At 44.7% G+C, this 71,596-nt stretch overlaps 3 protein-coding genes across 4 annotated transcripts; 1 reads left to right on the forward strand and 2 right to left on the reverse strand.

The window, feature by feature from the left end:
- Positions 1 to 5,648: 5,648 nt before the first annotated feature.
- LOC100193254 (uncharacterized) lies at positions 5,649 to 9,540 on the forward strand. Of its 2 annotated transcripts, XM_008682906.3 has the most exons (8): positions 5,649 to 5,943; positions 6,966 to 7,127; positions 7,339 to 7,389; positions 8,128 to 8,216; positions 8,383 to 8,460; positions 8,573 to 8,776; positions 9,083 to 9,154; positions 9,251 to 9,540. In XM_008682906.3, the coding sequence occupies exons 1-8, from the start codon at positions 5,871 to 5,873 to the stop codon at positions 9,317 to 9,319; spliced, it is 798 nt and encodes a 265-aa protein (XP_008681128.1). In that variant the 5' UTR covers positions 5,649 to 5,870; the 3' UTR covers positions 9,320 to 9,540. The 2 variants fall into 2 exon arrangements, with proteins under 2 accessions (XP_008681128.1, NP_001131875.1); NM_001138403.2 differs by having other exon boundaries at positions 5,824 to 5,943; positions 7,339 to 8,216.
- A 6,906-nt stretch (positions 9,541 to 16,446) lies between these two features.
- On the reverse strand, positions 16,447 to 22,177 carry LOC100282640 (protein BRE). Its single transcript, NM_001155548.3, has 13 exons — positions 21,914 to 22,177; positions 21,766 to 21,853; positions 21,513 to 21,693; positions 21,048 to 21,138; positions 20,736 to 20,771; positions 20,552 to 20,656; positions 19,355 to 19,491; positions 19,118 to 19,166; positions 18,374 to 18,463; positions 18,245 to 18,298; positions 17,588 to 17,653; positions 17,047 to 17,144; positions 16,447 to 16,963 (listed from the first exon to the last, which is right to left on the reverse strand). Exons 1-13 carry the CDS (start codon positions 22,028 to 22,030, stop codon positions 16,894 to 16,896), a joined length of 1,182 nt encoding a protein of 393 aa, NP_001149020.1. The 5' UTR covers positions 22,031 to 22,177; the 3' UTR covers positions 16,447 to 16,893.
- Positions 22,178 to 23,651: 1,474 nt separating this feature from the next.
- Positions 23,652 to 29,855, reverse strand: LOC100193011 (putative DEAD-box ATP-dependent RNA helicase family protein). Its single transcript, NM_001138179.1, has 13 exons — positions 29,636 to 29,855; positions 29,393 to 29,525; positions 29,240 to 29,309; positions 28,216 to 28,278; positions 27,760 to 27,834; positions 26,982 to 27,101; positions 26,436 to 26,477; positions 26,257 to 26,331; positions 24,853 to 24,999; positions 24,567 to 24,704; positions 24,331 to 24,442; positions 24,120 to 24,208; positions 23,652 to 23,990 (listed from the first exon to the last, which is right to left on the reverse strand). Exons 1-13 carry the CDS (start codon positions 29,814 to 29,816, stop codon positions 23,868 to 23,870), a joined length of 1,368 nt encoding a protein of 455 aa, NP_001131651.1. The 5' UTR covers positions 29,817 to 29,855; the 3' UTR covers positions 23,652 to 23,867.
- Between the last annotated feature and the right edge of the window lie 41,741 nt (positions 29,856 to 71,596).

A 71,596-nucleotide genomic window follows, 5' to 3' on the forward strand; every position in this document is an offset into this window, starting at 1 on the left:
GGGCTGCTCTCGCAAACCCGGCTCCGGCCAAACCGTTGACAGCGTCAACATACCAGCCCGAGAACTTGGGACCCGACCGTGCACCCGGGCTACGGCCAGCTCGCATGAGGGAACGACCAGACCAGCCGAAGCATTGCGCGAGGCATTAAGACCTCGGAGGAGTCAAACCACTCCTCCGAGGCCTCGGGGGCTACACCCGGCGGGTGCGCTCGCGCGCACCCACCGGAACAAAACGCAACCGAGAAAGGCTGGTCCCCTTGCAAAAAAGTGCGACAAAAGCCTCCAAGCGAGTATTAACACTCCCTTTGAGGCTCGGGGGCTACTGTCGGGGACTATAATTAGGGGTACCCTCAAGGCTCCTAAATCTCAGCTGGTAACCCCCATCAGCACAAAGCTGCAAAGGTCTGATGGGTGCGACTAAGTCAAGGATCGGTCCATTCGAGGGACGCGATCACGCCTCGCCCGAGCCCAGCCTCGGGCAAGGGCAGCCGACCCCGGAGGATCTACGTCTCGCCCGAGGCCCCCCTCCAGCAACGGGCACACCTTCAGCTCGCCCGAGGCCCAGTCTTCGCCAAGAAGCAACCTAGGCCAAATCGCCACGCCAACCGACCAAATCGCAGGAGCATTTAATGCAAAGGTGGCCTGACACCTTTATCCTGACGCACGCCCTCCAATCGACAGAGCCGAAGTGACTGCAGTCACTTCGCCGCTCCACTGACCGGTCAGACAAGAGGACAACGCCGCCTGTGCCGCTCCGACTGCTGTGCCACTCGATAGAGTGAGGTTGACAGCAGCCAGGCCCGGCCTCAGGCGCCATAGGGAACTCCGCTTCGCCCGACCCCAGGGCTCGGACTCGGGCTCAGCCCCGGAAGACGACGAACTCCGCTTCGCCCGACCCCAGGGCTCGGACTCGGGCTCAGCCCCGGAAGATGACAAACTTCGCTTCGCCCGACCCCAGGGCTCGGACTTGGGCTCAGCCCCGGAAGACGACGAACTTCGCTTCGCCCGACCCCAGGGCTCGGACTCGGGCTCAGCCCCGGAAGACGACGAACTCCGCTTCGCCCGACCCCAGGGCTCAGACTCGGGCTCAGCCCCGGAAGACGACGAACTCCGCTTCGCCCGACCCCAGGGCTCGGACTCAGCCCTGGCCTCAGCCGACGGTCTCCGCCTCACCCGACCCAGGGGCTCGAACTCGACCTCGGCCTCAGAAGACAGACTCGACCTCGACCTCGGAGGAGCCTCCACATCGCCCAACTCAGGGCACGGACCGACCACGTCAACATGAGGCGCCATCATTACCCTACCCCAAGCTGACTCAGGCTACGGGGAACAAGACCGGCGTCCCACCTGGCTCGCTCCGCCAGACAAGTAATGATGGCGCCCCACACGCTCTATGACGACGGCGGCTCTCAGCCCCCTTACGGAAGCAAGAGGACGTCAGCAAGGACTCGACAGCCCCGACAGCTGTCCTTCCGCTAGGCTCCAGCGCTCCTCCGACGGCCACGACACCACACGAACCGGGTGCCAAAACCTCTCCGGCTGCCACGATGGCATGTACTTAGGGCGCTAGCTCTCCTCCGCTAAACACGTTAGCACACTGCTACACCCCCCATTGTACACCTGGATCCTCTCCTTGCGCCTATAAAAGGAAGGACCAGGGCCCTCTTACAGAAGGTGGGCCGCGCGGGGAAGGACGGGACGGTGCTCGCGCGAGGCCGCTCGCTCCCTCCCGCGTGGACGCTTGTAACCCCCTACTGCAAGCGCACCCGACCTGGGCGCGAGACAAACACGAAGGCTGCGGGATTTCCACCTCTCACACCCGTCTCCCTCCGGCTGCCTCCCCCCTTCGCGCTCCGTCTCGCGCCAACCCATCTGGGCTGGGGCACGCGGCGACAATTTACTCGTCGGTCCAGGGACCCCCCGGTCTCGAAACGCCGACAAATCCCTTCTCCAATTTAGACATCCAGAAGAGAGCTTGTTTTTGGTATGGCTTTAGAATAGAGACCAAGGTAGTGGGACAAATGGGCAAATCACAGTACCTTGCTAAATAGAAGGAAAAAAATTCTGCATCATTATCAAACATTAACTAACATAGAGCAATATCTCCTGCATCAGCCTAAGCTACATCGTTGGGAACACGAGCTTCCCTGAATCTTCACCTTGGACGAGTTGACAAGCGGGACAAGGCATTGTGTCCACTTTGGGGGCAGCTTCCCAATCTACAACCACATCATAGAGAATGAGACAGAGCAAATTCGAACAAAGAATTCATTCGCTTGAACAATATTCAAGAGTAAACGCGCATCATAAGATGATTTGAGTAAAACCTCTCCGGCTCGTTTGGTGGAGAAGGGAACAATCTGTGCTAGAGCTAGTGCCTTCTTCGCAGTCATCTTTAACTCGTCATAGATCTTCTCTTATAAAGGAAAGGCGAAATGGACAATCTCCTTGGCATCCAACCTCCTCCTCGCACGATTGGTGGATAGCCCGGGCACATAGGACTTGCCGACGAGCATCCAGTCGCACTCCACAGTGAAGTTGACAAACTCACCGTTCGGCGGCGCCACCACCATCCTTATGTGAGTCACCGGGACAGACGCAACCACCCTGAGGGGCCATGGCTGCGACCGATGCTCGCACATCTCGACGTCGACGGGCGGCGGTCATGGTGCCTGTTGGTACATCTCGATGTCCATGGGTGACCACACAGGTAGGGTGGTCCAGTAAGTCAGCTTAGCCCTATCATATGAACTCAAAACTCACTTAGTTTCCCTCACGACACCAAATTTTTGATCCACAAATATTCCTCCCCTGGAGACACGAACCAATCTAGGCTTGCCCCTGAAACTGTGACGTCTCTAGCAGCACCAATCTCCTCATACCAAATTCACAGCACAAAGCCGCTATGCGCTTGTGCAGCAACCCACTGGTCCTTGAATCCTCCTAGACTAATCTTGGCCTCACGACTCAAGTACTCAACAAACAACATACAAGTAAAAACATGGAGCAGAAGCATCTGATGGCCAAACAGTAGCTAGATGGGAAAGAGCCAAGCATCTGAGACAAGATCGGATCTCATACCAAAGTTGAAGCCAAGGGAGGTCATGAGAGCCTTATTGCAGATGACGATGGAGACGGAGGACACCACCGAGAGGTTGAGCGCCCTCGCCGTCCCTAGCTGGAACTTGTCCCTGACCACCCCATCTCCACCCCGCCACAGCAAGAAGACTACAAGCAGAGTGCGTCATAGAGCACCGATCCACACCGGCGGGCAACACCTGCGAGGCACAACAACCGCATCGAGAATAACAGGACACAACCATGAGCTAGTTTTTCCGGCCAAAACTACCTCTTTGATCCCAAAGAACGAAATTCAAGCAAACGAAGATGTATCTGGGAAGCGAGCTCATGGCTGTGAAGCGAAATCGTGGATCTGAGGCGAGTGTGGAAGTGGTAACAGCAAGGTGACCTAAGAAACGAGGTGCGACCGGTAGAAGGGGCCAGATTGGATGACTTTGGCTTTCGCGGCTGTGTCTTTGGCCTCCTCTCCCCCTCTCCTGCTCGCCCAAGATCGAAAAGAGCTTCTTGCATCAACCATGGCTGGCTGCGTGGGAGCGGAATCCACGGCGGCTGTGCAGAAGCCATGGCTGGCGGCGCGCGCGGGAGGCAGTTGCTGGCGCGTGCGGGAGCGGCGGGTTGCCGGAGCGCGGGCGTTGCGGGAGCTGGCGCGTGCGGAAGCGGCGCGTTGCTGGAGCGCGGGCGTTGCGGTTGCTGGCGCTGTTGTTCCGCGGGCGTAGGGAGGCGGCCGAGCCGCACCATGGCTGGCTGCGTGGGAGCGGAATCCGCGGCGCGCGCGTGCGGAATCCATAGCTGGTGGCGTGCGCGGGAGGCAGTTGCTGGCGCGTGCGGGAGCTGGCGCGCAGGCGTTGCGAGAGCGGGGACAGTCTACACTGCCCCCTTAATAGTTAGTAGAGATTTACAATCTCGTTCGTACTAAAACATAGAGTCTAGGTTAGACACTTAAACCACTTTATCTTAATTGTATTTTTACTATATTTTGAAAATGTATTTTTACAGTTGTATGATTGCTTTGGAACACAGGATTTTTAAAACGCAGGAATAAGAAAAACACAAGATTGTAATGTCCATGTCATTAGAATTCTACAAGCTTCGTAAAGTCACAAAACATGTGTTTGACTTATGCACACGAAAATATAGGAATGTAAGACAGAAAAAGCACGATGTTGGACCTCATGCATATTTTCATTCAAAATTGCTATAAAAGATGCCATTTCATAGGAATTTCAAAAGAACCGATAGGATTCAATCCTTTGTTTCAAAGACTCTCATAGAAAAAATTTCATAAAAAATTGAATCCTCCAAAAGCTAGTTTGAGAACCTAAATCCACTTCGAGATCTCTTTCACTTTTTCCGGGTAGTTTTCTCGAGTGGTGTCATTTGAATAATATATTTAGTTATGTATTAGAGTTTCCCTTCTTGCCTCTCATTGCTCCCAAACCAACTCAAATTCCTTTGTTTTTTCGATCATTCCAAAGGAGACCTGAACTAGGACGTCCTGGTGATAGGATTAGGAACAGGGTCCCCTAACATTGCATTGGTGTGTCTGTTTGCGAGTTGTGACTACAAAAACCAACCAGGCTCTAGCAGGATCTGGAGTAAGGACTGGACCAAATGATCGTGGCTTGTTGGCTCATTCAGTTTATGACTAGTTTATGACTAGCTCGTCTCGTTTGAATATTTTTTTACAAGCTGACATGACATCCTAGATCGGTTCGTTAATGAGCTAGCTTGCGAGCTAAACACTACCACATTAAAAAAACGAAACTATATACATATCATTTATGTAATAACTGATGAACATGTTATATGTATGTGTGGTGTATATGATAAGTTAAACTAATGATTGATGACCTATGTGTATGTGTTAAATTGGCATATGCGAATATAATTGTGGGTTAAACTGATGAACATGTGTGTGAATTGATAAGTGATGAGTTATGTTTATTTGGTGTTACATTGATATGGTGTGTGAAACTATGAATATAAGTATTATTTTCTATTGTTAAATTAATTTAAATTTAATTAGAAATTAATTATTATATATTGTTTTTCTATCTTAGCTCGTGAGCTAAATGAGCTAGTTCGAGCTCGTAAACGAGTCGAGTTGTCTCGATATTCAGCCCTAATCTAGGATTATGATTGTTGCGGAACATCCAAAACAACCAAAGGGTCTATTTGGAACACAAGATTTCATATGAAATCGTAGAGAGATTTTATATAAGAACTAGTTCAGATTTGAAAAAATAACATATGAACAGAGAAAATTTTTTCTAAGAACCAACTTAACTTAGGGGGTGTTTGGTTACACCCCGCTAAAATTTAGCCTCTGTCCCATCGAATATTTGAACCTCCGTTCCGGGTATTAAATGTAGTCGGATTATAAAACTAATTTGTCAGCCGAAGATTAAAAGACGAGACGAATCTAGTCCAGTTGGTTGGGTCTATATTTCATACTCCTATTTAAAAGTCAAACGCTTGATGTGATTTAGGCTAAACTTTAGCAGGAGCAACCAAACACCCCCTTAATAGAAAAATTCAGGAACGGAAATTTTTGCATGTTCCAAGCAGTTCCGGACAAAAACGAGGGGAAGGAAAACCCAAAGCCAGCAGCTGTCTGCGTCGCCGTCGGCTTCCTATCCTACTGCGTGCGTGGACCTCGCTGTGCTCACGCGGCGACCGGTGGCTCCTCCTATTGCTACAACTACTTGTACTCGCGCCCGTCCCTTGCGCACGCAACGCAAGCGCAGACACGAGCGATCCGATCCGATCCGGAACTGTGCCGGCCAGCCATGGCGACTAGGGTTTTGCTCACCGCCCTCCTCCTCGCCTTCCTCCTCGTCGCCACCCCTTTCACCGCCCGAGGTAACAGCAGCGCTCCCTCCCCTCTCCTCCCTCGCTTCCCGCCACTCAGATCCGCCACGGGGATGGGGCCTCTCGCCATTCGTGAATTCCGCGCTAGATCTCTGCGCGCACTTCTCCGGCGCGCGGAAATGGAGCTGATGGGGCTCCGTGGAGTTTGTTGGGCTGATTGGGACTCGGGGCGTGCTCGGTTCGGTAGATCGGCGGTTTTGAAGGGGTTTGGACGCGCTAGCTGGATTACAGACAGTGGGGTCCTAGATGTGACAGGCTGGGGTCCTGGGGAGCGCGAATTGACAAGTTTTTGGCGAAGTTCATCTGATGCGATTTCCTCAATTTGCGTGCATCTGCGTTTCAATGCTGCTAGCTAATCGTCTGAGGATTGAATTTTCCGGAATTTCTCGATAAGGTTTCATTGTCGACATGCATACTGTAATTTTCCACCAGTAGGTAAAATTTCGACGTCTGAGTATTGGCTGTTACTGGAATTTCCGGGATTTCTCGATAAGGTTCTTTGCTGGCGTGCATACTGTAGTTTTTCACTAGGTAAAATTTTGAAATACAACAACAGTGCCTTTTAGTAATACCATGCGTCTCCAGCAATTGCTCATGATAGTACAAGCTGCAGTCACCATTGACATTAGGCAATTAAAGTGAGTAGCACGGGTTTAAATTTGAAGTACTCATCACGATGAACTGCTTGCATCGCATGTCTTTTAATCAGCTAGGATAAGTTCTGTTTCCGTGTTCTACCATTGACTCATTTTTCGCAATAATGGTCTTGTACCTAAAGCTCAAGGTGGATATTGTTGCTAATGGTAAAAGCTATTCTGTCCCTGCAAGTATGCTTTATCCTGTTGCTCAACCCAACATTGGTAACAACTATTGATTGGCAAATATTATCTTTTGTATCATGTTTAGCAAATGTCTCATATTCTCCATATCCACAGTTGGTATAACTCTGCATACGCTCTTCCTTTCTTACTATGTCTTCTGCACTGAATTGAGCTTTCCTCCCCTTTGTACAGTTGCTAGAGCTGATTCGGAGGAAGATGCTGCTGCAGCTGAGGTTGTTGAAGGGGCTGATCTAGGTATTGTGGGTGATGATACACAGGTTTCCAGTGATGGACCTTTAAGCCCTGCTCCTGGTGTAGAGACAGTAGTTGTATTCCCCAAAAATGCTGGCAAAAGTGAGTATACTTTCAAGTTGCACCCATTGTTATCTTATAATTCATCCTGGTCTCTGTATTTATCACTTGTGGTAAACTATAAACAGAATATATTTGTTGCTTACCAGTAAGAATTCCATGAATATCTGCAGCATGTGCTGTTCCTTTAATTATATATAGTCATCTCATGAGCACAGCAACCAATAATGCACATTTTTATATTTTGTTGCAGTTGTACTAGCAGGTGAAGAAACTGAATTACTAGTTGGTCTGCAAAATGAGGGTAACCATAATTTTTCCTCCCATTTCTTTTCTCTCTGTTGTACTGGCATTAATTTCCTTTTATATACTATACAACTTTTTGCTGGTGGCTCATGTTGAGTCCCATCTCTAGTCTACCCCAACTTGATTGGGACCAAAAGGCTTTGTTGCTGCTTCCATTGGAGTAAATCAGTGTTTAAGGTAGAATTAGCAGTGAGCTTGGATTACATCTGTCTATTCACGCAAAATATGTTAAGTGCATGCTTGTGTGTTCTATGTATTGTTTTGTTCATATGTAGTAGCACAGTGCAAGTTCATGTTCATTTTTATTTGGGGCAGCATGCAGTTCTAAAATTTATTCGGTTATTCAATGTTGGCCAGATAGTTTGTATATTACTAGTTGTGTGTAATCATCATGTTCGTTGTAACTATTGAAAGAAACTTGGTTGTAGTTGAACTAAATGGAGAACATAGATTGCAAGGCATGGTTGGCCCTTGACAGCACCAGTTTGATTTTTGTTCGATGGATGTTTGTATACTGTTCACCAAATTTAATTGGATACTCTCACTTTGGATAGTTGGTCTTATTAGGTTTACTACATATTCATTTGCGGCTAGAAGTAACACCATGATTCATGTAATCAAAATTTAGGCATGGTTATGCAGGTGTTCATAGTTAACGCCACGGTTTTATTGTCTTCACTATTTCATTGTCATGCTAATTCCTGTGTATGCTACTATGCTTACATTGTATTTACAGGTGAATCGACTTTGAATGTTGTTGCTGTTCATTCAACTCTCCATCTTCCTTTTGACCATAATATGTATGGCCAGAACCTTACTGTTCAGGTGAGGAAAGAAATTTAATCTTCTTACTGTTTATCATCTTTTGTTCTTGCTGAAGGAACTGTGGCACCTTTTCATATATACATCATCTGACCAGTTTTTTATGTTGAACTATGGCAATTTTTTAAATGACATTAACAACTTTTTATCACCTGTCCCCCCCCCCCAGAATTTCTTCAACGCATCAGTTCCTGTTTCTGTGCAAGCAACCTTCCCTTATAAATTCGTTGTGAGCAAGTTCTTGCAGGTGTGTTATTTTTTTTACCTTTGAAACATTTCATCTCACGATATTCATATTTCTTTTACCTTCAATGCATCAGTTTATGTTACTTTGAATATCTAATGCTTTGCCCTTGCAGCCTGGAGCTTATGATCTGGTTGGTTACATAGTGTATGAGATCGACCAGCACCCTTACCAGAATGTATTCTACAATGGCACTATTGAGGTCGTTGAGGCTGGAGGCTTACTCAGTGTTGAGTCTGTGTTCCTCATCACCCTTGGAACCGCTCTTCTTGGTCTCTTTGGATTATGGGCATATGGCCAGGTTCAGCAGCTCTCGAAGGTAAGCCTGTGTTCTACATTTCTAAGGGTCATTTGTAGCTTTCTTCAGTAAATATAATCTGTTCAGCATTCAATAAACCATAGCGAGGTGGAAATTCAGGCTGTTTCTTTGTGATTTACCCGAATCCCACTACATTCAAGTAGTCGAAGAAAGTTTACTTTGAATACACAGACTAGAAATCAGACAATAAAATCGTGTGGTGCATAATTTGCTTATTTAGTTATCATCAACTTGTTATGGCACTGATCAACACACAAACTCTTTTGAGTTGTATATTTTCTTAACTGACTTGTTTTTTGGTTGTAGAAAACGAAGAAGGCCCCCAAGGTGGAGCTCGGAACTGGAACAACTGATGCCAACATCGATGAGTGGCTGGAGGTATGATCTTGGTCACTAAGCTGGGGTAAACTCACATTTCTGGAAATGAGACCCATGCCAAGAGCTAACGCGCCCCTTCTCTCATTTACCTTGCAGGGCACTTCGTTTGTGCAGAGAAGCAAATCCAAGAAAGCAGACCTGAAGCTAGCTCTCCAGAGTAGTTAATCCTTGGAGGATCTAGAATGAGGCATTTGAGGGTAGCCCTTCACAAGTGACTTCTGCAGAAAGATAGATGCCTAAGGAGGTGCTGAAAAATGTAGTTTCGTGGTCGAACATCTTTGTTGACACCATTTTCGACCTTGTGTACTTCACATGGAACTTTTCTTCAAACAAAGTTTTGTTAAAAAAAGGTATATGCTGTTGTCTCTGTGATTTCTGATCTTTTATTCGCTGTCATGGCCACTCCAGGATTTTTCTTTGTGGGTTGTGTAGCAGAAGTCGGCAGGCAAGCTGTTGATTTCTGACTTCGTTTGTGCATTATCCTTATGCTTGTTCTCCATCGCTTGGCATTGTGCGTCACGCATGCCAGCAAGTCGATTATATATATCTGAAACGTTATTGCAAAGTCAACAAATGTAGTGTACCAAACGGTTTTTCCTTTTCAGGCTCGAGTGCTTCCTTCACTGCCTAGTGACTAGGATGACCTCACTGACAAGTGACTAGGATTTACTCTCCATAGATACTCCTACCGGTTAATAGCCTGTGAATTGCTACGGGCATATATTTTGATGAAAATGATAATCAAGCACTCACTCCGATAAAACATTGACAATTAAGGTAGTCTTGCACAGTATTGTCAAGGACACACATGGAGTTTCTTTTCTATTTGTGAGACAATATAGTGCCTAAGATATCTCTTATCAAACAAAAATACGTCTAAAATATAGTTACCTGAAGCGTAGAGATATAAAGAATATTATTGGGTAAAATAAGAGGTTACAGAAGAAAATCTTTTAGAGGAGCCTGTAAATGACATATACGGATGAGAGATATAGATGATGTTATTAAAGACATCCTTGAAGGTTTAGCACGAACGAGTAGCATAGATACGAATCTATAAGTTGCTAATTTAGCTAAGTAAACTCCACTCTGGAATCTAGCTCTCTATAAGAAGGTATTTCCAATGAGACTAGTTTATCGAAGGGGCCCTCTATCTGAAGATTGTAGTCCTGATTTCTTGGAACGGAATAAATGAATGAGTAGGTGCAAATGGTCAATCTCCATCTCTTTTATGACAGATTTTTTCTCGAGGACCTGACAGCAGCTCTCTCTTGGGAGGGAGACGCATGTGAAATCACTAATCAAAGCACTCAGGTCCCTCTTGCTCCAATTCTCCCTCTTCCTGCTAATGCTCCAACTTATCTAGGCTGGTCAATAGGTCTTCCTTTGTTCTCTTATTCTCTATTCACATTTGCACTCCACCCATAAAACATTTCTCTTCTATTCTATATGATAGACTAGAGGGAGTGAATGGCCTTTTCTAAAATTAATTACATCGACTAATCAAAATAAACGCGGAACTAAAACTATTTGGTCTAGCGAAGACTACATCGTTCTATCTATCAAAAGCACCTTACAAAAGATACTAGTTGAAACAAATAAGGTGTCTAGCTAGTGAGAGATCACCTACATAAATCTAGTTAGTAATGCCAATAGGTCACTGTTGGGCACCAATTTGAGCCGGCGGACGGTCCGCGCACGCGCATAACAGATTAGGGTTCCGAGTTTTTCGCTGCGTTTGTTGGCGAAAATCGCGGGATTTGCTCGGAGTTTTGTTGGTAACGGGTCCAGCCCCCCTCCTCTATAAAAGCAGAGGATTACGGCCGATTAGAAGCAATCAATCGAATCAATACAACTTCTATTTCGCATTTATTTCCAGTACAATTAGGAGTAGTTCTAGTCTAGTTCTAGTTTAGCCACTCGATCCCCAAATTCTCCGCTTCTCTTCGACTCTACGTCGATTAGAGGAGTCTAGGTCGGCCGGCCCGAGCCTAGACAACTCCTAGGATCTCTCCTCCCCGACGGGGTCCCTCCCATGAGCGAGATCCAGGCGCCGCCGGCGATCTTCCGTCGCCCTGCGTACGTGCGGACCGTCCGGTCCCAGGGCGCGGACCGTCCGGCCGTCAGGCAGGAGCCCTAGCCTTGCACCAGGCCGCGGACCGTCCGGCCCCTGCGCGCGGACCGTCCGCCCCTGTGCAGAGAGCACCGCCGCGCCTCGCACCAGGCGGACCGTCCGGCCCCTGCGCGCGGACCGTCCGCCCCTGTGCAGAGGGCACCGCCACGGTTCTTGTTGAGTGTTTGGCGCTCCAAAAAGGCGTCAACATACTTTTTAGCGACTCCGTTGGGGAAGACATATTTAGACTTATCAAATCGACCCTCAATGGCCGGTTCAAGGGATAGTTCTGAAGTCTCTCCAAGCAACATCATAGAGCCGACTTGGGAAGCCTTGCCGGCTGACGAACAGCTTCAGTTCGAGGAGCACAAGGAGCAGATGATCCAAGAGGCAAAAGCAAAGTTCTTGGCCAACTTCAAAGTGGACAGGAACAACAAGGTCGTCCGACATCGGGCGACGGATCCGACTTCACTGCGACCCACGCCAGATATCCCCAATGTAAGTAATACAAACGAGCTGCAATCTCTTAAAAATTATGTAGATGAACAGCGTGAACAAATGCAAAATATCATAGGGGATATACAAAACGATTATAGGAGACTAGTACGTGCATTTGATAAATCTAGTATAGCAAATTTTCCTTCACACGAGGTTGAATTAGGGGATAACGCACGTAATACATCGGCTAGAGGTTGTCATGACCAGTCACAACTCCTTTATGGGATGTCGATGGACACGTACCCTGAGCAACCGCAAATCGGCAGCAAAACAGCCGATCTGCACATGTCCGGACCGTCCGCACGTGAGCGCGAACCGTCCGGGCCAGCCACGGCCGGGCCCATTTTTAATAAGGTACCCAGACACGCACCCGAGCCACCACATATGACACGGAATTTGAACTACCTAGTCGGATCATCCGCATACAACGACGGACGGTCCGCACATAATCACGGACGGTCCGGGCCAATGTCCGGACAGTCCGCACATGACCTGTTTGAGGAGGATTGTTACCTGAATCCTCACCCGTCCCAGCAACACTTCCCATCACACTATGCAATGCACCAGCCCATTGAGGTCGGACGGTCCGCGCACGCGCAGAACAGATTAGGGTTCTGAGTTTTTCGTTGCGTTTGTTGGCGAAAATCGCGGGATTTGCTCGGATTTTTGTTGGTAACGGGTCCAGCCCCCTCCTCTATAAAAGCAGAGGATTACGGCCGATTAGAAGCAATCAATCGAATCAATACAACTTCTATTTCGCATTTATTTCCAGTACAATTAGGAGTAGTTCTAGTCTAGTTCTAGTTTAGCCACTCGATCCCCAAATTCTCCGCTTCTCTTCGACTCTACGTCGATTAGAGGAGTCTAGGTCGGCCGGCCCGAGCCTAGACAACTCCTAGGATCTCTCCTCCCCGACGAGGTCCCTCCCGGGAGCGAGATCCAGGCGCCGCCAGCGATCTTCCGCTGCCCCTGCGTATGCGCGGACCGTCTGGCCCCAGGGCGCGGACCGTCCGGCCGTCAGGCAGGAGCCCTAGCCTTGCACCAGGCCGCGGACCATCCGGCCCCTGCGCGCGGACCGTCCGCCCCTGTGCAGAGAGCACCGCCGCGCCTCGCACCAGGCCGCGGACCGTCCGGCCCCTGCGCGCGGACCATCCGCCCCTGTGCAGAGGGCACCGCCACGATTCTTGTTGAGTGTTTGGCGCTCCAAAAAGGCATCAATAGTCACACAAACCTATACAACTAGTACTCTAAACACATCGAAAGGTTCTACACATACTAGCAAGCAAAACGCACAAACACATGCGCTGCTAGCACTACAGTAGCACTACTCACTATTACCATTGCACAAGCACAACTAGAGAGCTATAACTAAGCTACACAAGCTAAGCTAAGTTAATTAGGTACATAAACTAACAAGAGTTAAAAGTAATATGTCTAACTTAGTAGCTGACACAACACTGTTCCAAGTGAATTTGCGCTCGTGCAAATGTAGCACACCATCAGCTTATATCCTCAATCAGCCCAAACAATTCGTTGCTAACCCTAATCTAGAATTTCACATCTATTTTCTCAATTCTGGATCAAGACATCAATTAACAGATAATCATGTTTTTTTGGCATCTATAATTATAGAGCATCTAAAAACTGCGATAGATTGCAGTCTTGATAATGCTAGAATAGTATTGGTAATCTAACAAGCCTTTCGGATTTGATGCCAGTCAACATATGTAGCTGTTTGGTTCAGCTTCTGGGCGGCTTCTGGCCGCCAGAAGCTGAAGCTGAAACCAAACGCCCAACTTCTCGCGCGACTTCTGGGCGTAGCGCTTGGGTAAGAAGCCGCCCGCCCACGGTTCTCGTGAAGCGGCGCTCATTTGGCTTCTGTGAGAAGCCCACGCGCAGTTAGGCTAGGGTTCCCTGCAACGCTCCTCCGCCGCCGCGAAGCGAACGGAGCGCCGTCGGTCCGCACCGAACGCATCGCCGCCGGTGTACTCAGGTACGGAATCCCTCCTCCCATTGCCATCTAAAACTAGGAACTACCATGTTGGTGCAGGCAATGCCAGGTTGTATTATGTTCAAAACAGCCCCCCTAGAGAATGAGGACGAGCTAAAGGTTATGTTTGGACCCATTGTCTGCACAAATGAAAGAACCCTTGTTCCTGGCGTCGAGGATGCTAATTCATCATCTGATGATCATTTCGAAGCCACTTTAGGTGGGGGTGAAAACATCACACCTGACCCATGCTCAAATGCGACTGGGAAGCGTAAGGTGCGTCATGATTCTCCTAAACCAAAGAGGAAAAAAGATTCGAGGGAAGAGTACATGAAACGCCTTGTGGAGGCTTTTGAGTCGCGTTCAAGGACCACTAACAAGTCCATCACCTCTACTGAGACCGACCCTGTGCGTGTTGAGGTTAGTGCGCAGTTGCAACAAGTGATCGATGATGGTTCACCAGAAGGCAGCGACCTGCATTTGTTTGCCACTCATCTGTTCATTGAGAAAAAATATAGAGATATATTTGCTTCACTCAAGACCGCAGAAGGAAGGAACGCTTGGCTGCGCCATGCATTCGAGATAGATGTTAAAAAGTCCAATTAGATGTTGCTGGTCTGACAACAGAGGCTTATGTTGAGTATTATGTTAGTTGTGTCTGGTTTATGAGTCTTGTCGTTTCAGTTTTATGAGGATTGTCGTCTTAGAACATAAACTTTTCGTACGCATCGTTTTCCCTTTCAAACAATTTTCCAAATATTCGAGTTGAACATGTATTTCAATAATCAGAGTTGTAAGTTTGTGAACAATGTGAATCTGTGAACTTTATGTCACCTATGATACATGCTTATGTGGCTTGTAAAATGTGCTTCTACATTAATATGCTGCTTATACAACTGTGGTTGCATATGAAATTGTGCCTGTTGTTTCTGTGCATGCAGATGTGTGACCCTTATGCACACACATCTGATGATGATGAAATGGATGACACAGATGGTGAATTGCTTGTTGCTCTATAGCTGTAGACATTTGGGGCAGGCATTTCAGTCAGGTTCCTAGAAGAACATTGGTGGAATCTGGTATTCAATGGGTTCAGAGAACGTTGGAGATTAGTAACGACTGCTTCGACATGTTTCGCATGCACCGAACTGTTTTTAGACGATTGCATGACACGTTGGTAGAAAATTATGGTCTGCTTCCTAGTCGGGGTGTCAGTACTATGGAAGCTCTTGGCATATTCTTGTGGGCATGTGGGGGTCCACAATCTTTTAGGCAGATACGGAATATGTTTGGTCACTCCTTGGAAACAATTAGTCGCAAGTATAGTGAAGTCCTTAATGCACTGTATAAGATGTCATCTGACATAATCAAGCCAAAAGACCCAAATTTCATCGAGACTCATCCTCGTTTGCGAGAGGCGAGGTTTTGGCCACACTTCAAGGATTGCATAGGCGCAATTGATGGTAGTCACTTTCCAGCGGCAGTCCCGGCCTCGGAGCAAGCGAAATATATTGGCCGGCACGGTTACACATCGCAGAATGTAATGGCCGTTTGTGACTTCGATATGAGGTTCACATTTGTTGTCACAGGATGGCCAGGATCCGTACATGACACAAGAGTATTACAAGATACTTTGATAACTTATGCGGACAGGTTCCCCCATCCACCGGAAGGTACATAAATATGTAGTACTTTTGTATAATACAGTATTATTTTATGGCTTAAGTATTTAACATTTGTATTGCATGTTTGTGCAGGTAAATACTATCTTGTCGATTCAGGTTATCCAAATAGAAAGGGGTACCTTGCACCTTATAAGGGTCAGAAGCACCACATTTTGGAATGGCAAAATGCGAGGCAACCTATTGGGAGCAAAGAAGTATTCAACTATGCACACTCATCGCTGCGCAATGTTATTGAGCGATCGTTTGGGGTGCTCAAAATGAAGTGGAGAATTCTATTAAGTCTCCCTTCTTTTTCGCTTGAGAAACAATCGAAGATAATTATTGCATGTATGACATTGCATAACTTCATTAGAGATAGTGCTCTACACGATAGAGATTTTGATGAAGTAGGACCTAATAGCCTGAGTCATGATGTACCTGTAGGTGAGAGTAGTACTAGCACATCTGATGAGTTAGACATGAGTGCTTTTCGAGATGCAATTGTTAATGCATTAGTGTCGTAGTTAACTTTGTCAATGTAACAGTACTTATGATGTAATCAACTCCACTAATTATTGTGTAATGACCTTTTGTTGGTTTACTGTTTAAGTTTATCGTTTGTTCGAACAGAATCTGCAATATGAGAATCTGTTTATCCAAACACGTAGATTCTAACGAACAACTTTTCTGCACAGCTGGTGAACCAAACACCTAAATTCTAACCACCAGCTTTTCCCCACAGCCAGCTTTTCAGAAAAGCTGGTCAGAAAAAAGCCGAACCAAACACGCCTATATATCGGTACTAAACCATTAGCCCGAAACGAACGTAGTTTAGTACCCTCGGCCGCCCTACATTCTCTAGGTCCAGGATGGCACCTGGACGCATCTTGGCCGTCCGATCTGCTGATGACGCGTCTCTTCCGTTGCGCTTATGATCGACTCCTCTCATGACGTAAAAAATGAGTAATTTTGCCATCGCACAAGTTTGTATGTATCGAGGGCCCTGACAGCAGGTATGCTGTATGCAGGAAATATCGCGTGGAAACACACAATTTGATTGCATAACAATAAGAGTAAGATTTTTGCAAACTTCCCAACGGCATCGACAGCATGTGGTGCTTTGGAGAGGAGAATGCAACGGGGGTAGGAGTGCCACCATCCTTCATATCATATTTACAAAAGAACTGGATTGTATCCATCTATACCATATCCCAAACAGTCACCATGTCGGCAGCTTATACAGGGGTACGACATCGTAAACAACCAACAGGTCTTGTGTTGTCCTGCTTGGTTTATGCCGATCCTAACCAACGCCTGAGGTTGCGTCCTCTCACATGACAAGAAAGAGAACAGCATCAACGGTTGCAGGCTTGGGGCGGGCGCACAAGTAGACACGTGTGCCGCTTGCTGGGAATAAGAAAGCCTGTTGCTGAGAAAATCAGCACCACGGCTTTCTGCTGCAGAACGATGTCAGCTACTTCTGCTGAGTGATAGCATCGCTGCAGAACTTCTTGAAATTTTGGCACTCGTCGGTCAGGAAGTCGCTGCAAAATTGGACAGGATCTCAAAGCTGTACCATTGACAGGCAGCATAGATTGGAAAAGGGATAGATAGACCATGTACTTACTAGATCCGTTCAACCATCTCTGCCTGGTCCCATCTAGGACTCCAGGGATAGTCATTTATCGGAGGCGACGTGATAGGCATCCCATCGGCATTACAGTGCTGTACAGGAATCAGATAGGCAGGTGTCAGTGTCACTCCGCAGGATCAAATCACAGAGGAACAGTTTATGGTTGCATACTCTGTAAACATTCATTCTAGTGGCAGGCCTATCCAGTGACGATTTTCATCATTTCCTTACTAGCATATAATTGGTTAAAAAAAGCCCTTCCTATGCGACCCTGCTACTCGCCTACATCTAAAAAAGAACAATATATTACAACTTTGGCCAGGCTACTAACGACCAGCTTGACTTCGGAGGCTCGCCTAACATGTGCTGTATTTTCATGATATGTCATACTACATGCTTGCTTCCTCTTGAGTTCATTTTCAGAAATCAGAGCAATCAAGCATAACAGCAAATGGTCGTGAAATGGAATAGGAAAAAACTTAATAGCGATACCTCTGATCAGCCAATAACAGTGTAATTTACAAATAAACATAACCTGAGAACTCTGCAGTGTGACGACAGGTTGTTGCTTTGGGAATTGAAGGGGGATGGCAAAGTGAACCTGCAGCATCACATTGCAACCTTGTCACTTGATAATGAACTAATTCAAGATTATAAGACTACATAAAACTATAAAAAGGGTGATGCAAATTGACAAAAATGATAGGAAGAAAGAAAAATCCATTGAATTACAGAAAGCCTGCTTTATTCAAAATGTGACATTCAGCAGTTAGGAATACGACAGGTCCAGAGGAAATAAACTGAAAACATACTCCACAAATCTACAGTTATTATTATTATTATTTCAACATAACAATTCTGGGAAATGAATTTTCACCATCATTCTAAAAGTTGGTGACCAAATACTGACATGCAGCATTACGGTGCTGTTCCATGAGAATTAACATGTTTCTGGATGTATGCTCCTTTTCTTCTCAGGTGTCAGGTTTTGTTTCCTTGATTGTTTATGCATTAAAGTGGCCAGTTTAAAATGCTTGAAAATCCATAAATGTAAATGATTTGAAGTCTCTGCCTTGTGCAAAGGGGGAACAAGTCCAGAGGGGAAAAAAATGTACCCCCCTGTGTTTTTACTAACGCCATGGCATGGAGAGAACAAAAAAGAGAGGGCACTAGGTTCAAGCATTCTGCATACCAGAAATGTGAACATTCCAGAAATGGAAAGAACTGTAGCCCTCCTGCAAAAAATCTGATGTGCAGATGTATCATTGGTAGATTTGTTAAATGCATGATTATTTAAGGGAAAACAATACTACATTAGTACCGGATCAGCCTCTAATGGTCTCCCAAAGATGGGAGCTAGTGCCTCAATAAAGCGTCTTCTGGAACCAATTGAAGCCGACGCATCTACAAGCTACAGTACAATTATAAAAATGTAAGGAACAGAATGTGTCGCTAAATTATACAAAGATAATCCCCTGTTTTATGGGCTTTCATGACATCACACAGTTGTCAGCTAGGCAACAACTGGGTGCCAAGTCAGGCAGTGGTGGTCAGATAAGCTTTGGGCACCATCTCAGGCCTGAGTCATTGAGCTCAATAAAGGAGCCCACAAAACAGAGGAAGGAGATTGAACGAGAGAAAACTCATTATGTTAGGATTTAAGACTCCCTCTCTCTGGGCATCATGGCAACCATGCATGCTTAATTAATAAAAAATATTAAATGCTTGTCCATAGGTTTTATACAACCAAGCACTTGAAGAACTACAAACAGAGAGGATGAGATGCAAGAACTAGACAGCAAGAAAAGCACATGCAAATGCAATCAGGCTTTAAAGCTATCATCCAAATATAACAGTATAAGACCTATTGTGTTTTCCACTTTTCCTCCATCGTTGTTCCTTATGTTGTGGTTTTCCCCCATTTCAAACATAGTCACAACAAAGACACAAATTCAATGCAACTGAACCAAAGCAACCAGTTAACATTCAGGAATCCCCCACTCCCACGATATATCTTACATACATGGCATTGACATGAAAATTGCAAAACAACAACACAGCTTACCAGACCGTTAAGACTGTCTTCTAAAGCAGGAAGATACTCCGCCAAACACCTACATATGATAGACCAAGGAGGGTTCATCAGTTGCAAGGTCATTATTGTATCTTTTTTTTTAGAAATGTTCTAATAAACGAGAACATAAGGGCATAACAGGAGTGTTATGTCTCACAACATAATGTGCAACAGGATAAGACAGAAGGAGAGACGATCTTCATCTAGTGGTGTGGCAAGTTAACTTACATCCCATTTGACCATGGAGGGAGTTTCACATCCTCAACTGAGAGAAGTGACCTCAAATCTGGTGTTGAGATTAGTTTGAGTCGTGGAGCAGAAGGCATAGAAGAGTAGCTTGAACTCCTGCTGATAGGAAAAATGACCTGCACAAGAAACAGGCAACATATTTTCAAATTCGCATAAAACACAGATATTCCATTGGGTTGTCCAAACTATAGAAAGACAAACTGAAAATTGGCAGCCAAAAAACTAAATACATTTGGGCATGAGCAATTAATATTGCCAAACTAGGAAAATAAGAAATACTGTCTTATCTGTTAAATTTTCAGTACAATGTTTAATATTTATTTTTTAGAGGAGGACATAAGCTGGTGCCCACATCAATCAACAAAAAATCAGCACAACTTGACAACCACCCTCCTCCAACCTTTTCCCTTCCATGCTTTATCCTCTTCCCATGCTCTCTTCAAGCTAGGCCCCCAAGACGATGATGACCATGGGTGTTGCAGGTCACAAACGAGGGTCCAACAGCATGTACTCCGTACTCCTACTGCCAACAGTCACTATTACCCGATCCCTTCATATCCTTCACAATGTATTTTACCGGCAGCACAGCATTACTAACTCTTATTCTCCCATTGTAGATGCCCTTATATGTCAGGATGTGCCTGTTACTATTGGAGAATTTTGCTAGATGTTTCTCAGTTTGTTTGCATGTAAAATTCAAATAAATACGTCTAATTGAACATATTACAGAAACCTCACCTATGTAAAGAGAACATCTAAATGCAACAATAAGGTTGTTGTCTATGAAATCCTTCTTTCAATTCCATACATTTTGTTCAGTAATATAGTGCTCTGGTCAGTCTAGCATGGAAAAGGTGGCAAACTCAGTGTAATGTGCACAAAAGTCAACGGAAACATTCTGAAACTGCTGGTAAGAATAGTAGAGTGATCGTCTTGATCCTACTCAGTGTATGCTTGGTTGGAGAACATGCCAAGTAGACACTATCAGGTAAATGGTCTATAAGATTTCTATGGCATTGCAAATTGTAGTCATAACGTGAAGTTTCAGCAGGACTAACTAGATGATAGTTTCCTGGTATAACATTTATTAACAAGACAACAATTTATCATGAATAGTGCTACTATTATCAAATGCTCATGTCTGCGCCCATGGAACAAGTGGTTTTAGAGATTAACCTGGAGATGGATCTTTTGAGGTAATCTCCAAGGACATCCTGGCACCAGTTTGGCAAAGTCAAAGTCAGACTCCAGAAGTGGTACAGCAAATTTGGCCTCATCTGGCTACAAAATACAGCAATATGAGGTGAGAGTAGATATCAATTTTCACAAGGAAAAAAACTGTAAAAATTGGTAAACTTACCCTATCAGCAGAAGGTACCATGCAGACTTCAATCCCCTGTTCATGAGATAATTTCAAAAGATCATTTCTCAACCACAGTATTCAATAATAAAATTGAGGTAATTGGGAAAAGCAGTTGGTAATAAGTCATTCAGGCCACTCAATCTTCAGCACCTGCTTAAGACCCTGTCTATTTATCACCATACTGCAGCTGCACCATATAAAAGCTGCTTTTATCTAGACCATACATCTGCACGTATGGCATACCAATCTAATACCTCAATGTCACATTGTCACCAGATGGGCAACTGAGGAAGTGCGTTAAGCCATTACCTCCTTAGAGAGAACTGTGCTTAGTTCAAACGCTAGTCTCGCGTCATCCACCATGTGAACCCGCTCCTTTTGGTATTCAATGTACAATTCTCTGCAGCAGTCAAAATTAGAATTAAACAGTTATCAAAAGAAAGCTTAACGACAAAAGCAACATGGGTATCTCAGTGTGCTTTCATAACCAACAAGAACATCTCATGATATCAATATCTTCCAAACCACAAACCTGCCACACAAACTATAGTTAAAAAAGGGGTGGGCAGATCATGCATTCATTCAATCTTGGCTCTGGCGGAAAGCAAAGGCACCAACATTCATCCCTACTCAGTACTCCCTATTCATAAACACAGTTACACAGTCAACCACTTTCCCCATGTTTGCAATCCTCAGTCAGTACATAGCACTACTACCACCCCAACCAGATCACAACATAAGCATAGACAACTCGTGAAGCAAGAAGAACCTCACCGAAGCTCCTGTACGAGCGCATGGAGTCCCTCGGGGGCGCGGCAATCCCAACGCGCCAAGCAGCTCTTATCGCCATTTCCAGCAGCAGCGTAATCGACCAGCGGCTGGAACCTCTCATCCTCCGGACCGAACACCACGTCTGGTGCCACCTTGGGAGACAGCGCATTGTACACGAAATCCCCTGCGGCACCAGAATCTGAGCTACGATTTCGAACCCTAGTACCATTGGAGCGAGAGAGCGAGGGTGCGTTACAGTGGACGTAGTCGAGGCAGAAGGGGATGGCGAGCCTGAACCGATCGGCAGGGCGACCGTTGCGGCAGCCGGACCAGATCTGTACCACCTGCAAGCGAGCGAAGTGAGAAAGGGAGCGGCGAGCCGCGAGGCGAGGCAGAGCGGGTACCCTAATGGGCAGCTTGGAGTGCGAGAGGAGGTAGTTGAGCTGCGCGGCGATGAGGGGCGCGAGCGGGGGCGCCGAGGCGGAGGAGGCCGGGCCGGGGGCGTCGGCGGACGGAGACATCGCTGGCGATGAATTCCGGACGCCTCTCTCTCTCTTCTCGACTCACTAGCAAACTTTTTATTAATGATTTGTTCGCTTGATCAGTCTTGGGTTTAGAAATAGAGCCCGGATGATACTCCATTTGCCATTAAACCCACACTGGCCACGCCAAGAAGTTCACTCGAGTACCATGCCATCCAATCCAAGTATATCTCTCCATAGCAGTTCCCGTATCCATCTTTTCTTATCCGCGCTTTCTAATACTACATTCGTTCTCAATATTTGTTGCTCGTAGTTTATTTTTAAATTAAAACACGACAAATAAAAAAACAGAGAGTATATTTTATTAACTATCTATAAAAAATTATGCCATACAAAATCTCTCTACGTTCGGTCCACAAAACTATACGGGGTGACATTCGAGTGAGTCTGTGGTTGGTTTCAACCCTGGATAGTATAGATTGTCTACCTATATGGTCTATGAGCTGATTGATATTAACCAGACCGACTCAAACGATGGGTTGGTTGATAGATCTATCAACCTCCTAATTCGATTGATATCGACCGTGTTAGAGCTAGTACCGATCGATTTGTATCGTCGATACGTCGGATGGTCCGGTTGGTACCGATGGTCTGGTTGGTATCGATCATCTATTTTTAACGACATGACACATTTTGGTTGGTTCACACATATGCTACCTGATTTTTCAACCATTTGAAATACAAAAAACTAAAATCCAAAATTCAAAGAACAAAAAAAAAGAATTATATAATTTTTTGCTTCGAAAATCATGTAGTTTTGATTTATGTTATATAAATTATGTAGTTTTTATTATAAACTATATTGTTTTTTTATTTATTACTCCCTCCATTCCAAATTATGATTTGTTTGACTTTTTTGCCATGTTTGATTGGCTCGTCCTATTATTTTTTTGCGAAAAAATAAAAAATTTCAAAGCTTTTGCTAAACAAAATCACAACAAAAAATAACAAAAATTATGAATTTTTTTGAATAAGACGAGCCGGTCAAATTTAGGTAAAAAGTTAAACGAATTATAACTTGGAACATGGAATATGAATCATGTAGTTTTTATTTCTTTAATTTTGTACTATGATAAATTTTATTTTAATAAAACATAATGTTTTTAGTTAGTTTCTCCTCACATAAGAGTTCTTTATTTACTATACGTGTGAGGAGCTCAAATCATTAGTTTTTTTTTCTATTTTGAATTTATGATTTCTATGCTTTTTGTTTGTTCCAACGTGTCAAACATAACAATCTAGAAACTGAACCTCATGTCGTTTTTCTTTGACCCACTTTCTATTGTAGATTTTTGGTGCCCACGGTTCTCGGGCCAATTTTCAGGTTTTCGCCATTTTTCGTGAACCGTTCCAGGTGTTTTCGAGGGCCTATCGAGTACTGGACATTCATAAACACTATTAAGACCACTAGAATGTATTTAGACTGAGACGATATTTTTATAGCATTATTAAAAACTTTATAGCCATACCGGACATACGGTGATATGGCCGGTAAAACGTCAAGCTAGCACTTCCGTGTTGACACAAAGCAACGGCTGCCTGTGCCTTGGGCAAAACCGCACATGCGACTCAGAAGCTACAATACACCAATGGCAGCCATCAGCAAAAAATGATTCCTTATGTAAGCATGGTTTGGGTCGGGATGACAAAATTGGGGGAGACTTGCTTTCAACCCAAGGAATGGTGTCAAGTGAACGTCTTAACTGGCCCTAGTATAAATAGGCAAAGCATCACTCCAAACCACCACAGGGTGGATCTGCGCTGAACCACAAAGGACTTGCACGAAACGAGGCAGTCCAGACATGCTCCAGAGCCTTCATCGTCTGTTTGATCTCTTCAAGGATTTCGGTCTTCTAGAATGAGAAGAATGATCTTCAACCTCTTCATCGTCATCTCCCACATTTCTCCGCTTCTTGTGGCCACCGGAATCCTTCAATTTCTACAAAGCGAGATAACGTGGCATGAAATGAATAGCCAACAGATAGGCATCCTTTTGCACATACTTCGTATTACAAACATGGCGCAAAAGATTTACAGAATCAAATACTGATGTTTTAGGAGGGCATACCGTCAGCGCAATTCTCTTTGCATCGGATATGGGCCCTTTAAGTATAAGGACTTCATCTCTGTCCACCTTACACTGGTCAATTTTCTTGCCTGCAAAACCTAGTCGATAAGAGAGGCAGGCTGTGGGAAAATGGCATCTCCAGCTATGCCAGTCAATTGCCAATGAAAAATAACAAAAAAAAAAAGGAGGCGAAAAGAAGAACTTCAATTACCAAGGAGCTGCTCGATCAGCACGAACCACTGGGCTTCATATTGGTTCACCAAAGATACAGCGTATCCTGATCGCCCTGCACGTGCAGTCCTGCCCACCCGATGAACATAATCCTACATGTCACACAGCATAACATGTAAGACCATAACAGCTCCAATTTGAACATCTAACTGTGAGCAGTTGAAAATAAGATCACAATGTCACCCAAGACAAAGTAGTGAAACAGACAGAAGAGACCTTAGAATTCATTGGAATATCATAGTTGATGACCATATCAACTCCTTGAATGTCGAGGCCGCGACTTGCTACATCAGTGCAAATAAGGATATTGCAATCTTTCGCTTTGAATCTGTTCAAAGCACCTAATCTCTTGTCCTGATAATATATAAAAATAAGCAATAAGTATTATTTAACGGAAGATAAAAACAAGACGATTCCACTTCACAGAAGGATTAACCAGCTGGATGAAATAGCCGTATAATTTTCTGTGTGTGACAATTTAAGTCAAAGAAAGTAAGTAAACCTGACTCATCTGGCCACTGATAGACATAGCTTTCAAACCAAGATTCCTCAACATAAGAGCAAGGAGTCTAGTAGATTCACAGGTGCGCACAAAGATCATGATCATGCTCTCCAGCCTCTCGTTCAGAACATGAAGAAGATAGCAATCCTAAAATTCACATGAAAAAGGCAGATCAGAGACAAATGATGGGAAAAGGTACTCTAATATAATGGACTGATGGTAACCAATATATAATTCAATTTTTTCGGCCAAGAATATAGAATTCAAATTAGTATGTTCAATACACATGTTAAATTAGGCTAACAACATTCAATTCGATAACTTCATTGCAGCCATCATTTTCAGTAACTGCTTATTAAATGAATTGGGTAAAAGGCATGTTCGGATCCATGGTGCTAAAGTTTAACACTACACTTTTAACAAAACTTTAGTACTTGGAGATCCAAACATAGTGCTAAAAGGTGCTAAACGTGAAGTGCTAAACTTTAGCACCCAATAGCAGTTTAGCTTCTCAAGAGTCAAGATGTGTTAAACTTTAACACCCTGCTAAAGTTTAGCATATTGGATCGAACAGGCCCAAAGTCCAAACAGATAACAGAGACATGCAACAAAACAAATAAGAATCAAAACATCAAATTGATTCCAATCATTTGGGTGGTTGACTGGCAAATGTTCTAACAACACTTGATCAAATAAGAAGCACTTGTAGGATAGAAATCACGTTGTTCTAACAGAGTGAAAAATGTTATTGTGAAGTACTTCCCAAATGGTAGAGCCCCTTGCATTTGTTTTCTTTAGACTAGCAAGACTGCAAGAGGATAGGTGCTATAAAGGCATAGAGTGAATAACCAAGCAACACTTAAAACAATCAATCGTCTTTGACAAAGAACTCAAAGCAAATTTTAGATCCACCAGAATGCAAGTTGACATATATTTATGTATTTATTATCAAAATAGTACTCGTTTCTTCCCAAAATATAGGGCATGTTTGACAGGCATTTTTTGTAACTGTGGCTGCAATTGCCTCTCACAGATTACTGTGCTACATCAGTAGTAGCTGCAGCGAATACAGCCATAGACATTTCCAGGTTTGTGCTAAGTCAAATTACCTAGGTTTATATAAAAGAACAGTAATATCTAGCATCATTAGATCTATTTTCATAGTTTACTTCTTTGATGTGGTAGATGTTAGTAATCTTCTAAAAAAACTTGGTCAAACTTAGAGTAGTTTGACTTGGCACAAAACCAGAAAAGATCACACAGTGCAACAAAACTAAATACATGATAACACAAAATCTTGAAGGTACGGATTTGGATCACATGCACTGAAGAAAATTATTTATGCAGCTAGGACAGCAGCAGCAGCAACACATCTAGGTGGAGGCATGGAGCAAATAAACTGACCTTGTCATCTGCAGGAACAAAATAGAACTCTTGTTTAAGTGAATCTACTGTAGAATATTTGGAGGACACTTCAACCTGTTTCCACAAAGAAAATGTTGTAATCACAAGTAGAGAATAAGAAAGCAGACCAAAGATGTCAACTTTTGCTAGTAACTGAAAAGGCAAAGATAGAATGTCACCTTAGCAGGATTCCTGAGACAAGCACGTTGCAGTTTATTTACCTAAGTTATTGGAAAGGGAACTTCATTTAGTCAAACAAAACGCATGTGAAGCAGTGTTAATAAAATTAGTCCACAATTACGTGGACTAGACTCTTTGATCATCTTAGGCATTTTAAAGTGCCACCATATGATAGTGATTACCAATGGCAACACTGAGCATGCCTCCAAGAGTTGGTCAATCTTCCCTAGCGATAGACGATATGTCTTTCTTTTTTGTTGCAACCTACCAAGGTCATCCTGTTGGGTTAAGGTGCTGTTGGGTTAAACCCTTGACTTCTTTGTTAAATAAGGGTGGTGTGTATGTGTTCTGTTTGTTTGGGCTATTTTTTTCTCTCTATAATAATACATAAAGATGCACAGTTCTGCACCTTCAAGAAAAAAAACATGGCTGCATCAAGAACTTAATACCATTAATAATTTATTTCAGTTGTATGATTAAAGGGTTCCATAAGTTAAGTAGTTTCATCTCATAAATAAATAAATAAGTACACAGTGTACACAAACCTTTTTGGTCATAGTCGCTGAAAAAAGGAAAGTCCTCCTGTCTTTAGGCATCTCGCTTAGAATGTCATCAAGGGATTTCTCAAACTCCACATTAAGTAATTTATCAGCTTCATCCAATACCTAGCAATACAAAGGAACGAAACATTAAAATAATTTAACATATTCATATACTTCTCTAAAATTAATGTATATGCTCCAAAATGTAATTATCTCAAAAAATAGGGTGTATGCTCCAAAATATAGTTATATCAAATGAAGTCTAAGCTCCAAGATGTAAGAGAAGTCACACTAAAATGAAGTTTTAAACTTCAAACCTATTCATTTTGAATTGACCTGCAAGGTACCATTAAACATGTTCTCACATTTTTCCAGTGTACCCAACATCCTCAAAAGAATGCAATTCTAGTTCTCTCGTTACTTCGTTAGTCAAACTATGCAAAGTTTAAGTAAAGTTATAGAAAAAGTATTGATAGTTATGGCAGCAAATAGGTATTACTAGTGAAATATTCAAATATATTCAATGAAACAATCTAATGATATTTATTTGGTAACATATATATCGACACGTTTATATATAAAGTTGGTCAAAGTGAAGATGCTTTTACTCTGACTCAGTACTATGCTAGAATTGCATCATTTTGTGAACAGAGGAAGTATCTAGTGAGAAACTCACAACATACACCCAGGGACTTTTTATTTAGATGAAACAGGGTTCAGAGAAAACTTTAAGTAATCTAAAGGTAGAATGTGTCTAATAATAAGAAAACTGAATACATACCAAATACTTGATTTTCTTAAGGCTAAAACCTTTAGTCTCTGTCAAATGGTCCAAAAGACGGCCAGGAGTTCCAACCTAAGTTTTGAAGGACATATGTTACAGAGAAGAAGGTTATTCCAGATGAAGACAAAACAATATGTGAAATCAAATTAATTTAAACAGAATATATCACTAATATAAATAATAACAAGCAACGAATTTTAGTGTCAGTGAAATATTGAAGAACCAAAGACAATCAAAGCTGGTACGGTTGTTGCTACTGGTTTATAATGTAGTTCTCAGGCTTGTTGCAATGACTCTCCAGGAGCTCAATGAGAAGCAGGATTTGATAAGAATGTCAATCCATTGCCATAGCTTTTCAGAAGTAATTTTAATGTACACATTTCAAAACAAGACAGATTGGAGACATAATTTAGAGACATCAATAAATGTGGAAAACAGATGTATAGCACTCACTACAATATGTGGACGTTTTCCGATGGATAACACTTGCTGCACCCGATCCACTCCTCCAACAAGCTGGTGAAAGAATAAAATCTCAGCTAGAACCAAGGCATCCACAAAGGCACAAAGCCACATAATTAGGGGTGATAATGGATCGCGATCCAAATGCTTCTTCACAAAATGGTAGGACCCTAAATAAATTTTCGTTCAAAAAATGAATAGAAATAGGGCCCGATCCTAATCCGATCCAATCCTTAAATTTATAGTGTAAAATTTAAAGCCCATTGTCACCCCTACATAATAGGCATGAGGAATACAATATCACCAGGTGACATCTGAATGTGCCTAATCTAATAGTGAAAGTATGTCACATGTTCGCAGAATGCAGAATGATTTTAAAGCAGAGAACTGAGTGATGCTGTGGTGGAAGTGGAGAGAAGTGAAGATCAGAAAGGATGGGTACTTCACCCCGACCCCGACAAAAAGAGCATTTGCTACCATACAAATCAGAAGCATAATTAAAATAAGAATGCTGTAACTATTGTGGACTCAATCGCCGGGCACCAATACAGGCAACGTCCACCAAGCCCAGCCCCTGACTATACTAGGCAAGTGCAGGGGCAGGGCCGGCTTAGTTGATTAAGGGAAGGAGTTAATCAGGAGGCTTATAGGAGTTTGGTTTTAAGTTTGTTAGGTGTGCACCCAAGTATATGGGCACTTCCCTTGCTGTAAACAGGCATTGGAGAATGAATAAACCTCCCGAGCGGATGGGTTTCCCTTAGACGGTGACGACCGGCGATTCTGCCATAGTTGCTGGCGACAACAACACTGCGCCACTTCCTCTCTACCCCCTACATTCCAGTTCTCAATCCCAGTTGCTCCTGCAATCTCCCCTATGTACTACTCGTTGCCGCATCAGTAACATAGATAAAGTACAACTGTATGAATGTGTCACTATTTGCGACATTCAGATGCTGACAGACAAAAATGAATTCATGTACACATTCGCTTCCACAATTGCATTGATAACACTTACCACTGAGCAACGCAAACCAATAGCTGATCCAAGCGCCTCAAACTGCTCTGCGATCTGAATCGCCAGCTCTCTGATTAGCAACCACGTACACTCCAAATTAGATACTGGTACGTCGCCCCTAAACGAAGTAATTGACTGGCAAATCAAACCGACCTTGTTGGCGAGAGCACGCAAGCGAAGAAAGACTGTTCAGCCTGGCGGTTGCTGAGCAGCTCCTGCAGGATGGGCAGCGCGAACGCGCCCGTCTTTCCGGACCCCGTCTGCGCCAGAGCGATCAGGTCCTTCCCTGCGAAAACCAGGGCGGCCGCCGAATTAAGAGTCCGCAGCCGCAAGCACCTGCCACGGGGCGCACCGCGCGGCGCGTGCCCCGAACGACGCCGAGTGGGATAGCAGTACCTTGGAGCGCGTGGGGGATGGCCTCGGCCTGGATCCTGGTGGGCTCCTTCCACCCCATGGCGTCGCACGCCTCCACCAGCTCCGCGCAGATACCCAGCTCCGCGAACGTCGACGCCTGGCGCGCCGCGGCTTCCTGCTCCCCGTTCCCGCCGACCTCCACGGCCGCGTCCCCATTCGCCATGGCTGGTTCGCGAGCTTCAAGCTGCCTGTCCGAGCTACGCGTGAGAAATGAGACTGAAGGTTGCTGGCGGGCGGCGCGGGGTTTATGGTCGGGTATGCCGGCGGGGCGGAACCCTAGCGAGAGCACGCAACTAGACGAAAATTTGTACAGTATTACCAACAAAAAGTAACGGGTCGTTCGCTTTGAATTAAATCCGATTGTTTCAATTGCTGCAAATGGTAATTTATCGAGATAAAAACACGGGTGCATTTGATTGCGAAACAGTGAGAACAAGGATGTCCCCTAGCGTCATCTCTCGTCTCGGTCTCTCCAATTTTAAAGGATAACTGAGGACAACACTGGGTCATGTCTCAACTCTTGACTTTAAACCAAACAACCTTATTTAAGGGATCGTCATATCCCGTCCTATCATGTCATTGCAACCAAACGCACCCTAACATAAGCCGTGTACCGGACAAATATTGACATGAATAAAGAGACGTTTGTTTCTAGAGACTAATTTTTAGGCCCTTTATTTTATTCTAATTTAGTTTATAAATTGCTAAATATAGAAAGTAAAATAGAGTTTTAGTTTCCATATTTGACAATTTATACACTAAAATATAATAAAATAGAGAGGCTAAAAATTAGTCCCTAGAAACCAAACACTCCCTAAATAACACAATGTCATCTTTTGAAGATTGGATTACAGCACATGCCCTAATGAATAGTTAGTTACTAAAATTAGTTATAGAGGTTTCAAACACCTCCTAACTAATTAGGACATACCTTGTAGCTAACAATTAGTTCATTAACTGGCTTGATCTAGCTAATAATTTGTAAGCTACCTAATTATTAGTTATAGGGATTTCAAATCTCTACTACTCCTTAAGAAAGGAGTGTAGGCGTGCACAGCTAAGCGGTTCTGCCTGCCACTCGCACGCCGCGACATCATCCGCTCCGCTCATTCCCACCCCGCGACATTGTGCCCCTTGCTCCCACTCTCCCCTCCCTCGGCCCTCCTCCCGTCCCTCGATAGCACGCCGCCGCCCGACGCCCCCGGTCTCGCGTTGCCCGACGCCCCAGATCCGCCGCATGGCCCCGTCCTCCCCGCTGCCCCCTCCTCCAACCAGATCCGTCGCATGGCCCCCTGTCCTACCCGCGACGCCGCCGCTGCTGTTTGGGGTTTTTGCGGTTGACTCCGAATCCCACCGCCGCTGCTCGTGCAGGAGGCCTCGAGCTCCCAGTGCTCCCCTCCTCAACCACCCCGGGTAAGTGGTTCCCATTCCTACCATTGTCGCGGATCCCCCACCCTCCTCCCCCTCTGCTCGGTCCTCGCCCCGGATCTCGGTCTTCTACAGGCTTTCCGGAGCGCAGCAAGGACGCTTGGGTAGGTCGGCTTCCAAGCAGCCCCGGAGATCTCGGTCCTCGCCCACACTCTTGCCTCGAATCCCGCCGCCGCTGCTCGTGCAGGAGGCCTCGAGCTCCTAGTGCTCCCCTCCTCAACCACCCCGGGTAAGTGACATGCGCGCAAGTGCCCCATGACGCCCGCCCACCCCATGATGCTTGCCGACATCCAAGGTAATAAAACATGAGTGAAGATTATACCAAAGATGGAGAATTGCTCGGAGCGACGGCGAAGGATGAGTCATGGAGTGGAGTGGAAGCCTTTGTCTTCGCCGAAGACTCTAATGCCCTTTCAATACACCTATGACTTGTTTTGAAACTCACTTGAAAACACATTAGTCATAGCACATGAAAGAGATATGATCAAAGGTATATGAATGAGTTATGTGAGCAAAACATTTAAAAGAAGTTCCTAGAATCAGGAATATTTAGCTCATGCCTAAGTTTGTTAAAAGTTTGTTCATCAAGTGGCTTGGTAAAGATATCGGCTAATTGATCTTTAGTGTTAATATATGCAATCTCGATATCTCCCTTTTGTTGGTGATCCCTTAAAAAATGATACCGAATGACTATGTGTTTAGTGCGGCTATGCTCAACGGGATTATCCGCCATGCGGATTGCACTCTCATTATCACATAGAAGAGGAACTTTGGTTAATTTGTAACCATAGTCCCTAAGGGTTTGCCTCATCCAAAGTAGTTGCGTGCAACAATTACCTGCGGCAATGTACTCGGCTTCGGCGGTAGAAAGAGCTACGGAATTTTGCTTCTTTGAAGCCCAAGACACCAAGGATCTTCCCAAGAACTGGCAAGTCCATGATGTGCTCTTCCTATTAATCTTACACCCCGCCCAATCGGCATCCGAATAACCGATTAAATCAAATGTGGATCCCTTAGGATACCAAAGCCCAAACTTAGGAGTATAAACTAAATATCTCAAGATTCGTTTTACGGCCGTAAGGTGAGCTTCCTTAGGGTCGGCTTGGAATCTTGCACACATGCATACGGAAAGCATAATATCCGGTCGAGATGCGCATAAATAGAGTAAGGAGCCTATCATCGACCTGTATACCTTTTGATCGACGGATTTACCTCCCGTGTCGAGGTCGAGATGCCCATTGGTTCCCATGGGTGTCTTGATGGGCTTGGCATCCTTCATCCCAAACTTGTTTAGAATGTCTTGAATATACTTAGTTTGGCTAATGAAGGTGCCCTCTTGGAGTAGCTTCACTTGAGATCCCAAGAAATACTTCAACTCCCCCATCATCGACATCTCAAATTTCTTTGTCATGATCCTACTAAATTCCTCACATGTAGATTCGTTAGTAGACCCAAATATGATATCATCAACATAAATTTGGCATACAAACAAATCGTTGTCAAGAGTTTTAGTAAATAAAGTAGGATCGGCTTTTCCGACTTTGAAGCCATTAGTGATAAGAAAATCTCTAAGGCATTCATACCATACTCTTGGGGCTTGCTTGAGCCCATAAAGCGCCTTAGAGAGTTTATACACATGATTAGGATACCCACTATCTTCAAAGCCGGAAGGTTGTTCAACATAGACCTCTTCCTTGATTGGTCCGTTGAGGAAGGCACTCTTCACGTCCATTTGGTAAAGCTTAAAGCCATGGTAAGTAGCATAGGCAAGTAATATGCGAATTGACTCAAGCCTAGCTATGGGTGCATAGGTTTCACCGAAATCCAAACCTTCGACTTGCAAATACTCCTTGGCCACAAGTTGGCCTTTGTTCCTTGTCACCACACCATACTCATCTTGCTTGTTGCGGAACACCCGCTTGGTTCCTACAACATTTTGATAGGACGTGGAACCAAATGCCATACCTCGTTCCTAGTGAAGTTGTTGAGCTCCTCTTGCATCGCCACCACCCAATCCGAATCTTGTAGTGCTTCCTCTACCCTGTGTGGCTCAATAGAGGAAACAAAAGAGCAATGCTCACAAAAATGTGCAACACGAGATCTAGTGGTTACCCCCTTATGAATGTCGCCGAGGATGGTGTCGAGGGGGTGATCTCGTTGGATTGCTTGGTGGACTCTTGGGTGTGGCGGCCTTGGAACTTGTTCATCTTCCTCATCTTGATCATGGGCATCTCCCCCTTGATCATTGCTCTCCTCTTGAGGTGACTCATTCTCTTGATCTTCTCCTTCATTATCTTGAGCCTCATCCTCATTTTGAGTTGGTGGAGATGCTTGCGTGGAGGAGGATGCTTGATCTTGTGCATTTGGAGGCTCTTTGGATTCCTTAGGACACACATCCCCAATGGACATGTTCCTTAGCGCGATGCACGGAGCCTCTTCATCACCTATCTCATCAAGATCAACTTGCTCTACTTGAGAGCCGTTAGTCTCATCAAACACAACGTCACAAGAAACTTCAACTTGCCTAGAGGACTTGTTAAAGACTCTATATGCCCTTGTGTTTGAATCATATCCTAGTAAAAAGCCTTCTACAGTCTTAGGAGCAAACTTAGATTTTCTACCTCTTTTAACAAGAATAAAGCATTTGCTACCAAAGACTCTAAAATATGAAATATTGGGCTTTTTTTACCGGTTAGGAGTTCGTATGATGTCTTCTTGAGGATTCGGTGTAGATACAACCGGTTGATGGCGTAGCAGGCGGTGTTGACCGCCTCGGCCCAAAACCGATCCGAAGTCTTGTACTCATCAAGCATGGTTCTTGCCATGTCCAATAGAGTTCTATTCTTCTTCTCCACTACACCATTTTGTTGTGGCGTGTAGGGAGAAGAGAACTCATGCGTGATGCCCTCCTCCTCAAGGAAGCCTTCAATTTGAGAGTTCTTGAACTCCGTCCCGTTGTCGCTTCTAATTTTCTTGATCCTTAAGTCGAACTCGTTTTGAGCCCGTCTCAAGAATCCCTTTAAGGTCTCTTGGGTATGAGATTTTTCCTGCAAAAAGAATACCCAAGTGAAGCGAGAATAATCATCCACAATAACTAGACAGTACTTACTCTCGCCGATGCTTATGTAAGCTATCGGGCCGAATAGGTCCATGTGTAGGAGCTCCAGTGGCCTGTCAGTCGTCGTGATGTTCTTATGCGGATGATGAACACCAACTTGCGTCCCTGCTTGGCATGCGCTACAAATCCTGTCTTTCTCAAAATGAACATTTGTTAATCCTAAAATGTGCTCTCACTTTAGAAGCTTATGAAGATTCTTCATTCCAACATGTGCTAGTCGGCGGTGCCAGAGCCAGCCCATGTTAGTCTTAGCAATTAAGCAAGTGTCGAGTTCAGCTCTATCAAAATCTACTAAGTATAGCTGACCCTCTAACACTCCCTTAAATGCTATTGAATCATCACTTCTTCTAAAGACAGTTACACTTACATCAGTAAAAAGACAGTTGTAGCCCATTTGACATAATTGCGAAACGGAAAGCAAATTGTAGTCTAAAGAATCTACAAGAAAAACATTGGAAATGGAATGGTCAGGTGAAATAGCAATTTTACCCAAATCTTTGACCAAACCTTGGTTTCCATCCCCGAATGTGATAGCTCGTTAGGGATCTTGGTTTTTCTCATAGGAGGAAAACATCTTCTTCTCCCATGTCATATGGTTTGTGCACCCGCTGCCGATTATCCAACTTGAGCCCCCGGATGCATAAACCTACAAAACAAGTTTAGTTCTTTGTTTTAGGTACCCAAACTGTTTTGGGTCCTTTGGCATTAGATACAAGAACTTTGGGTACCCAAACACAAGTTTTTGATCCCTTGTGTTTGCCCCCAACAAACTTGGCAACTACTTTGCCGGATTTGTTAGTCAAAACATAAGATGCATCAAAAGTTTTAAATGAAATGTCATGATCATTTGATGCACTAGGAGTTTTCTTCTTAGGCAATTTAGCATGGGTTGATTGCCTAGACTTAGATGTCTCACCCTTATACATAAAAGCATGGTTAGGGCCAGAGTGAGACTTCCTAGAATGAATTCTCCTAATCTTGCTCTCGAGATAGCCGGTAGGGTACAAAATGTAACCCTCGTTATCCTGAGGCATGGGAGCCTTGCCCTTAACAAAATTAGATAATCTTTTAGGAGGGGCATTAAGTTTGACATTGTCTCCCTTTTGGAAGCCAATGCCATCCTTGATGCCAGGGCGTCTCCCATTATAGAGCATGCTTCTAGCGAATTTAAATTTTTCATTTTCTAAGTCATGCTCACTAATCTTAGCAGAAAGTTGAGCTATGTGATCATTTTGTTTCTTAATTAAAGCTAGGTGATCATGGATAGCATCAACATTAATGTCTCTACATCTAGTACAAATGGAAGTATGTTCAACGGTAGATGTAGAGGGTTCGCAAGATTTTAATTCTACAACCTTAGCATGCAAAATATCATTTTCACTTCTAAGGTTAGAAATTGTAACATTGCAAACATCAATATTTTTAGCCTTATCAATCAATTGTTCATTTTCACTTCTAAGGCTAGCAAGAGAATCATTCAATTTTTCAATCTTAGCAAGTAAATTAGCATTATCATCTCTAAGATTGGAAATTGAATCATCACAAACATTTAAATCAACCTTAGCAATAAGTTTAACATTCTCATTTCTAAGGTTGTCAATAGTCTCATGGCAAGTGCTTAGCTCACTAGATAATTTTTCACATTTTTCTACTTCTAGAGCGTAAGCATTTTTAACCTTAACATGCTTCTTATTTTCTTTAATAAGGAAGCCCGCTTGGGTGTCCAAGAGGTCATCCTTCTCATGAATAGCACTAATCAATTCATTTAATTTTTCCTTTTGTTGCATGTTTAGGTTGGCAAAAAGAATGTGTAAGTTATCCTCCTCATTGCTAGCATTATCCTCATCACTAGAGGTTTCATATTTAGTGGAGGATCTTGATTTTACCTTCTTCCTTTTGCCGTCCTTTGTCATGAGGCACTTGTGACCGACATTGGGAAAGAGAAGATCCTTGGTGACGGCGATGTTTGCGGCGTCCTCGTCGGAGGAGGAGTCGGTGGAGCTCTCGTCGGAGTCCCACTCCCGGCAAACATGGGCATCGCCGCCCTTCTTCTTGTAGTACCTCTTCTTCTCCTTTCTTCTCCCCTTCTTGTCGTCGCCCCTGTCACTATCACTAGATAATGGACATTTTGCAATAAAATGACCGGGCTTACCACATTTGTAGCAAACTTTCTTGGAGCGGGGCTTGTAATCTTTTCCCCTCCTTTGCTTGAGGATTTGGCGGAAACTTTTGATGACGAGCGCCATCTCCTCATTGTCGAGATTTGAGGCGTCGATTGGTTGTCTATTCGATGTAGATTCCTCCTTCTTTTCCTCCGTTGCCTTAAATGCAACCGGTTGTGCTTCGGACGTGGAGGGGCCATCAAGCTCGTTGATTTTCTTTGAGCCTTTGATCATCAATTCAAAGCTCACAAAATTCCCAATTACCTCTAAAAGGGAATTAGGCTTACACCTTATCCCTAATTAATTTTGGTGGTTGAATTGCCCAACACAAATATTGGACTAACTAGTTTGCTCTAGTGCATAAGTTATACAGGTGCCAAAGGTTCACACTTAACCAATAAAAAGACCAAGTATTGGGTTCAAATAAAGGAGCAAGGGTCAACCGAAGGCACCTCTGGTCTGGCGCACCGGACATGTCCGGTGCACCAGAGGACCCCGACTTCAAACTCGCCACCTTCGGGAAATTCTGGAGGCGACTCCGCTATAATTCACCGGACTGTCCGGTGTACACCGGACATGTCCGGTGCTCCAAGGAAGAGCGGCCTCAGGAACTCGCCAGCCTCGGGAATTCACTTCGGCCACTCCGCTATAATTCACCGGACTGTCCGGTGTACACCGGACTGTCCGGTGCAACAGCGGGGCAACGGCTATTTCGGCGCCAACGGCTACCTGCGTCGCATTAAATGTGCGCGCTGCGCGCGCAGAGGTCAGGCACGCCCATGCTGGCGCACCGAACAATCTACAGTGCATGTCCGGTGCGCCACCGGACATCCAGGCGGGCCCAGAAGTCAGAGCTCCAACGGTCGGAACCCAACGGCTTTGGTGACGTGGCTGTCGCACCGGACATGTCCGGTGTACACCGGACTGTCCGGTGCGCCATCGAACAGACAACCTCACCAAACGGCTAGTTTGGTGGTTGGGGCTATAAATAACCCCAACCACCCACCATTCATAGCATCCAAGTTTTCCACTTCTCAACTACTTACAAGAGCTCTAGCATTCAATTCTAGACACACCAAAGAGATCAAATCCTCTCCAAATTCCACACAACGCCCTAGTGATTAGAGAGAGAGATTTGCTTGTGTTCTTTCGAGCTCTTGCGCTTGGATTGCTTTCTTCTTTCTTGATTCTTTCATTGCGATCAAACTCACTTGTAATTGAGGCAAGAGACACCAAACTTGTGGTGGTCCTTGTGGGAACTTTGTGTTCCAAGTGATTGAGAAGAGAAAGCTCACTCGGTCCGAGGGACCGTTTGAGAGAGGGAAGGGTTGAAAGAGACCCGGCCTTTGTGGCCTCCTCAACGGGGAGTAGGTTTGCAAGAACCGAACCTCGGTAAAACAAATCTACGTGTCACACTCCTTATTCGCTTGCGATTTGTTTTGCGCTCTCTCTCGCGGACTCGATTATATTCCTAACGCTAACCCGGCTTGTAGTTGTGATTATTTTTTTGAGAATTTCAGTTTCGCCCTATTCAACCCCCCCTCTAGGCGACTTTCAATTGGTATCAAAGCCCGGTGCTTCATTAGAGCCTAACCGCTCGAAGTGATGTCGGGAGATCACACCAAGAGGGAGATGGAGACCGGCGACAAGCCCACTACGAGCCAAGGGAGCACTTCATCGGAAGAGTCCCGCACCAAGAGGAAGGAGAAGAAGAAGGACTCCTCCAAACGGAAGGAGAAAAGATCTTCCTCTTCTCACCACAAAGAGAAGAAGGAAAAATCTTCTTCTCACAAGTCGCATCGGAAAGGCGACAAGCACAAGAGGATGAGGAAAGTGGTCTACTACGAGACCGACACTTCATCAACATCGACCTCCGACTCCGATGCGCCGTCCGTAACTTCTAAGCGCCAAGAGCGCAAGAAGTTTAGTAAGATCCCCTTACACTATCCCCGTACATCTAGACCTACTCCATTGCTTTCCGTTCCATTAGGCAAACCGCCAACCTTTGATGGCGAAGATTATGCTAGGTGGAGTGATTTAATGAAATTTCATCTAACCTCACTCCACAAAAGTATATGGAATGTTGTTGAGTTTGGAGCACAGGTACCATCCGTAGGGGATGAAGACTACGATACGGACGAAGTGGCCCAAATCGAGCACTTCAACTCTCAAGCTACAACCATACTCCTCGCCTCTCTAAGCAAGGAGGAATACAACAAGGTGCAAGGGTTGAAGAATGCAAAGGAGATTTGGGACCTACTCAAGACCGCGCACGAGGGTGATGAACTCACCAAGATCACCAAGCGGGAAACGATCGAGGGGGAGCTCGGTCGCTTCCGTCTTCGCCAAGGGGAGGAGCCACAAGATATGTACAACCGGCTCAAAACCTTGGTGAACCAAGTGCGCAACCTCGGGAGCAAGAAATGGGATGACCACGAGGTGGTTAAGGTTATTTTGAGATCACTTATTTTCCTTAACCCCACTCAAGTTCAATTAATTCGTGGTAATCCTAGATACACACTAATGACCCCCGAGGAAGTTATCGGGAATTTTGTGAGCTTTGAATGTATGATCAAGGGCTCAAAGAAGATCAACGAGCTTGACGAACCCTCCACGTCCGAAGCACAACCGGTGGCATTTAAGGCGACGGAGGAGAAGAAGGAGGAGTCTACACCGAGTAGACAACCAATTGACGCCTCCAAGCTCGACAATGAGGAAATGGCTTTAATCATCAAAAGCTTTCGCCAAATCCTCAAGCAACGGAGGGGGAAGGACTACAAACCCCGCTCCAAGAAAGTGTGCTACAAATGTGGTAAGCCCGGTCATTTTATTGCAAAATGTCCTATATCAAGTGACAGTGACAGGGGCGACGTCAAGAAGGGAAAGAGGAGAGAAAAGAAGAAGTACTACAAGAAGAAGGGCGGCGATGCCCATGTTTGCCGGGAGTGGGACTCCGACGAGAGCTCCACCGAGTCCTCCTCCGACGAGGACGCCGCCAACATCGCCGTCACCAAGGGACTCCTCTTCCCCAACGTCGGCCACAAGTGCCTCATGGCAAAGGACGGCAAAAGGAAGAAGGTTAAATCTAAATCCTCCACTAAGTATGAGTCCTCTAGTGATGATAATGCTAGTGATGAGGAAAATAATTTGCGTACCCTTTTTGCCAACCTTAACATGGAACAAAAGGAAAAATTGAATGAGCTAATTAGTGCCATCCATGAAAAGGATGATCTCTTGGACTCCCAAGAGGACTTCCTAATCAAGGAAAATAAGAAACATGTTAAGGTTAAAGATGCTTATGCTCTAGAAATAGAAAAATGTCAAAATTTGTCTAGTGAGCTAAGCACCTGCCATGAGACCATTAACAACCTTAGAAATGAAAATGCTAAATTAATTGCTAAGGTTGATTCTCATGTTTGTGATGCTTCAATTCCTAGTCTTAGAAATGATAATGGTGATTTGTTTGCTAAGATTAAGGAATTGAATGATTCTCTTGCTAGCCTTAGGATTGAAAATGAAAAATTAATTGCTAAGGCTAAAGATTTTGATGTTTGCAATGTTACTATTTCTAACCTTAAAAATGAGAATGATATACTACATGCTAAGGTTGTAGAATTAAAATCTTGCGAACCCTCTACATCTACCGTTGAGCATGTTTCGATTTGCACTAGATGTAGAGATGTTGATATCAATGCTATTCATGATCACATGGCTTTAATTAAACAACAAAATGATCATATAGCTTTATTAGATGCTAAAATTGCTGAGCATAACTTAGAAAATGAAAAGTTTAAATTTGCTAGGAGTATGCTCTATAATGGGAGACGCCCTGGCAACAAGGATGGCATTGGCTTCCAAAGGGGAGACAATGTCAAACTTAATGCCCCTCCTAAAAATTTGTCTAACTTTGTTAAGGGCAAGGCTCCCATGCCTCAGGATAACGAGGGTTACATTTTGTACCCTGCCAGTTATCCCGAGAGCAAAATTAGGAGAACTCATTCTAGGAAGTCTCACTCTGGCCCTAACCATGCTTTTATGTATAAGGGTGAGAAATCTAGCTCTAGGCAACCAACCTGTGCCAAATTGCCTAGAAAGAAAACTCCTAATGCATCAAATGAGCATGACATTTCATTTAAGACTTTTGATGCATCTTATGTTTTAACTAACAAATCCGGCAAGGTAGTTGCCAAGTTTGTTGGGGGCAAACACAAGGGCTCTAAGACTTGTGTTTGGGTACCCAAAGTTCTTGTTTCTAATGTCAAAGGACCCAAAACCGTTTGGGTACCTAAAGTCAAGAACTAAAATTGTTTTATAGGTTTATGCATCCGGGGGCTCAAGTTGGATACTCGACAGCGGGTGCACTAACCACATGACAGGGGAGAAGAAGATGTTCTCCTCATATGAGAAAAACCAAGATCCCCAACGAGCTATCACATTCGGGGATGGAAATCAAGGTTTGGTCAAAGGATTGGGTAAAATTGCTATATCACCTGACCATACTATTTCCAATGTTTTTCTTGTAGATTCTTTAGATTACAATTTGCTTTCCGTATCCCAATTATGTCAAATGGGCTACAACTGTCTATTTACTGATATAGGTGTTACTGTCTTTAGAAGAAGTGATGATTCAATAGCATTTAAGGGAGTGTTAGAAGGTCAACTATACTTGGTAGATTTTGATAGAGCTGAACTCGACACTTGCTTGGTTGCTAAGACTAACTTGGGTTGGCTCTGGCATCGCCGACTAGCCCATGTTGGAATGAAGAATCTTCATAAGCTTCTAAAGGGAGAACACATTTTGGGACTAACCAATGTTCATTTTGAGAAAGACAGGATTTGTAGCGCATGCCAAGCCGGGAAGCAAGTTGGCACTCATCATCCACACAAGAATATCATGACTAGTGACAGGCCACTGGAGCTCCTACACATGGACCTATTCGGCCCGATTGCTTACATAAGCATCGACGGGAGTAAGTACTGTCTAGTTATTGTGGATGATTATTCTCGCTTCACTTGGGTGTTCTTTTTGCAGGAAAAATCCCTTACCCAAGAGACCTTAAAGGGATTCTTGAGACGAGCTCAAAATGAGTTCGGCTTAAGGATAAAGAAAATTAGAAGCGACAACGGGACGGAGTTCAAGAACTCTCAAATTGAAGGCTTTCTTGAGGAGGAGGGCATCAAGCATGAGTTTTCTTCTCCCTACACTCCACAACAAAATGGTGTAGTGGAGAGGAAGAATCGAACTCTATTGGACATGGCAAGAACCATGCTTGATGAGTACAAGACACCGGATCGGTTTTGGGCCGAGGCGGTCAACACCGCCTGCTACGCCATCAACCGGTTATATCTACACCGAATCCTCAAGAAGACATCCTATGAACTCCTAACCTGTAAAAAGCCCAATATTTCATATTTTAGAGTTTTTGGTAGCAAATGTTTTATTCTTGTCAAAAGAGGTAGAAAATCTAAATTTGCTCCTAAAACTGTAGAAGGCTTTTTACTAGGATATGACTCAAACACAAGGGCATATAGAGTCTTTAACAAGTCCTCAGGACTTGTTGAAGTTTCTTGTGACGTTGTGTTTGATGAGACTAACGGCTCTCAAGTAGAGCAAGTTGATCTTGATGAGATAAGTGAAGAACAGGCTCCATGCATCGCGCTAAGGAACATGTCCATTGGGGATGTGTGTCCTAAGGAATTCGAAGAGCCTTCACATGCACAAGATCAACCATCCTCCTCTATGCAAGCATCTCCACCAACCCAAAATGAGGACGAGGCTCAAGTTGATAAAGATGAAGAACACAATGACGAGCCACCTCAAGATGATGACAATGATCAAGGGGGAGATACAAATGATCAAGACAAGGAGGATGAACAACCAAGGCCGCCACACCCAAGAGTCCACCAAGCAATCCAACGAGATCACCCCGTCGACACCATAATCGGCGACATTCATAAGGGGGTAACCACTCGATCTCGTGTTGCCCATTTTTGTGAGCATTACTCTTTTGTCTCCTCTATTGAGCCACACAGGGTAGAGGAAGCACTACAAGATTCGGATTGGGTTATGGCGATGCAAGAGGAGCTCAACAATTTCACGAGGAACGAGGTATGGCATTTGGTTCCACGTCCTAACCAAAATGTTGTAGGAACCAAGTGGGTCTTCCGCAACAAACAAGACGAGCATGGTGTGGTGACAAGGAACAAAGCTCGACTCGTGGCCAAGGGGTATTCACAAGTCGAAGGTTTGGATTTTGGTGAAACCTATGCACCCGTAGCTAGGCTTGAGTCAATTCGTATATTATTGGCCTATGCTACTTACCACAGCTTCAAGCTCTACCAAATGGACGTGAAGAGTGCCTTCCTCAACGGACCGATCAAGGAGGAGGTCTATGTTGAGCAACCTCCCGGCTTTGAAGACAGTGAGTACCCTAACCATGTTTATAGGCTCTCTAAGGCGCTTTATGGGCTCAAGCAAGCCCCAAGAGCATGGTATGAATGCCTTAGAGATTTCCTTATTGCTAATGGCTTCAAAGTCGGCAAGGCCGATCCTACTTTATTCACTAAAACTCTAGACAATGATTTGTTTGTATGCCAAATTTATGTTGATGATATTATATTTGGGTCTACTAACGAATCTACATGTGAAGAATTTAGTAGGATCATGACACAAAAATTCGAGATGTCTATGATGGGGGAGTTGAAGTATTTCTTAGGATTTCAAGTGAAGCAACTCCAAGAGGGCACCTTCATTTGCCAAACGAAGTACACTCAAGACATTCTAACCAAGTTTGGAATGAAGAATGCCAAGCCCATCAAGACACCCATGGGAACCAATGGGCATCTTGACCTCGACACGGGAGGTAAATCCGTCGATCAAAAGGTATACCGGTCGATGATTGGTTCATTGCTCTATTTATGTGCATCTCGACCGGACATTATGCTTTCCGTTTGCATGTGTGCAAGATTCCAAGCCGACCCTAAGGAATCACACCTTACGGCCGTAAAACGAATCTTGAGATATTTGGCTTATACTCCTAAGTTTGGGCTTTGGTACCCTCGAGGATCCACATTTGATTTGATTGGTTATTCGGATGCCGATTGGGCGAGGTGTAAGATTAATAGGAAGAGCACATCGGGGACTTGCCAGTTCTTGGGAAGATCCTTGGTGTCTTGGGCTTCAAAGAAGCAAAATTCGGTTGCTCTTTCTACCGCCGAAGCCGAGTATATTGCCGCAGGCCATTGTTGCGCGCAATTGCTTTGGATGAGACAAACCCTGCGGGACTACGGTTACAAACTAACCAAAGTTCCTCTTCTATGTGATAATGAGAGTGCAATCCGCATGGCGGATAATCCCGTTGAGCATAGCCGCACTAAACACATAGCCATTAGGTATCATTTTCTTCAGGATCACCAACAAAAGGGGGATATCGAGATTTCTTACATTAACACTAAAGATCAATTAGCCGATATCTTTACCAAGCCTCTTGATGAACAAACTTTTACCAAACTTAGGCATGAGCTCAATATTCTTGATTCTAGGAACTTCTCTTGCTAATTTGCACACATAGCACACAAGTATACCTTTGATCATATCTCTTTTATATATGCTATGACTAATGTGTTTTCAAGTGTATTTCAAACCAAGTCATAGGTATATTGAAAGGGAATTGGAGTCTTCGGCGAAGACAAAGGCTTCCACTCCACTCTACTACTCATCCTTCGCCGTCACTCCGAGCATCTCTCCAACTTTGGTATAATCTTCACTTATTTATTTTATGACCAAAGGAGGAGAAAGTACTTCGTAGGGCTCTAATGATTCCGTTTTTGGCAATTCATGCCAAAGGGGGAGAAAGCATGAGCCCAAAGCAAAAGGACCGCACCACCGCCCTAATTTTAAAATTTAATGTTTTTCAATTGGAGTATCTCTTTTTATTTGAGGGGGAGTTTGTGTTTAGTCAAAGAAAAAGCATTTGGAACAAGGGGAGAAAATTTCAAATCTTGAAAATGCTTTGCAAAAATCTTATTCATTTACTTTTGACTTTCTTGCAAAAGGATTTTGAAAAAGAATTTACAAAAGGATTTGCAAAAACAAAACATGTGGTGCAAATGTGGTCCAATATGTTAAAAACAAAGAAACAATCCATGCACATCATGTAAGTATTTATATTGGCTCAATTTCAAGCAACCTTTGCACTTACATTATGCAAACTAGTTCAATTTATGCACATTTATGTTTGCTTTGGTTTGTGTTGGCATCAATCACCAAAAAGGGGGAGATTGAAAGGGAATTAGGCTTACACCTTATCCCTAATTAATTTTGGTGGTTGAATTGCCCAACACAAATATTGGACTAACTAGTTTGCTCTAGTGCATAAGTTATACAGGTGCCAAAGGTTCACACTTAACCAATAAAAAGACCAAGTATTGGGTTCAAATAAAGGAGCAAGGGTCAACCGAAGGCACCTCTGGTCTGGCGCACCGGACTGTCCGGTGTGCCACCGGACATGTCCGGTGCACCAGAGGACCCCGACTTCAAACTCGCCACCTTCGGGAAATTCCGGAGGCGACTCCGCTATAATTCACCGGACTGTCCGGTGTACACCGGACATGTCCGGTGCTCCAAGGAAGAGCGGCCTCAGGAACTCGCCAGCCTCGGGAATTCACTTCGGCCACTCCGCTATAATTCACCGGACTGTCCGGTGTACACCGGACTGTCCGGTGCAACAGCGGGGCAACGGCTATTTCGGCGCCAACGGCTACCTGCGTCGCATTAAATGCGCGTGCTGCGCGCGCAGAGGTCAGGCACGCCCATGCTGGCGCACAGGACAATCTACAGTGCATGTCCGGTGCGCCACCAGACATCCAGGCGGGCCCAGAAGTCAGAGCTCCAACGGTCGGAACCCAACGGCTTTGGTGACGTGGCTGTCGCACCGGACATGTCCGGTGTGCACCGGACTGTCCGGTGCGCCATCGAACAGACAGCCTCACCAAACGGCTAGTTTGGTGGTTGGGGCTATAAATAACCCCAACCACCCACCATTCATAGCATCCAAGTTTTCCACTTCCCAACTACTTACAAGAGCTCTAGCATTCAATTCTAGACACACCAAAGAGATCAAATCCTCTCCAAATTCCACACAACGCCCTAGTGATTAGAGAGAGAGATTTGCTTGTGTTCTTTCGAGCTCTTGCGCTTGGATTGCTTTCTTCTTTCTTGATTCTTTCATTGCGATCAAACTCACTTGTAATTGAGGCAAGAGACACCAAACTTGTGGTGGTCCTTGTGGGAACTTTGTGTTCCAAGTGATTGAGAAGAGAAAGCTCACTCGGTCCGAGGGACCGTTTGAGAGAGGGAAGGGTTGAAAGAGACCCGGCCTTTGTGGCCTCCTCAACGGGGAGTAGGTTTGCAAGAACCGAACCTCGGTAAAACAAATCTACGTGTCACACTCCTTATTCGCTTGCGATTTGTTTTGCGCTCTCTCTCGCGGACTCGATTATATTCCTAACGCTAACCCGGCTTGTAGTTGTGATTATTTTTTTGAGAATTTCAGTTTTGCCCTATTCAACCCCCCCTCTAGGCGACTTTCAACCTCCTCGGGAGACATTAGTGTATATCTAGGATTTCCTCGAATTAATTGAACTTGCGTAGGGTTAAGAAAAATGAGGGATCTTAGAATAACCTTGACCATTTCATGGTCATCCCATTTCTTGCTCCCGAGGTTGCGCACTTGGTTCACCAAGGTTTTGAGCCGGTTGTACATGTCTTGTGGCTCCTCCCCTTGGCGAAGTCGGAAGCGACCGAGCTCCCCCTCGATCGTTTCCCGCTTGGTGATTTTGGTCACCTCGTCTCCTTCGTGCGCGGTCTTTAGCGTGTCCCAAATCTCCTTAGCATTTTTCAACCCTTGCACCTTATTATACTCCTCTCGACTTAGAGAGGTGAGGAGTATAGTTGAGGCTTGGGAGTTGAAGCGTTGGATTTGGGCTACTTCGTCCTCATCATAATCTTCATCCCCTACGGATGGTACCTGTACACCAAACTCAACAACATCCCATATACTTTTGTGGAGTGAGGTTAGGTGAAATCGCATCAAATCACTCCACCTAGCATAATCTTCACCATCAAACGTTAGTGGTTTGACTAATGGGACGGAAAGTAAAGGCGTATGTTTAGGAATGCGAGGATAGCGTAAGGGGATCTTACTAAACTTCTTGCGCTCATGGCGCTTAGAAGTGATGGACGGCGTGTCGGAGCCGGAGGTGGATGGCGATGAGGTGTCGGTCTCGTAGTAGACCACCTTCCTCATCTTCTTCTTCTTGTCACCGCTCCGACGCGACTTGTGTGAAGGGGATTCCTTTTCCTTCCCCTTCCCTTTGTTGTAGGACTCTCCCGATGGAGCCTTCCCGTGGCTTGTAGCGGGCTTCTCGCCGGTCACCATTTCCTTCTTGGCGTGATCTCCCGACATCACTACGAGCGGTTAGGCTCTAATGAAGCACCGGGCTTTGATACCAATTGAAAGTCGCCTAGAGGGGGGTGAATAGGGCGAATCTGAATTTTACAAACTTAATCACAACTACAAGCCGAATTAGCGTTAGAAATAAGAACGAGTCCGAGAGAGGGCGTAAAACAAATCGCAAGCGAATAAAGAGTGTGACACAAGGATTTGTTTTACCGAGGTTCGGTTCTCGCAAACCTACTCCCCGTTGAGGTGGTCACAAAGACCGAGTCTCTTTCAACCCTTTCCCTCTCTCAAACGGTCCCTCAGACCGAGTGAGCTTCTCTTCTCAATCAAACGGGAACAAACTTCCCCGCAAGGACCACCACACAATTGGTGTCTCTTGCCTCGGTTACAATTGAGTTGTTCACAAGAAAGAATGAAAGAAGGAAGCAATCCAAGCGCAAGAGCTCAAAAGAACACAACAAATCTCTCTCACTAATCACTAAAGCCTTGTGTGGAATTGGGAGAGGATTTGATCTATTTGGTGTGTCTAGAATTGAATGCTAGAGCTCTTGTAAGTAGTTGGAAGGTGGAAAACTTGGATTCCAATGAATGTGGGGTGGTTGGGGTATTTATAGCCCCAACCACCACAAAGTGGCCGTTGGAAGGCGCAGCCGCATGGCGTACCGGACAGTCCGGTGCGCCACCGGACATTGTCCGGTGCGCCAGCCACGTCAGCAGACCGTTGGGGTTCGACCGTTGGAGCTCTGTCTTGTGGGCCCGCCTGGCTGTCCGGTGGTGCACCGGACATGCCCTGTAGGCTGTCCGGTGTGCCACCCGCGCGTGCTCTGCTCCTCTGCGCGCGCAGGCGCGCATTTAATGCGTTGCAGTCGACCGTTGCGCGTGAAGTAGCCGTTGCTCCGCTATCACACCGGACAGTCCGGTGTGCACCGGATAGTCCGGTGAATTATAGCGGAGCGGATTCCCGAAGCTGGCGAGTTCAGAGTTGCTCTCCCTTGGAGCACCGGACACTGTCCGGTGGTGCACCGGACAGTCCGGTGAATTATAGCGAAGCACCTCTGAAAATTCCCGAAGGTGTGGAATTCAGCTTGAAGTACCCTGATGCACCGGACACTGTCCGGTGGTGCACCGGACTATAGATGGCCAAAAAGCACGAGGCACGTGAGCCCGGCACGAAGCCCGCTTTTTGGGCCCGGTCCGAGCCCGGCACGGTAGAATAAGCGGGTGGGCTTGGACAGGAAACTAGGCACGGCGGGCTAGCCCGGCACGGCCCGTTTACCTCTAAGCCCGTTAAGCCCGTTATTTTTACACTAAAACGTGCTTACCGGCCCGCTTTTCGGCCCGTTTTTTCGTGCTAAACGGGCCGGGCCGACCCGTTTAGGCCCGCTGCGGGCCGGGCTTGGACAGAAAATTAAGCCCGCTGGCTCAGCAGGCCCGGCCCGGTTTTTGGCCGGGCTTAACCGGGCCCGGGCGGCCCGTTTGGCCATCTCTACACCGGACACTGTCCGGTGGCACACCGGACAGTCCGGTGCGCCAGACCAGGGCACACTTCGGTTGTCCCTTGCTCTCTTTGTTTGAACCCTTTTCTTGGTCTTTTTATTGGCTTATTGTGAACCTTTGGCACCTGTAGAATTCATAGACTAGAGCAAACTAATTAGTCCAATTGTTTGTGTTGGGCAATTCAACTACCAAAATTAATTAGGAAATAGGTGTAAGCCTAATTCCCTTTCAGCAACTAAGAACACAACAAGAACCCAATTTGGAAGGACGAGAAAGAATCAAATGCACACGGTTCAGCTCATCCTTCCGAATTGAACATCCATCAAAGCTAGCATAGCATAGCTATATGCATTGATAAGTAGGTTAAAATAGATCAAACAATCTGGGAGATAAATAATGTACTCTTGTGAGTAGCTAACACGATATTTAGTATAAGTTTCATATCCTTACTTTTCACATATGAGCATTCATATCTGCTAGTTATAAGCAGCATGTTGTAAAAGTGTTGTGGAAATGATTGATTAAATTTGACGGTAGTTGATAGTTAGTCACCATTTTCTATATATTGTGCACAAAGATAAGTATGCCTAAGAAACGGGGCATATCTATTAAAAAACTTGACCAACATGGAAGGGTTTTAAATTAATAACACATACGAAAATTTGCCTCGACAATGACTTGGACTTGAGGGATCAGGTGTGGGCGTACATGCATACTGTCGAGCAACTGAGCTACGCTGAGCTTCTTTAAATTTTCATTTTAATTAAGAACACATGCAAAAAATTACCACGACAAGAACACATGCAGCGTGACCGGAGAGAGCCACAGGGCCTAGCTTGGGAGGCTAGTTGCATGCTTGCATGCAACATGAGTGAATGAGGGGGGTATCCCTAGCTTGCATAGTTCCATGTTTGCATGCAGCGTAAGTGGCAGAGTAGGTTCATGTCGCGCGATAAGTTAAGCGGGGGCACGTTTTGGTCTACGTTATCTTCTTAATAGTTAGTAGGGATGTGATGTGAAGCGAAGGGGCAGCAAACCAAAAGTTTATCACGCCCTCGTCATGACGCAAGAGATGTTTGTCTCGGTCCTCTGATCGAGTACGAATGAGATCAATCTAATATTCTTTCCTTTGATTTCGTGTGTATTCGCTTACACTTAGAACTTAATTTCTTAACTGCTTAAATTACTTGACTTACAATTTTTACACCTTAATATGAAAGTCGCCTAAAGGGGAGGGTGAATAGGCAAATCTAAAATTTATAAACTTAAGCACACACTACAAGCCGGGGTTAACGTTAGAATTAAAATCGAGTCCGAAAGAGAGGGTGAAAGTCGCCTAGAGGGAGGTAAATAGGGCGAATCTGAAATTTACAAACTTTAAGCACAACTACAAGCCGGTGTTAGCGTTAGAAATATAAACGAGTCCGAAAGAGAGGGCGAAAACAAATCACACGCAAATAAGGCGGATGACACGGTGATTTGTTTTACCGAGGTTCGGTTCTTGCAAACCTACTCCCCGCTGAGGTGGTCACAAAGACCGGGTCTCTTTCAACCCTTTCCGTATCTCAAACGGTCACTTAGACCGAGTGAGCTTCTCTTCTCAATCAAACGGGACACTAAGTCCCCACAAGGACCACCAAACAATTGGTGTCTCTTGCCTCGGTTACAATTGAGTTGATCACAAAAAAGAATGAAGAAGAAAAGCAATCCAAGCGCAAGAGCTCAAATGAACACAAGTCTCTCTCTCACCAGTCACTAATTGATTGGAATGATCTTTGGACTTGGGAGAGGATTTGATCTCTTTGGTGTGTCTTGTATTGAATGCTATAGCTCTTGTAAGGTGTAGGAAGTCTGAAAACTTGGATCCATTGAAGTGTGGTGGTTGAGGGGTATTTATAGCCCCAACCACCAAAAGAACCGTTGGTGAGGGCTTCTGTCGCATGACGCACCGGACAGTCCGATGCGCCATCGGACACTGTCCGGTGCGCCAGCCACGTCACCCGGCCGTTGGATTCTGACCGTTGGAGCTTCTGACAACTGGGTCACCGGACAGTCCGGTGGTGCACCGGACAATCATTGTTCACTGTCCATTGCGCCTCCTGGCTCTGCTCTGACTTCTGCGCGCACTGTAGTGCATTAACTGCTTTTGCAGACGACCGTTGGCGCTGTAGTAGCCATTACTCCGCTGGCACACCGGACAGTCCGGTGCTACACCGGACAGTCCGATGAATTATAGCGGAGTGGCTCCCAGAATTCCCGAAGTTGAGTAGTTCGGAGTCGGGTTTCCTGGTGCACCGGACACTTTCCGGTGGTGCACCGGACAGTCCGGTGCGCCAGATCAGAGCACACTTCGGTTGTATTTTGCTCTCTTTATTTGAACCCTTTCTTGGTCTTTTTATTGGTTTGTTGTGAACCTTTGGCACCTGTAGAACTCATAATCTAGAGCAAACTAGTTAGTCCAATTATTTGTGTTGGGCAATTCAACCACCAAAATCAATTAGGAAAAGGTGTAAGCCTATTTCCCTTTAAAGCTCCCCCTTTTTGGTGATTGATGCCAACACAAACCAAAGCAAATATAATAGTGCAGAATTGAACTAGTTTGCATAAGGTAAGTGCCAAGGTTGCTTGAAATGAAACCAATAATTATTTCTACTAGATATGCAGGGATGGCTTTCTTCATATTAAAATTTTGGACCACGCTTGCACCACTTATTTTGTTTTTGCAAGTTCTCTAGTAAATTTTTTTTTAAAATATTTTTGCAAATAGTCAAAGGTAAATGAGTAAGATTTTGAGAAGCATTTTCAAGATTTGAAATTTTCTCCCCTTGTGTCAAATGTTTTTCCTTTGACTAAACAAAACTCCCCCTCAATAAAATCCTCCTCTTAGTGTTCAAGAGGGTTTTAGATATTAATTTTGAAAGGGGTCATACCAATTTGAAATTATATCACAAATAAGATACCAAATTGAAACTTTTGAAGAACTTCTTTAAATACAAATTGAAAGACTAAAAAAATTTTAATTTGGTGGTGGTGCGGTCCTTTTGCTTTGGGCTAATACTTTCTCCCCCTTTAGCATGAATCGCCAAAAACGGATACTTATGAGTGAAATATAAGCCCTTTTACTTTCTCCCCCTATGGTAAATAACATATGAGTGAAGATTATACCAAAGTGTAGAGCGGTGTGGAGGGACGGCGAAGGATGAATAATTCGATGGAGTGGAGTGGAAGCCTTGTCTTCGCCGAAGACTCCATTTCCCTTTTCAATCTATGACTTAGCATAATATGCACTTGAAAACACATTAGTCATAGCACATGAAAGAGAAACGATCAAAGGTATAGAAATGAGTTATGTGTGCAGAATATGAGTCAAAATTCCTAGAATCAAGAATATTTAGCTCATGCCTAAGTTTGGTAAAAGTTTGCTCATCTAATGGCTTGGTAAAGATATCGGCTAATTGTTCTTTGGTGTTAACATAAGCAATCTCGATATCCTCCTTTTGTTGGTGATCCCTTAAAAAGTGATACCGAATGGCTATGTGTTTAGTGCGGCTATGTTCAACGGGATTATCCGCCATGCGGATTGCACTCTCATTATCACATAGAAGAGGAACTTTGGTTAATTTGTAACCATGTCCCTAAGGGTTTGCCTCATCCAAAGCAATTGCGCGCAACAATGGCCTGCGGCAATGTACTCGGCTTCGGCGGTAGAAAGAGCTACAGAATTTTGCTTCTTTGAAGCCCAAGACACCAGAGATCTTCCCAAGAACTGGCAAGTCCCTGATGTGCTCTTTCTATTAATTTTACACCCTTCCCAATCAGCATCGGAATACCCAATTAAATCAAAAGTGGATCCCCTGGGGTACCAAAGGCCAAACTTAGGAGTATAAACTAAATATCTCAAGATTCATTTTACGGCCCTAAGGTGAACTTTCTTAGGATCGGCTTGGAATCTTGCACACATGCATACGGAAAGCATAATATCCGGTCGAGATGCACATAAGTAGAGTAAAGAACCTATCATCGACCGGTATATCTTTTGATCTACGGATTTACCTCCCGTGTCGAGGTCGAGATGCCCATTAGTTCCCATGGGTGTCTTGATGGGCTTGGCATCCTTCATCCCAAACTTGGTTAGAATGTCTTGAATATACTTCGTTTGGCTAATGAAGGTGCCCTCTTGGAGTTTCTTTACTTGAAATCCTAAGAAGTACTTCAACTCCCCCATCATAAAAATCTCGAATTTCTGAGTCATGATCCTACTAAACTCTTCACATGTAGATTCGTTAGTAGACCCAAATATGATATCATCAACATAAATTTGGCATACAAACAAATCATTTGCAAGTGTTTTTTGTAAAGAGAGTAGGATCGACCTTTCCGAAATTAAAGCCATTAGCGATAAGAAAATCTCTTAGGCATTCATACCATACTCTTGGGGCTTGCTTGAGCCCATAAAGCGCCTTAGAGAGTTTATATACATGGTTAGGATACTCACTATCTTCAAAGCCGGGAGGTTGCTCAACATAGACCTCTTCCTTGATTGGTCCATTGAGGAAGGCACTCTTCATGTCCATTTGGTAAAGCTTGAAGCCATGGTAAGTAGCATAGGCAAGTAACATACGAATTGATTCTAGCCTAGCTACGGGTGCATAGGTTTCACCGAAATCCAAACCTTCGACTTGTGAATATCCCTTGGCCACAAGTCGGGCTTTGTTCCTTGTCACCACACCATGCTCATCTTGCTTGTTGCGGAAGACCCACTTGGTTCCTACAACATTTTGGTTAGGACGTGGAACTAAGCGCCATACCTCATTCCTTGTGAAGTTGTTGAGCTCCTCTTGCATCGCTAGCACCCAATCCGAATCTTGAAGTGCTTCCTCTACCCTGTGTGGCTCAATAGAGGAAACAAAAGAGTAATGTTCACAAAAATGAGCAACACGAGATCGAGTGGTTACCCCTTATTAATGTCGCCGAGGATGGTGTTCACGGGGTAATCTCATTGGATTGCTTGATGGACTCTTGGGTGTGGCGGTCTTGGGTCTTGTTCATCTTCCTTTTCTTGATCATGGGCATCTCCCCCTTGATCATTTCCCTCCTCTTGAGGTGGCTCATCTTCTTGATCTTCTCCTTCATCATTTTGAGCCTCATCCTCATCTTGAGTTGGTGGATATGCTTGCATGGAGGAAGATGGTTGATCTTGTGCTTGTGGAGGCTCTTCGGATTCCTTAGGACACACATCCCCAATGGACATGTTCCTTAGCGCGACGCACGGAGCCTCTTCATCATCTAGCTCATCAAGATCAACTTGCTCTACTTGAGAGCCGTTAGTCTCATCAAACACAATGTCATATGAAACTTCAACTAGTCGAGAGGACTTGTTAAAGACTCTATATGCCCTTGTGTTTGCATCATATCCTAGTAAAAAGCCTTCTACAGCCTTAGGAGCAAATTTAGATTTTCTACTTCTTTTAACAAGAATAAAGCATTTGCTACCAAAGACTCTAAAATATGAAACATTGGGCTTTTTACCGGTTAGGAGTTCATACGATGTCTTCTTGAGGATTCGATGAAGATATAACCGGTTGATGGCGTAGCAAGCGGTGTTGACCGCCTCGGCCCAAAACCGATCCGAAGTCTTGTACTCATCAGGCATGGTTCTTGCCATGTCCAATAGAGTTCTATTCTTCCTCTCCACTACACCATTTTGTTGTGGAGTGTAGGGAGAAGAGAACTCATGCTTGATGCCCTCCTCCTCAAGGAAGCCCTCGATTTGTGAGTTCTTGAACTCCATCTCGTTGTCGCTTCTAATCTTCTTGATCCTTAATCCGAACTCATTTTGAGCCCATCTCAAGAATCCCTTTAAGGTCTCTTGGGTTTGTGATTTTTCCTGCAAAAAGAATAACCAAGTGAAGCGAGAATAATCATCCACAATAACTAGACAGTACTTACTCCCGCCGATGCTTATGTAAGCTATCGGGCCGAATAGGTCCATGTGTAGTAGCTCGAGTGGCCTGTCAGTCGTCATGATGTTCTTGTGTGGATGATGAACACCAACTTGCTTTCCTGCTTGACATGCGCTACAAACCCTGTCTTTCTCAAAATGAACATTGGTTAGTGATGAGGACATCCTCCACTATTACCCGTTGGCAAAGACGCAATTGGCCCAGTTGGCCCAATTGTAGTCGGACGGCGACCGTGTGACCCTCAGAATTATCCCACCTCGCTTAACTTGGGAGGAGGAAGCCACTTTAAAAGGGAGAGCCACCCTTCCCCCATTGGACTAGTCTTTTGGGGCGATTGGGCCTTTCCCTCAGTTGGGTGTGCTTAATGAACTGTTGGGCTCCGGGCAACCCTAATTTGTTGGGCCTCGGCCAACCCCACATGGGCTGGGTGTATCATCTGGTATCAGAGCTAGGGCCCATTTTAAGAAGGTGGGAATGATGAGGACATCCTCCACTATTACCCGTTGGCAAAGACGCAATTGGCCCAGTTGGCCCAATTGTAGTCGGACGACGACCGTGTGACCCTCAGAATTATCCCACCTCGCTTAACTTGGGAGGAGGAAGCCACTTTAAAAGGGAGAGCCACCCTTCCCCCATTGGACTAGTCTTTTGGGGCGATTGGGCCTTTCCCTCAGTTGGGTGTGCTTAATGAACTGTTGGGCTCCGGGCAACCCTAATTTGTTGGGCCTCGGCCAACCCCACCTGGGCTGGGTGTATCAGTTAGTCCCAAAATGTGCTCTCCCTTTAGAAGCTTGTAAAGATTCTTCATCCCAACATGGGCTAGTCGGCGGTGCCAGAGCCAACCCATGTTAGTCTTAGCAATTAAGCAAGTGTCGAGTTCAGCTCTATCAAAATATACTAAGTATAGCTGACCCTCTAACACTCCCTTAAATGCTAGGGAATCATCACTTCTTCTAAAGACAGTAACACCTATATCCGTAAAAAGACAGTTGTAGCCCATTTTGCATAATTGAGAAACAGAAAGCAAATTGTAATCTAAAGAATCTAAAAGAAAAACATTAGAAATAGAGTGGTCAGGAGATATAGCAATTTTACCCAATCCTTTGACCAAACCTTAATTTCCATCCCCGAATGTGATCGCTCTTTGGGGTTCTTGGTTTTTCTCATAGGAGGAGAACATCTTCTTCTCCTCTGTCATATGGTTTGTGCACCCGCTATCGATGATCCAGCTTGAGCCCCCGTATGCATAAACCTACAAAACAATTTTAAGCCTTATTCTTAGGTACCCAAACGGTCTTGGGTCCTTTGACATTAGAAACAAGCACCTTGGGTACCCAAACACAAGTCTTTGACCCCATGTGTTTGCCCCCTACATATTTGGCAACTACTTTGCCTGATTTGTTAGTAAGCACATATGATGCATCAAAAGTTTTAAATGAAATGTTAGATTCATTTGATGCAGTATGAGTTTTCTTCTTAGGCAATTTAGCATGAGTGGATTGCCTAGAACTAGATGTCTCACTCTTATGCATAAAAGCATGATTAGGGCCAGAGTGAGACTTCCTAGAGTGAATTCTCCTAATTTTGTGCTCGGGATAACAGGTAGGGTATAAAATGTAACCCTCGTTATCCTGAGGCATGGGAGCTTTGCCCTTAACAAAGTTAGACAATATTTTAGGAGGGGCATTAAGCTTGACATTGTCTTCCTGTTGGAAGCCAATGCCATCCTTAATGCCAGAGCGTCTCCCACTATAGAGAATGCTTCTAGCAAATTTAAAATTTTCATTTTCTAAGTCATGCTCATCAATCTTAGCACTAAGTTGAGCTATGTGATCATTTTGTTTCTTAATTAAAGCTAGGTGATCATGAATAGCATCAACTTAATGTCTCTACATCTAGTGCAAATAGTAACATGCTCAACGGTAGATGTAGATGGTTTGCAAGAATTCATTTCAACAATCTTAGCATGTAATATAGAATTCTCATTTTTAAGATTGGAAATTGAAACATTGCAAACATTTAATTCCTTAGCCTTAGCAATTAATTTTTCATTCTCATTTCTAAGGCTAGCAAGAGAGGCATTTAATTTTTCAATCTTAGCATTTGAACTAGCATTATCATTTCTAAGATTGTCAATTGAATCATTACAAACATTTGATTTCTCAACCTTAGCAATTAATTTAGCATTTTCATTTCTAAGGTTGGAAATAACATCATGGCAAGTGCTTAGCTCACTAGATAATTTTCACACTTTTCTACTTCTAGAGCATAAGCATTTTTAACCTTAACATGCCTTTTGTTTTCTTTAATTAGGAAGTCCTCTTGAGTGTCCAGGAGTTCATCCTTCTCATGAATAGCACTAATTAATTCATTTAATTTCTCCTTTTGTTGCATGTTTAGGTTGGCAAAAAGTGTTAATAAATCATCCTCATCATCACTAGAGCTAGCCTCATCACTAGATGTTGCATACTTAGTGGAGGATCTTGATTTTACCTTCTTCTTCTTGCCGTCTTTTGCCATGAGGCACTTGTGGCCGATGTTGGGGAAGAGGAGTCCTTTGGTGACGGCGATGTTGGCGGCGTCCTCGTCGGAGGAGGAGTCGGTGGAGCTCTCGTCGGAGTTCCACTCGTGGCATACATGGGCATCGCCGCCCTTCTTCTTGTAGTACCTCTTCTTTTCTCTTCTCTTTCCCTTCTTGTCGTTGCCCCTGTCACTATCACTTGATAATGGACATTTTGCAATAAAATGACCAGGCTTACCACACTTGTAGCAAACTTTCTTGGAGCGAGGCTTGTAGTCCTTCCCCCTCCTTTGCTTTAGGATTTGGCGAAAGCTCTTGATGATGAGCGCCATTTCCTCGTTGTCGAGCTTGGAGGCATCGATGGGGACCCTACTCGTTGTAGAGTCTTCTTTCTTCTCCTCCGTTGCCTTGAATGCAACGGGTTGTACATCGGGTGTGGAGGAGGTGCCTTGCTCGATGATTTTTTTGGAGCCTTTGATCATCAACTCAAAGCTCACAAATTTCCCTATTACTTCCTCGGGAGACATTAGTGTGTATCTAGGATCACCATGAATTAATTGAACTTGCGTAGGGTTAAGGAAAGCGAGTGATCTAAGAATAACCTTGACCATTTCATGGTCATCCCATTTGGTGCTCCCGGGGTTGCGCACTTGGTTCACCAAGGTCTTGAGCCGGTTGTACATTGCTTGTGGATCCTCCCCTTGGTGAAGCATGAAGCGACCGAGCTCCCCCTCGATCGTCTCCCGCTTGGTGATCTTGGTCACCTCATCTCCTTCGTGCGTGGTCTTGAGCACGTCCCAAATTTCCTTTGCGCTCTTTAACCTTTGCACCTTATTATACTCCTCTCGACTTAGAGAGGGGAGGAGTATAGTAATGGCTTGGGAGTTGAAGTGTTGGATTTGTTCGACCTCCTCCGAGTCGTAATCCTTGTCTCCCTTCTTTGGTACCTGCGCTCCATACTCAACAATATCCCATATGCTTTTGTGGAGTGAGGTTAGGTGATGCCTCATTTTATCACTCCACATAGAATAATCTTCACCTTCAAGCATATGGGGTTTGCCTAATGGAACGGAAAGTAATGGAGTGCGTTTTGAAATGCGAGAATAGCGGAGGGGCATCTTACTATACTTCTTGCGCTCATGGCGCTTAGAAGTTGCGGATGCCGATTCTGAGCCGGAGGTAGAGGGCGACGAAGAGTCGGTCTCGTAGTAGACCACCTTCTTCATCTTCTTCTTCTTGTCACCCTTCCATTGGGACTTGATGGAGGAAGAGGATTCCTCCTTGTGCTTGTGGGCGGACTCCCTTGAGTGCGTTCTTCCCGAGCTTGCGGACTTGTCGCCGGTCCCGATTTCCCTCACGGCGGATGCTCCCGACATCACTTCGAGTGGTTAGGCTCTAATGAAGTACCGGACTCTGATACCAATTGAAAGTCGCCTAGAGAGGGGGTGAATAGGGCGAATCTGAAATTTACAAACTTTAAGCACAACTACAAGTCGGGGTTAGCGTTAGAAATATAAACGAGTCCGAAAGAGAGGGCGAAAACAAATCACAAGCAAAAAAGGCGGATGACACGGTGATTTGTTTTACCGAGGTTCGGTTCTTGCAAACCTACTCCCCGCTGAGGTGGTCACAAAGACCGGGTCTCTTTCAACCCTTTCCCTCTCTCAAACGGTCACTTAGACCAAGTGAGCTTCTCTTCTCAATCAAACGGGACACTATGTCCCCGCAAGGACCACCACACAATTAGTGTCTCTTGCCTCGGTTACAATTGAGTTGAGCACAAGAAAGAATGAAGAAGAAAAGCAATCCAAGCGCAAGAGCTCAAATGAACACAAGTCTCTCTTTCACTAGTCACTAATTGATTGGAATGATCTTTGGACTTGGGAGAGAATTTGATCTCTTTGGTGTGTCTTGTATTGAATGCTATAGCTCTTGTAAGGTGTAGGAAGTCTGAAAACTTGGATCCATTGAAGTGTGGTGGTTGGGGGGTATTTATAGCCCCAACCACAAAAAGAACCGTTGGTGAGGGCTTCTGTCGTATGGCGCACCGGACAGTCCGGTGCGCCACCGGACACTGTCCGGTGCGCGAGCCACGTCACCCGGCCGTTGGATTCTGACCGTTGGAGCTTCTAACAACTGGGTCACCGGACAGTCCGGTGGTGCACCGGACAGTCACTATGCACTATCCGGTGCACCTTCTGGCTCTGCTCTGACTTCTGCGCGCATTGTAGCGTATTAACTGCTTTTGCAGACGACCGTTGGCGCTGTAGTAGCCGTTACTCCGCTGGCACACCGGACAGTCCGGTGCTACACCGGACAGTCCGGTGAATTATAGCGGAGTGGCTCCCAGAATTCCCAAAGGTGAGTAGTTCGGAGTTGGGTTCCCTGGTGCACCAGACACTATGTAATACCCACTTTGTAAGAAAAGTCTAAAAAGAGAAATCATATCCCTTTATACATATATGTGTTATCTATATTCATCATTTCATGAGAACATCACATGAAAACATATAAATAAATAACAAAAGATACCCAAAAATAAATTATGCATCATGCTGGGATTTTTATTTTGTGTGCATCTTGTGACAATAAAAAAAATCATATGAATTAAAGTTCCAAAGTGGAATTTAGAATATAAAAGAAAAAGCTAGAATTCAGGAGTGGAAAAAGAAAAGAAAGACCACATAAAACATAGGGAATAAATATATACATAAATATATTCTCTTCATCCCCATATGTAACTTGGCACATTTGATATAAGTACAAACCCATAACTGACATTCAAATTTGAATTTGAAATCTAAAAGGAGAAATGAAGATCTAATTTTGAAAAAAAGAAAAGAGAAAAGAGTAAAGAAAAGAAAAGGAAAAGAAATGGCACTGGGCTCAATCCTCTGTCGCGGCCCATTTAACACTCTTCACTCCCGTGGCCCAACCCTGGGGGTGTTGGCGCCGACACCTGGGCCCCGCCCGTCAGCCAGTGACGTGATCCGCTCAGTGCAGCCGCTGGCATGCGGAGCCCACCGCTCAGCCGCACACCACCGCACCGTACGTTCTCTGCGGTCGCCGTCACGTGGGGTCCACCGGTCAGCTTATCCTCCCCTGTACCGGACTCAAGGCCATAACAGAGCTTCGCGATTCCCTCGCCGCCGCATGGGGCACTTCGACGGAGCGCGGACTTCCTTCCCTACCTAACGCGCGGAATTCGCGGGATGGGTGCCACTGGATTCGCGTAAGTCGCTGGGCGTCCGTGGGTATATAAGCTTGCGACCGGGGGAAGTATCACCATGAACGGGGAAAAGAGCTCGTGGGGATCTCATCTGTAACCTACTTGCCTCGTCGGGGTCCTGCTATCGGGTCGTGGAGCTTCGCCCGTGCCCTGGGATAGCATCACGGTGGGCTGTGGGCTCTGTTGATTGGGCACGTGATCAACTGGAATCACCGGAATTCGTCGCCACTGACGGAGGTTCACCGTGCCGCGTGGACAGCTTCGCCTTGCCTCCTAGCCTTTGGTAATGCCCCTCGGATCGATTCGATACCCTCTCTACATTGTTTAGCACCTAGTTACGCTTAGAATCAAGCCCTGGCATGATCATTGGGTGCTCGGCGGTGATGGCGCCGCCACGGTTGTTGCGCTCCGTCAGGTTTGGCCAGCGGGGGAAGAAGATGAGGGCGCGTCCGTCGATCTGGGTTTGGACGGCTCAGATTGAGTGTAGCGATACCTCTTTCAGCCCATGTGATCTGGATCGTTAGATATGTATCGGGCGGTGGGGATCAAATTCTGTTTATTTTAAATCAGGGCCGTCGATCAGCGATTCGCTGGTCCACATTTCATACCGCTTCGGGACAATCTCGGTCTAATCCTAGCACTTGGGGCATGATCCAACGACTGTGATCTGCCCGTACCCCTTCGGTCGGGTCTTTTTTGCTAAAGAGCCCTCGGGGTTTTGTGGAATCAACCCGCCGTCCGCGCCTGGGTCTGTCTGTGTCTTGGGACCTTTTTCTCCGAGACCCCTGCCATCTCTGAAAATTGAGGCCCAGTCCAGAGAATATATAAAATAGGTAAATAAATGCAGAAATTGATTTTTAATATAAAAAGAATTCCTAAAACTTGTTTATTGCATAGAAAGTTCATTTTAGCTCCAAATTGAGCCATTCAAATTTCTAAAATCTTGTAATAATATTCTCTATCATTTTGTGTCTCTGTTTTGACATGAAAACAGTAAGAGAATTAATTTCTCATTTAATCCTATTGCAAGCATATTAAACCTTCGGAAATTCATAACTTAAAATCTATAACTCCAAAATTAATGATTCCTGTTCCTAGAATCTTATTTTAATATGTAGATTACTAACATGTATTTTGTTCTTATGTTTGGTGTAATGTTAATTTTACCTATACAATGTTTGTTTGTATTGCTACGACTAGAGCGAGGTCACGTGTCATCTGAAGAGCAAGTTGGTACCTGGAATCTCAAGTCTCAGGCAAGTTGTGCCCTTGATCACTTCTTTTTACCTACTCATGTTCTAATTAATCATAATGATCTGCATAGGTTAATTTTGATGGGACCCAATAGGTTACCCTAGTTTGTCTATCTTTATACCTTGTTTACCACTGAACTTTTTGGGTAGTACTTGCTAGTGCTTTATGTGGTTTTGGGTATGAAGATACATTATTCATGATTATACTTTTGTTATCCGTTGTTATTTACTGTTCATGATAAGATCATTATGTTAATTGGAACATGGAGAACCACCCGGGAAAACAGTGCTACCACAAGGGTTTATGGACGCCCTTGGCTGACTAATTAGGAAAGCTAGTGGAGGACTACCTTACCCGAAAGGGGCAAGGGAAGTAGGGGAGTGGTCAGTGTAGGGAGGCCCTCGGGAGGATTTTGCTGCGATGGCGGTCCTGCAAGGGATTCCTGCATTGGAGCTTCCTATAAACTGTAGCGGGTTTTCTGAAGCTAGTGGAACTTTGTAAAGGCCTCGTAGTGTTACCCTACCTCGCCTCCTCGGTAGAGGTGTATGGGAAGTCGCGATCCCTTGGCAGATGGGTAACATGACTTGTGGGTAAAGATGCGCAACCTCTGTAGAGTGTAAAACTGGTATACTAGCCGTGCTCACGGTCATGAGCGGCTCGGACACTCACATGATTAAATTATGGAACTTAAACTCAATTTGTCATATGCATTGCATCGCAGGTGAGGTTGTTACTTTTGTTCTACTACTTAATTGGGTTGGTATTTACTTATACTTAGTAATTGCTAATAAAATTTTGACCAACTTTAAAAGCAATGCTCAGCTCTAACCATCCTCTTTGGTAAGCCTTACACTTCACGTGAGCTCCCATCTTTGGCGAGTTCATGCACATTATTCCCCACAACTTGTTGAGCGATGAACGTATGTGAGCTCACTCTTGCTGTCTCACACACCCCACAGGTCAAGAACAGGTACCGCAGGATGAGGCGCAAGGAGGATGCTGTGGCGATTTCGTGAGAGGTCTAGGTCGTCGTCTCCCAGTCAACTTTGGGTTGCTGGACCGTTGTCTCCTTATAATGTAATTATTTATTTATTTTGTACAAGAACTTCTGTTATGTAGTAAAGATGTGACATTCGATCCTGTGCCATGATTCATCATATGTGTGAGACTTGGTCCCAGCACACCTGGTGATTATGTTTACGCCCGGGCTTTGGACCCCTAAAACCCGGGTGTTACAGAAGTGGTATCAGAGGAATGTTGACTGTAGGACGAAACCTAGATAGAACTGGACAACCATTGTCTACTTTTCTTTGCTACTCTGATTCTTTTCTAAACTTATCTTAATCTTTTCTCATCTATCTCTGCTTTACTCTGATTATTCTTACCTTTTCCTTCTAAAGACAAATGTGGATTTCACACTTTGAAATCTTGTACATAAAGTGACCCTTAGGAATAGGAGACCTAATATTAGGAACCAAATCAAAACTATTTTTTTGTAAATATTTATATGTGTGACTGTTTGTTCTTATGATATTTGTCTGATTTGGATCTTTGATTGAGTGTGATGGGTTGTGGAGTAATGTCCATAATTACATCTACATATACATATGGGCATAAAAATATATTCATAAGAATAGGCTGCATAAGAATATTCTACATATAAAAAAATGTCTATAAGGTAACTAGACAACTTAGAGTATCCCTCATTAAAAATGAATCTAGCTTCATAGATCCATTCTTATCTTAAAAGAATCTATCTTATCTTATCTTATCCTAACCATTTTTGCTTATCTCACCTCGGAGTAACAATCATGATCCAATCCAAATTAATTAGATCTTATGTAGTTCAAGCTAGTCACACTAATCTAACCTAGATTTGATCTAATCTAAAGTGACTTATCAAACATGTTAGATAGTACTAATGAAATAGATTATACTCTACTCCTATAGAACATGTCTTAACTTAGTTCACCCTGCACTAAATCAAGAACGACATACCAACTTGGCCATATGCAACTACCTTAACCATCCGATAGTTGCATAACCCCTCGATTTTAACCTAGCAAGAGATTCTAACCTACCTACACCACATAATCCATCCTACTCACACATATCCTAACCATATGTCCTCAACTCGGATGGCAACCCCAAGATTAAAGACCGAAGATGATCAACCTCATCAAGGAAGGATAAGATTCAAGCCAGATCTTCAAACGTAATCAAGATCCATAATCTTGGATAAAGTCTTTCCTAGCCCCACCCGTTCTTAACCAAACCTATCTATGCTCTAAAGACATTCTCTATCCTACATAATAATGTGGATATACATATATATACCCATGCCTTCATAATCACCTGCTAATTTGTGTTATAAACTTGAACAAAATAAAATCTTTTGGTATTAAAACCACTTAGAAACTGAAACATAGACTACACACCAAACTAGTTGCATCCTCCTTACTAATCTCGAGGACGAGATTATTTTTAAGGGGGGTAGGATTTGTAATACCCACTTTGTAAGAAAAGTCTAAAAAGAGAAATCATATCCCTTTATACATATATGTGTTATCTATATTCATCATTTCATGAGAACATCACATGAAAACATATAAATAAATAACAAAAGATACCCAAAAATAAATTATGCATCATGCTGGGATTTTTATTTTGTGTGCATCTTGTGACAATAAAAAAATCATATGAATTAAAGTTCCAAAGTGGAATTTAGAATATAAAAGAAAAAGCTAGAATTCAGGAGTGGAAAAAGAAAAGAAAGACCACATAAAACATAGGGAATAAATATATACATAAATATATTCTCTTCATCCCCATATGTAACTTGGCACATTTGATATAAGTACAAACCCATAACTGACATTCAAATTTGAATTTGAAATCTAAAAGGAGAAATGAAGATCTAATTTTGAAAAAAGAAAAGAGAAAAGAGTAAAGAAAAGAAAAGGAAAAGAAATGGCACTGGGCTCAATCCTCTGTCGCGGCCCATTTAACACTCTTCACTCCCGTGGCCCAACCCTGGGGGTGTTGGCGCCGACACCTGGGCCCCGCCCGTCAGCCAGTGACGTGATCCGCTCAGTGCAGCCGCTGGCATGCGGAGCCCACCGCTCAGCCGCACACCACCGCACCGTACGTTCTCTGTGGTCGCCGTCACGTGGGGTCCACCGGTCAGCTTATCCTCCCCTGTACCGGACTCAAGGCCATAACAGAGCTTCACGATTCCCTCGCCGCCGCATGGGGCACTTCGACGGAGCGCGGACTTCCTTCCCTACCTAACGCGCGGAATTCGCGGGATGGGTGCCACTGGATTCGCGTAAGTCGCTGGGCGTCCGTGGGTATATAAGCTTGCGACCGGGGGAAGTATCACCATGAACGGGGAAAAGAGCTCGTGGGGATCTCATCTGTAACCTACTTGCCTCGTCGGGGTCCTGCTATCGGGTCGTGGAGCTTCGCCCGTGCCCTGGGATAGCATCACGGTGGGCTGTGGGCTCTGTTGATTGGGCACGTGATCAACTGGAATCACCGGAATTCGTCGCCACTGACGGAGGTTCACCGTGCCGCGTGGACAGCTTCGCCTTGCCTCCTAGCCTTTGGTAATGCCCCTCGGATCGATTCGACACCCTCTCTACATTGTTTAGCACCTAGTTACGCTTAGAATCAAGCCCTGGCATGATCATTGGGTGCTCGGCGGTGATGGCGCCGCCACGGTTGTTGCGCTCCGTCAGGTTTGGCCAGCGGGGGAAGAAGATGAGGGCGCGTCCGTCGATCTGGGTTTGGACGGCTCAGATTGAGTGTAGCGATACCTCTTTCAGCCCATGTGATCTGGATCGTTAGATATGTATCGGGCGGTGGGGATCAAATTCTGTTTATTTTAAATCAGGGCCGTCGATCAGCGATTCGCTGGTCCACATTTCATACCGCTTCGGGACAATCTCGGTCTAATCCTAGCACTTGGGGCATGATCCAACGACTGTGATCTGCCCGTACCCCTTCGGTCGGGTCTTTTTTGCTAAAGAGCCCTCGGGGTTTTGTGGAATCAACCCGCCGTCCGCGCCTGGGTCTGTCTGTGTCTTGGGACCTTTTTCTCCGAGACCCCTGCCATCTCTGAAAATTGAGGCCCAGTCCAGAGAATATATAAAATAGGTAAATAAATGCAGAAATTGATTTTTAATATAAAAAGAATTCCTAAAACTTGTTTATTGCATAGAAAGTTCATTTTAGCTCCAAATTGAGCCATTCAAATTTCTAAAATCTTGTAATAATATTCTCTATCATTTTGTGTCTCTGTTTTGACATGAAAACAGTAAGAGAATTAATTTCTCATTTAATCCTATTGCAAGCATATTAAACCTTCGGAAATTCATAACTTAAAATCTATAACTCCAAAATTAATGATTCCTGTTCCTAGAATCTTATTTTAATATGTAGATTACTAACATGTATTTTGTTCTTATGTTTGGTGTAATGTTAATTTTACCTATACAATGTTTGTTTGTATTGCTACGACTAGAGCGAGGTCACGTGTCATCTGAAGAGCAAGTTGGTACCTGGAATCTCAAGTCTCAGGCAAGTTGTGCCCTTGATCACTTCTTTTTACCTACTCATGTTCTAATTAATCATAATGATCTGCATAGGTTAATTTTGATGGGACCCAATAGGTTACCCTAGTTTGTCTATCTTTATACCTTGTTTACCACTGAACTTTTTGGGTAGTACTTGCTAGTGCTTTATGTGGTTTTGGGTATGAAGATACATTATTCATGATTATACTTTTGTTATCCGTTGTTATTTACTGTTCATGATAAGATCATTATGTTAATTGGAACATGGAGAACCACCCGGGAAAACAGTGCTACCACAAGGGTTTATGGACGCCCTTGGCTGACTAATTAGGAAAGCTAGTGGAGGACTACCTTACCCGAAAGGGGCAAGGGCAGTAGGGGAGTGGTCAGTGTAGGGAGGCCCTCGGGAGGATTTTGCTGCGATGGCGGTCCTGCAAGGGATTCCTGCATTGGAGCTTCCTATAAACTGTAGCGGGTTTTCTGAAGCTAGTGGAACTTTGTAAAGGCCTCGTAGTGTTACCCTGCCTCGCCTCCTCGGTAGAGGTGTATGGGAAGTCGCGATCCCTTGGCAGATGGGTAACATGACTTGTGGGTAAAGATGCGCAACCTCTGCAGAGTGTAAAACTGGTATACTAGCCGTGCTCACGGTCATGAGCGGCTCGGACACTCACATGATTAAATTATGGAACTTAAACTCAATTTGTCATATGCATTGCATCGCAGGTGAGGTTGTTACTTTTGTTCTACTACTTAATTGGGTTGGTATTTACTTATACTTAGTAATTGCTAATAAAATTTTGACCAACTTTAAAAGCAATGCTCAGCTCTAACCATCCTCTTTGGTAAGCCTTACACTTCACGTGAGCTCCCATCTTTGGCGAGTTCATGCACATTATTCCCCACAACTTGTTGAGCGATGAACGTATGTGAGCTCACTCTTGCTGTCTCACACACCCCACAGGTCAAGAACAGGTACCGCAGGATGAGGCGCAAGGAGGATGCTGTGGCGATTTCGTGAGAGGTCTAGGTCGTCGTCTCCCAGTCAACTTTGGGTTGCTGGACCGTTGTCTCCTTATAATGTAATTATTTATTTATTTTGTACAAGAACTTCTGTTATGTAGTAAAGATGTGACATTCGATCCTGTGCCATGATTCATCATATGTGTGAGACTTGGTCCCAGCACACCTGGTGATTATGTTTACGCCCGGGCTTTGGACCCCTAAAACCCGGGTGTTACACACTATCCGGTGGCACACCGGACAGTCCGGTGCGCTAGATCAGGGCACACTTCGGTTGTCTTTTGCTCTCTTTATTTGAACCCTTTCTTGGTCTTTTTACTGGTTTGTTGTGAACCTTTGGCACCTGTAGAACTCATAATCTAGAGCAAACTAGTTAGTCCAATTACCAAAATCAATTAGGAAAAGGTGTAAGCCTATTTCTCTTTCAGAGGGCGAAAACAAATCACAAGCGAATAAGAGCGGATGACACGGTGATTTGTTTTACCGAGGTTCGGTTCTTGCAAACCTACTCCCCGTTGAGGTGGTCACAAAGACCGGGTCTCTTTCAACCCTTTCCCTCTCTCAAACGGTCACCTAGACCGAGTGAGCCTTTCTCTTCAATCAAATGGGACACTAAGTCCACTACAAGGACCACCACAACTTGGTGTCTCTTGTTTTGATTACAAGTGAATTGAGCACAAGAATTAGAGGAAGAAGAAAAGCAATCCAAGCGCAAGAGCTCAAAAGAACACAAATGTCTCTCTCTAGTCACTAATTTGTTTGGAGTGATTCCGGACTTGGGAGAGGATTTGATCTCTTTGTTTGTGTCTTGTATTGAATGCTATAGCTCTTGTATGAGGTTTGAAGGCTGAAAACTTGGATGCAATGAATGGTGGGTGGTTAGGGGTATTTATAGCCCCAATCACCAAAAGAGCCGTTGGTGGAGGCTGCTGTCGCATGGCGCACCGGATAGTCCGGTGCGCCACCGGACACTGTCCGGTGCGCCAGCCACGTCACCCGGTCGTTGGGTTCTGACCGTTGGAGCTTCTGACAGCTGGGCCACCGCACAGTCCGGTGGTGCACCGGACAGTCACTGTTCACTGTCCGGTGCGCCTTCTGGCGCCTGCTCTGACTTCTGCGCACGCAGGCGCGCACTGTAGCGCTTTACTGTACCGTTGTAGACGACCGTTGGCGCTGTGTAGCCGTTACTCCGCTGGCACACCGGACAGTACGGTGAATTATAGCGGAGTGGCTCCCAGAATTCCCGAAGGTGGCAAGTTTGGAGTCGGGTTCCCTGGTGCACCGGCCACTGTCCGGTGGTGTACCAGACATTCCGGTGCGCCAGACCAGGGCACACTTCGGTTGTCTTTTGCTCTTTTTGTTTGAACCCTTTCTTGGTCTTTTTATTGGTTTGTTGTGAACCTTTGGCACCTGTAGAACTCATAATCTAGAGCAAACCAGTTAGTCCAATTATTTGTGTTGGGCAATTCAACCACCAAAATCAATTAGGAAAGGTGTAGCCTATTTCCCTTTTAATCTCCCCCTTTTTGGTGATTGATGCCAACACAAACCAAAGCAAATATATAAGTGCAGAATTGAACTAGTTTGCATAATGTAAGTGCAAAGGTTATTTCGAATTAAACCAATAATTATTTCTACTAGATATGCATGGATGGCTTTCTTCTTATTTAAAATTTTGGACCACGCTTGCACCACTTGTTTTGTTTTGCAATGTTTTGGAAATTCTTTTTCAAAATCTTTTGCAAATAGTCAAAGGTATATGAATGAGATTTTGAGAAGCATTTTCAAGGTTTGACATTTTCTCCCCCTGTTTCAAATGCTTTTCCTTTGACTAAACAAAACTCTCCCTTAATGAAATCCTCCTCTTAGTGTTCAAGAGAGTTTTAGATATTATTTTAAAGAGGGTATATCATTTTGAAATTATATAAAAAATAGGATACCAATTTGAAAAATCTTTTCTTAACTCAAATTTGAAAGACTACATTTTTGAAATTGGTGGTGGTGCAGTCCTTTTGCTTTGGGCTAATACTTTCTCCCCCTTTGGCATGAATTGCCAAAAACAGATACTTGTGAGTGAAATATTGAAAGGGAATTAGGCTTACACCTTTTTCCTAATTTATTTTGGTGGTTGAATTGCCCAACACAAATAATTGGACTAACTAGTTTGCTCTAGTTTATAAGTTTTTCAGGTGCCAATGGTTCACTATAAGCTAATAAAAAGACCAAAAAAGGGTTCAAACAAAGAGAGCAAAAGACATCCCAAATGACACCCTGGTCTGGCGCACCGAACTGTCCGGTATATGCCACCGGACAGTGTCCGGTGCACCAGGGAACTCGAGGCTGAACTTGCCACCTTCGGGAAAATGAGAGGCCGCTCCGCTATAATTCACCGGACTGTCCGGTGTGCCAGCGGAGCAACGGCTACTTCGCGCGCAACGGTCGACTGTAACGCATTTAATGCGCGCCTGCGCAGAGGACAGAGCACACGCAGTTGGCGCACCGGACAGTCTACAGGACCTGTCCGGTGCACCACCGGACAGCCCAGAGGCCCCACCTATCAGAGCTCCAACGGTCGAACCCCAACGGCCTGCTGACGTGGCTGGCGCATCGGACTGTCCGGTGCGCCATGCGATAGCAGCCCTCCAACGACCATATTTTGGTGGTTGGGGCTATAAATACCCCAACCACCCCACATTCAAGGGCATCCAAGTTTTCCACCTTCAACACATTACAAGAGCTATAGCATTCAATTCTAGACACAACCAAAGAGATCAAATCCTCTCCCAAGTCCGGAATCACTCCAAATCAAATAGTGACTAGAGAGAGCGACATTTGTGTTCATTTGAGCTCTTGCGCTTGGATTGCTTCTTTTCTTTCTCATTCTTTCTTGTGATCAAAACTCAATTGTAACCGAGGCAAGAGACACCAATTGTGTGGTGGTCCTTGCAGGAACGTTGTGTTCCGTTTGATTGAGAAGAGAAGCTCACTAGGTCTAAGTGACCGTTTGAGAGAGGGAAAGGGTTGAAAGAGACCCGGTCTTTGTGACCACCTCAACGGGGAGTAGGTTTGCAAGAACCGAACCTCGATAAAACAAATCATCGTGTCTCACTCTTTATTTGCCCGCGATTTGTTTTTCACCCTCTCTCTCGAACTCGTTCATATTTCTAATGCTAATCCGGTTTATAGTTGTGCTTAAGTTTATAAATTTCAGATTCGCCCTATTCACCCCCCCTCTAGGCAACTTTCAATTGGTATCAGAGCCCGGTGCTTCATTAGAGCCTAACCGCTCGAAGTGATGTCGGGAGCATCCGCCAAGGGGGATCTCGGGACCGGCGACAAGACCGCAAGCTCAGGAAGAACACACTCAAGGGAGTCCACCCACAAGCACAAGGAGGAATCTTGTTCCTCCATCAAGTCCCATCGGATGGGTGACAAGAAGAAGAAGATGAGGAAAGTGGTCTACTACGAGACCGACTCTTCGTCACCCTCCACCTCCGGCTCAGAATCGGCCTCCACTACTTCAAAGCGCCATGAGCGCAAGAAGTATAGTAAGATGCCCCTTCGCTATCCTCGCATTTCTAGACGCACTCCATTACTTTCCGTTCCATTAGGCAAACCACCTATGTTTGAAGGTGAAGATTATTCTATGTGGAGTGATAAAATGAGGCATCACCTAACCTCACTCCACAAAAGCATATGGGATGTTGTTGAGTATGGAGTGCAGGTACCTAAGAAGGGAGACCAGGATTACGACTCGGAGGAGGTCGAACAAATCCAACACTTCAACTCCCAAGCCACAACTATACTCCTCGCCTCTCTAAGTCGAGAGGAGTATAATAAGGTGCAAGGGTTGAAAAGCGCAAAAGAGATTTGGGACGTGCTAAAGACCGCGCACGAAGGAGACGAGGTGACCAAAATCACCAAGCGGGAGACAATCGAGGGGGAGCTCGGCCGCTTCCGGCTTCGCCAAGGGGAGGAGCCACAAGAAATGTACAACCGGCTCAAGACCTTGGTAAACCAAGTGCGCAACCTCAGGAGCAAGAAATGGGATGACCATGAAATGGTTAAGGTTATTCTAAGATCACTCGTTTTCCTTAACCCTACGCAAGTTCAATTAATTTGTGGTAATCCTAGATATACACTAATGATTCCCAAGGAAGTAATAGGAAACTTTGTGAGCTTTGAGTTGATGATCAAAGGCTCAAAGAAAATTATCGAGCACGACGGCCCCTCCATGCCCGAAGCACAACCGGTCGCATTCAAGGAGACAGAGGAGAAGAAGGAGGAACTACATCAAGTAGATCACCCTTCGACGCCTCCAAGCTCGACAATGAGGAGATGGCACTCATCATCAAAAGTTTCCGCCAAATCCTCAAGCAAAGGAGGGGGAAGGATTACAAGCCTCGCTCCAAGAAAGTTTGCTACAAGTGTGGTAAGCCCGATCATTTCATTGCTAAATGTCCATTATCTAGTGATAGTGACAGGGGCGACGACAAGAAGGGAAAGAGGAGAGAAAAGAAGAGGTACCACAAGAAGAAGGGCGGCGATGCCCATGTGTGCCACGAATGGGACTCCGACGAGAGCTCCACCAACTCCTCCTCCGACGAGGACGCCGCTAACATCGCCGTCACCAAGGGACTCCTCTTCCCCAACGTCGGCCACAAGTGCCTCATGGCAAAGGACGACAAAAGGAAGAAGGTAAAATCAAGAT

Source organism: Zea mays, chromosome 5 (assembly GCF_902167145.1).
Source record: "Zea mays cultivar B73 chromosome 5, Zm-B73-REFERENCE-NAM-5.0, whole genome shotgun sequence".
Classification (NCBI taxonomy): domain Eukaryota; kingdom Viridiplantae; phylum Streptophyta; class Magnoliopsida; order Poales; family Poaceae; genus Zea; species Zea mays.

Coding starts and splice junctions, on each gene's coding strand:
- LOC100193254 (XM_008682906.3), top strand. CDS start 5,871: ATGGCGACTAGGGTTTTGCTCACCGCCCTCCTCCTCGCCTTCCTCCTC. Junction 8,217..8,382: donor GCCAGAACCTTACTGTTCAG/GTGAGGAAAGAA, acceptor CCCCCCCCCCAG/AATTTCTTCAACGCATCAGT. Junction 9,155..9,250: donor ACATCGATGAGTGGCTGGAG/GTATGATCTTGG, acceptor TTTACCTTGCAG/GGCACTTCGTTTGTGCAGAG.
- LOC100282640 (NM_001155548.3), bottom strand. CDS start 22,030: ATGTCTCCGTCCGCCGACGCCCCCGGCCCGGCCTCCTCCGCCTCGGCG. Junction 20,657..20,735: donor TGGTACCTTCTGCTGATAGG/GTAAGTTTACCA, acceptor TGTATTTTGTAG/CCAGATGAGGCCAAATTTGC. Junction 16,964..17,046: donor GAGATGGTTGAACGGATCTA/GTAAGTACATGG, acceptor CCAATTTTGCAG/CGACTTCCTGACCGACGAGT.
- LOC100193011 (NM_001138179.1), bottom strand. CDS start 29,816: ATGGCGAATGGGGACGCGGCCGTGGAGGTCGGCGGGAACGGGGAGCAG. Junction 26,332..26,435: donor GTCTCAGGAATCCTGCTAAG/GTGACATTCTAT, acceptor TTGTGGAAACAG/GTTGAAGTGTCCTCCAAATA. Junction 24,705..24,852: donor TCAGTGGCCAGATGAGTCAG/GTTTACTTACTT, acceptor ATATATTATCAG/GACAAGAGATTAGGTGCTTT.